Source organism: Phascolarctos cinereus, unplaced genomic scaffold, assembly GCF_003287225.1.
Source record: "Phascolarctos cinereus isolate Bilbo 61053 unplaced genomic scaffold, phaCin_HiC Scaffold_726;HRSCAF=1367, whole genome shotgun sequence".
Lineage (NCBI taxonomy): Eukaryota > Metazoa > Chordata > Mammalia > Diprotodontia > Phascolarctidae > Phascolarctos > Phascolarctos cinereus.
Genome location: NW_027556098.1, coordinates 389,455,628 through 389,520,054, shown reverse-complemented (window position 1 = coordinate 389,520,054; position 64,427 = coordinate 389,455,628). Strand labels below are relative to the sequence as shown.

Below are 64,427 nucleotides of genomic sequence, written 5' to 3'. Positions count from 1 at the left end.
GCATGCCCTCTGAGCCAGCAATATCACCACTAGGTCTACTCCCAAAAAGATCAAAGGAAAAAGAAAAAGCCCCATTTGTACAAAAATATTTATAGCAGCTCTTTTTGTAGCGGCAAAGAATTGAAAACCGAGGGGATACTCATCAAATGGGGAATGGCTCAGCAATTTATTGTATATGAATGTGATAGAGTGCTGTCACACTTTAAGAAATGATGAAGGAGACGGTTTCAGAAAAGCCTGGAAAGGTATAAACCTGTAAATCACACAAGGTGAAGTGAGCAGAACCAGGACATTATACATAATAATAGCAATACCATAAACGAAAATCAACCGAAAGACTTAGCAACTCTGATCAATGCAATGATCCACAATTCCAAAGGCTCGTGAGGAAAAATGCTATTCCCTCCAGACAGAATTGATGGACTCTCAGTGGTGACTGGAGATTTTTTTTCTCTATTTTTCTTGCTTCCTTCCGCCACCCGCCCTGCCACAGCATGGCTAATGTGGAAACACGTTTTGCATGACTTAGTATATACAATAAGCATTGTATTTCTCAACTTCTCAATGGGTAGTGGACAGGGGGGAGGGAGAGAGAATCTAGAACTCAAAAATAATTTTTTTAAAGAGAAATTAAATAAGAATTTACATTTTTAAATTTAATTTAACTTTAAAAAGAGAAATTAAAATAACTCTTTTTTTCCAAAACAAGAAGAAAGGCTGGGGAAGACCACCACCCTTTGCAAAAGATCACAGAGATGGAACTCTGAAACACTGGGAGCAGCTTTTGGGAGTTATGACTTTCTCATAGAGGAAGCCCCTCCTGCTGGAGCCAGAAGGAACAGAAACCTAACCCCAGGCTGGAGACATTTTCATATTTCAACTTCTTAATTTTGGTTTTCAATAATCAAAAAATCCAGAAACTTCTTTGTTTGAATAATCAACTTTTTATAAAACCAACCTAGAGTTGGTTTGGGGGAGGAGGAGGGAGTGAGGTTAGGGCATGGATGGTTCCTAGCCTTCCAGCCACATCTGTGCCTCCAGCTCTCTTGCTCCAGTCTATAGATGAGTTCCCTTCCTTGGTCATCGATATATAGAACACAGCCATTTCACTGAAGTAAAAACACAACCCCATTTGCTTGTAAAGCCACTCTGGTCCCAAAGAGCCCAAGGGCACCAGAGAAAAGGGGGTCCCAGGTTCCTCCAATAATCTTCCACCTGAAGATTCCTTCCCAGAAGCCAAGTTTCAACTGCCAGACCAAGGAAAGGGTGGGTGTGGGCTTGTCAGAATACTACAGGCTTCAGGGCCCAGGGTCTCATTCATCTTTAAAATGTCTAAGGTCACTGCACCCCATGACTCCCTCAAGACTACCACCACCACTCAACAATATCTCTTCTTTTTAGTTCATAGTGCCTAATTTTATCACCCAATCCAGGTTCTAATGGCGATTATCTACCAACCCCCAAGACTTTCCCTGTCCTTCCTCAATAAGTTTGCTATCTGACTCTTTCTCTTTCCCAACTCCTGCCCTGCAATTAGGGGATTTCAACTTACTTCTCATTTTCTCCATATACCCATGACCCACTTCCTCTTCTGTTTCACATCAGCTACATAGCACGAGGGGCATAGGTTTAATCTTGCCATGCCCCTCAAGTGTTCAACTTCCATTTTCAAGAGCTCTGAAATTGCTTTGTCTGACCATATCTTTTTTTTTTTTTATCATTTCATATCTCCCTAGCACTGTTCTTCATCTTTATAATTAGTGATCTCCATTCCCTCAAACTCTCCAGTTTTTTCCCAGGACATCATTCCTGCACTGGCTATGCTCTTCTCCCATCCCTATCTCCATGTCTTAGTTGAACCAATTCAATCCTAAACTATCTTCTGTCAAATCCTTTGTTCTATCTCCAGTCATACCTTATTGTATCCAAGCTGAGAGAAATTATTATATTAATAACCAATTATTCAATTGGGATCTTGCCTTTTCTCCTCAATTTCCTCATTCCTGTTAAAGTCAGTCTCTGAAGGAGGTGACTGATAAATGAGATTAGTCCTAATCCTCCAGGAACACTGCTCTTCAGTCTTGAGTGGGATCCCACCCAACTAGGTGATCTTACTTCTGTTTAGAGTATAAACAGAATCCAGCCTGTGTGAGTTGTTACCCAAGGGAAAGGGGCCCCTGTCCTTGTACCCCTCCATTAAAGTTTAGGGTGACCTAGCTCATGAAGGAAAAAACCAACCAGAGTGGTCTGGATGGAGATGGATTCACCTGTCCAGATTACTGGAGGTGACTGAGTCTCATGATCAAGCCATGTTCTCAGCAGGAGGAGCTAAAGACTTCTAAAGACTCCTCATTCAATGTCCACCACTCAGGGTTGATTTTCACTTGTCAAGGGAATTTCAGGGTCTCCACTGGGCATCTTTGGATATCAATAGAAACTACTGACCATCAATTTCCTATTAGCTAGTCTAATGAATAAATTGATTATTAGTTATCGGAAACTCTGTTTCTTGGGGTTTCCATTCATCACACCACTCTGGATTATTCCCACCACCTACCACCACTCTAATTCAGGGGCTGCTTAATGAAACTAAAGGGAATCACAAAACCGAGCTGACTGGTCCACTACATATTTTTCTTTCTTTTTTTTATCTTAACTGGGCCCTGACTACAGCCCTGACTACATAAAGAATTATAATAAGAATATGTTCAATAATAGCTAGCATTTACATAGCTTTTTTAAATTGTGAAGTGCTTTACAAATATCTCATTTGATCTTCATGACAACCCTGGGAGGTAGGTGCTATTATTATCCCGGTTTGACAGATGAGGAAACTGAGGCAGATGGGTTAAGTGATTTTCCCAGGGTCACAGAGCTAGTTAACTCCAGGTTCATTCAACACTCTATTGCATCACCTAGCGGCTTCTTTGCATTCCACTATCCCACCTTCCATAGCAGCTAGGTGGCGCCATAATGCATAGAACACTAAGCTTGAAATCGGCAAGATTCATCTTCCTGAGTTCAAATCCGGTCTCATACATTTATTAGCTGTGTGAGCCTGGGCAAGTCCCTTCACCCTGCTTGCCTCAGTTTCCTCATCTGTACAATGAGCTGGAGAAGGAAATGGCAAACCGCTCCAGTACCTCTGCCAAGAAAACCCCGAATGGGGTCAAAAAGAGTTGGACACTGAAATGTCTGAAAAACAACAATAATCCCATCTTCCACAGTAGATGTTTCAAATCTCATCTCTCCTCAAGCCTCTCACAGCACTCCTTCTCTCACACTCATAACTGAGGACTTCGCCTTACACTTCATCAAAAAGAAAAACAATCGAGACCAGTTGCTCCCCTCTTCAGCTCACGTCAGTCAGACACCTTCCCCTTCTAACTTCTCTGCCGCGGTCTCAGATGAAGAGGTGGCCCTTCCCATTGCAAGGCCAATCCCTCCTTAAGAAGCCCCCATTTGATTTCATCCTTGATAGTGATCACCCTTTATCTCTCCTCTTCAAGGACAAACTTGAGAAACCATCTGCAATTCTACTTCATCTCTCCCTCCTGTAAATTGTTAGCAGTCTGCCCTGACCCCATCATTCGACTGAAACTGCCTTCTTTAAAGTTACCAATGATCTCTTGAATTCCACAGCTAACGGCCTTTTCTCAGTCCTCATCTTTCTTGATGTCTCTGCATTAGTTGACAAGGGCTATCTCCAGTTGTCCTGATCTGTATCTTGTCAGATGGCTCCCTCTGGTGACTTTGCACGGTCCTCCCTCACTTCAATCTAATTCACTTCTGTGTCATGGCATCACCTTCCCGATGTAATGGTCCTCTTCAAGAATGAAGGACAAACAGCAACCTTTCTGAGTAGCAGTAGCTGCCCCACTGGGGACCTCCTGGAACTGGCCAGTTAGACAGCACAGCTCCTTTTGTTGAGATATAGAGGTTTAGGGGTGCTGGGACCCCAAAATCACAACACGAGGGTCCTGTCCGAAAGAATTCAACTCCACGGTTCAGTGAGTGCCAGTGGCTCCCTAGTGCCCCCAGGATTAAATACAAATTCCTTTGGCATTTAAAGCTTTTCTTTACTTCTTCCCTTTTTACCTCCCTAGGCTTCTTGCATTTTACTTCCTTTCCAATACCTTCTGATCAACAACACTGGCTTTCTGGCAGTTCCTCACCCCAGACACATCATCTCTCTCCAGGCCTTTGCAATGACTCTCTCCCAAGGCCCGTGTCTACCTACCCATTCCCCTGGCTTTCTTCAAGACAGCTCAAATTCAATGTTCTTGCCTTCTTCACCCACCTGACCCAAGCTTCTACTGCCTTCTCCTCCCTCTCTACCAGAGGTTCTTAACCTAGGGTTGTTAAACTTGGTTTGTTTATTTTTTCATATTGTGATCCTTGCATTTCAAGATAATTGGTTTTCTTTGTAATCCTAAGTATCTGATTATGCATTTTAAAACGTTTTTCTGAGAAAGGGTCCATAGGCTTTGTAAGACTGCCTAAGGGGTCACTGACATACAAAAAAAGTTAAGAAGCTTGGATCTGCTTTGTTCCTATCCTGCCTGTTATTTACACATAGTCTCTCCAGTTAGAGTGTATGCTTTTGGGGCGGGGGGGCAGGGAAGCAAGATGGTGGGGTAACAGAAAAAAGCTCAGCCAAGCAAAAATTCCTGGAAGACTCGAAGCAAGAGGTGGTTGTTTTTGTTTTGTTTTGTTTTTTTAAGAGTTACAAATGGCTTTATAAATAACAATAAAGAAATAAGCTGGCACTGGCTTCTGGGAGCCCAGATGACGGAGTAAAAAGGTAGTTGCTCTCACTCTCCCCTATCAACCTCTGAAAACCCAGAAAATATCACCCTGGAAAAAAAACCTGGAACAATTGAACTAGAAGAAAGACGGGGAGCGGCAGTGCAGCAGCCCAGCAAACAGATCTCCCAGTGCCTCAGCAAAAACAAGGGAAGCAGCACTACAAAGGGCCGCAGGTGGATAAGCACCCTTCGGCATTCATCCGGAAGGAGCTGAAGAAAGCAACCTAGAGTCTTCCTAAAGTCCAAGCCTTGCTGATTCCAACCCAACACCAGGTAAGCTGTCAGAACGCTACAGCCTCCAACTGTCAACCGGGAAGAGATCCTGAAGCCCAGGTGGTAGAGCAGACACACACCAACACCTGGACCTCTGAGGGCCTCAGTGAGGGTGGGCGAACTGGTGGAAACCAGCTCAGAAAACCACCAGGTGCCTCGGCACTCTGCCACAAAGGAATCTCCCAGTGCATTAGCAGAAATGAGGGAGGCAGCACTGCAAGGGGCCCCAGGCAGATAAACACCCTGCACCACCCATCTAAAAGGAGCTGAAGAAAGCTACCGGAAGGGAAAAGCAGGCAACCTAGAATTGCCTTAAAGTTCCAGCCTTGCTGACTCCAGCCCAACATGAGGCAAGCTGCCAAAATCCTGCAGCCTTCAATTGCCAACATAAGAGGCCCCAGCACACAAAGCCAGTGACCAAGACCTAGGCTCCCAACACAAGAAGCTTGCGTCAGTGTCCTCTGTTTCCCAGCAGGAGAGCTCAATCTCTCTAAAGGCCAGAGAATAAAGAAACATCATGAGTAAAGAGAAATGTACCATAGATTCATACTATGAGAAGAGTGGAGATCAAGACAGAAATTTGAAGACAACAGCACTGTCAACAAACCCACATCTGCAATGTCAAAAGAGAATATGAACTGGTCTGAAGCCCAAAAAGCCTTCTTAGAAGAGCTCAAGGAGGATTTTAAAGTCAAATAAGAGAGGGAGAAGAGTCCTTAAAAAATAAAATTGGCCAATTGGAAAAAAAAAACGTACACTGAAGAAAACAAGTCCCTAAAAAGCACAATTGGCAAACTGGAAAAAAAGTACACTGAAGAAAACAAATCCTTTAAAAATACAATTGGCCAATTGTAGAAGAAGTACAAAAACTAACAGAAGAAAACAATCTGTTAAAAACTAGAATTGGACAAATGGAAACTAATGACTATGAGACAGCAAGACTCAGTCAAACAGAAACAAAAAAAAATGAAAAAATAGATGAAAACATAAAATATCTCACTGGTGAAACAACCGACCTGGAAAATCGATTTTCAGGAGAGACAATTTAAAAATTATTGGACTACCTGAAAATCCTGATGAAAAAAAGAGCCTGGACAGTATCTTTCAAGAAATCATAAAGGAAAACTGCCCTGAAGTCTTACAACCAGAAGGTAAAATAAGCCTAGAAAGAATACACTGCTCACCACCTGAAAGAGATCCCAAATTGAAAACACCAAGGAATATAATAGCAAAATTCCAAAATTACCAGACAGCAGGGTGTGGAACATGATATTCCATAAGGTAAAGGAGCTTGGATTGCAGGCAAGGATCAACTAACCAGCAAAAATGAGCATAATTTTTCAAGGGAGGAGATGGATATTCAATGAAATAGGGGACTTCCAAACTTCCTGATAAAAAGACCAGAGCTCAACAAAAAATTTGATCTTCAAGTACAGGACTCAAGAAGGACTTAAAAAGGTAAATGGGACAGAAAGATACAATATGTTGTTAATAAGGAGGTGGGGCTGTTTAAACCCCTACAAGGGAATATGACACTTGCAACCCTTGAGAACTGTATTGTTATTACACCATGTTAAAGGAGTATACATAAAGAGGGTGGATATTAGTTGACTTCGATGTAATGATAAAAAAAAATCTAATCAAGTGGGTTAAATGGATCCAAATAAGTGGATTAATCTGATCTTAGAAAATGTACTGAGAAAGGAGGAGGCAGACAAGGGTAAATTACATTACAGGAAAAGACACAAAATCCTATTACAGCAGAGGGAAAGAAGGGAGGGGGGAGCATTGTTTGAACCTTACTCTCATCAGATTTGGCTCAAGAAGGGCATAACATAATCAGTTAGGTATAGAAATCTAACTTGCCCTATAGGCAGTAGGAGGGAAAAGGGGAAAGAAAAGGGAGGAAGGTTAGAAGGGAGGGAAGAAGCAGTAAGTAAAGGGGAAGAAAAGGGAAAGGGATAATAAAAGGGAAGGGACTGAAGGAGGCAGTGGTCAAAAGCAAAACACTAGTGAAGGGGGAAAGGAAAAGGAGAAAGAAAAGCATAAAGGGGGAGAAAAGGATGGAGAAAAAGACACAGATAGTAATCATAACTGTGAATGTGAATGGGATGAACTCTCCCATAAAACAGAAAAGGATTGCAGAATGGATTAAAAACCATAATCCTACAATATGTTGTTTACAAGAAACACATTTGAAAAAGAGTGACACATACAGGGTAAAGGTAAAGGTGTGGAGCAGAACATATTGTTTCAGCTGAAGTAAAAAAAGCAGGGGTAGCAATCCTGATCTCAGACAAAGCAAAAGCAAAAATAGATCTAATCAAAAGAGATAAGGAAGGAAACTACATCCTGCTAAAAGGCACCATAGACAATGAAGTAATATCATTACTAAACATATATGCACCAAATGGTATAGCATCCAAATTCTTAGAGGAGAAGTTCAGGGAGTTACAGGAAGAAATAGACAGCAAAACTATACTAGTGGGGACCTGAACCTCCCCCTCTCTGCACTAGATAATCTAACCACAAAATAAACAAGAAAGAAGTTAAGGAGGTGAATAGAACATTAGAAAAGTTAGGTATGATAGACCTCTGGAGAAAACTGAATGGGGATAGAAAGGAATATACTTTTTTCTCGCAGTACATGGCACATACACTGACCATGTACTAGGGCATAAAAACCTCACAATCCAATGCAGAAAGGCAGAAATATTAAATGCATCCTTTTCAGATCATGATGCAATAAAAATTATATGTAATAAAGGGCCATGGAAAGATAGACTAAAAAATAATTGGAAACTAAATAATCTAATCCTAAAAAATGATTGGGTCAAACAACAAATCATAGAAACAATCAATAATTTCATTCAAGAGAATGACAATAATGAGACAACATACCAAAACTATGGGATGCAGCGAAAGCAGTTCTTAGGGGAAGTTTTATATCTCTAAATGCTTACATAAATAAAATAGAAAAAGAGGAGATTAATGAATTGGGCATACAACTAAAAAAACTAGAAAAAGAACAAATTAAAAATCCTCAACTAAACACCAAATTAGAAATATTGAAAACCAAAGGAAAAATTAAAAAATTGAAATTAAGAAAACTATTGAACTAATAAATAAAACTAAGAGCTGGTTTTATGAAAAAACCAATAAAATAGATAAACCTTTGGTTAATTTAATTAAAAAAAAGAAAGAAGAAAACCAAATTACTAGTATCAAGAATGAAAAGGGTGAAGCTACCACCAAGGAAGAGGAAATTAAAACAATAATTAGGAATTATTTTGCCCAACTATATGCCAACAAATTTGACAATCTTAGTGAAATGGATACATATTTACAAAAATATAAATTGCCCAGATTAACGAAGAGGAAGTAAAATACTTAAATAACCCCATCTCAGAAAAAGAAATTGAACAAGCCATTGATGAACTCCCTAGGAAAAAATCTCCAGGGCCAGATGGATTTACATGCGAATTCTATCAAACATTTAAAGAACAATTAATTCCAATACTATATAGACTATTTGGGAAAATAGGTGAAGAAGGAGTCTTACCAAATTCTTTTTATGATACAAATATGGTGTTGATACCTAAACCAGGAAGAGTCAAAATAGAGAAAGAAAATTATAGACCAATTTCTCTAATGAATATAGATGCAAAAATTTTAAACAAAATACTAGCAATAGATTGCAGCAACTTATCACAAGAATAATACACTATGACCAGGTAGGATTTATACCAGGAATGCAGGGTTGGTTCAATATTAGGAAAACTATCAGCATCATTGAGCATATCAACACCAAAACCAACAGAAAACACAAGATCATCTCAATAGATACAGAAAAACCTTTTGACAAATACAACACCCATTCCCATTAAAAACACTAGAAAGCATAGGTATAAATAGAGTCTTCCTTAAAATAATAAATAGCATCTATCTAAAACCTTCAGCAAGCATTATATGTAATGGGGACAGGCTAGAAGCATTTCCAATAAGATCGGGGTGAAACAAGGATGTCCATTATCACCACTGTTATTCAATATTGTACTGGAAACTTAGCTTTAGCAATAAGAGAAGAAAAAGAAATTGAAGGCATTAGAATAGGCAAAGAAGAAACAAAGCTATCACTCTTTGCAGATGACATGATGAAACACTTAGAGAATACTAGAGAATCAAGTAAAAAACTACTTGAAATAATACACAACATTAGCAAAATTGCAGGCTATAAAATAAACCCACATAAATCATCAGCATTTCTATATATTACCAACAAAGCCCAACAGCAAGAGATAGAAAGAGAAATCCCATTTAAACTTACTGTAGACATTATAAAATATTTAGGAGTCTACCTCCGAAACAAACCCAGGAACTCTATGAACACAATTACAAAACACTTTTCACACAAATAAAATCAGATCTAAATAATTGGAAAAACATCAGTTGCTCATGGGTAGGCCGAGCTAATATAATAAAAATGACAATCCTACCTAAGCTAATTTACTTATTCAGTGCCATACCAATCAAACTACCAAAAATTATTTTATAGAGTTAGAAAAAATAATAACAAGATTCATTTGGAAAACAAAAGGTCCAGAATATCAAAGGAACTAATGAAAAGAAATGCAGGGGAAGGTGGCCTAGCAATTCCAGATCTTAAATTGTATTATAAAGCAGCAATCATCAAAACTGCTTGGTACTGGCTAAGAAATAGGGAGGTGGATCAGTGGAATAGGTTAAATATGCAAGACACAGTAGTCAATGACTATAGTAATCTATTATTTGATAAACCCAAAGACCCCAGCTTCTGGGATAAGAACCCACTCTTTGAAAAAAACTGCTGGGAAAACTGGAAAAGAGTATGGCAGAAACTAGGCATAGACCCAAATCTCACACCATATACCAAAATAAAGTCAAAATGGGTTCATGACTTAGATATAAAGGCTGATATAAGTAAACTGGGAGAACAAGGAATAGTTTACCTATCAGATCTATGGAGAACAGAAGAATTCATGACCAAACAGGAGATAGAGAACATTATGAAAAGCAAAATGGATAATTTTGATTACATTAAATTGAAAAGTTTTTGCACAAACAAAGCCAATGCAACTAAGATTAGAAGGAAGGTAGAAAATTGGGAAAGAATTTTTACAACCAGTCTCTCTGATAAAGGCCTCATTTCTAAAATATATAGAGAATTAAGACAAATTTATAAGAACACAAGCCATTCCCCAATTGATAAATGGTCAAAGGATATGAACAGACAGTTCTCAGATGAAGAAATTAAAGCCATCTATAGTCATATGAAAAAATGCTCTAAATCGTTATTGATTAGAGAAATGCAAATCAAAACAACTCTGAGGTACACATCACACCTATCAGATTGGCCAACATGACAAAACAGGAAAATGATAAATGTTGGAGAAGATGTGGGAAAATTGGAACACTAATACATTGTTGGTGGAGTTGTGAAATGATCCAACCATTTTGGAGAACAATTTGGAACTATGCCCAAAGGGCTAAAAAATGTGCATACCCTTTGATCCAGCAATAGCACTTCTAGGGCTATATCCCAAAGAGATCAAACAAATGGGAAAAGGACCCACATGTACAAAAATATTCATAGCAGCTCTTTTTGTGGTGGCAAAGAATTGGAAATTGAGAGGATGCCCATCAATTGGGGAATGGCTGAGCAAGTTGTGGTATATGAATGTAATGGAATACTATTGCTATAAGAAATGATGAACAGGCTGACTTCAGAAAAACCTGGAAAGACTTATATGGTCTGATGCTGAGTGAAGTGAGCAGAACCAAGAGACTTTGTACACAATAACAGCCACTGTTATGATGACTAATATTGTTAAACTGAACCCTTCTCAGCATTACAAGGATCTAAGACATCTCCAGAGGCCTCGGATGGAAAATGCTGTCCACATCCAAAGAAAGAACTATGGAAGTGAATCGCTATCATTTTTACCTTCTGTTGAGTTTTGTTTCATCTTTCTGATGGTTCCTCCTATTGGTTTTAATTTTTACTTCCAACTTCACTAATGTGAAAATATGTTTAATAGGAATGTAAACATATAGCCTATATCAGATTGTGTGCCATCTTGGGGAGGGGGAGGGAGGAAGAGGAGAAAAATTTTGAACTCAAAGGCATATGGAAGTGATTGTTGATAAATCAAAATAAATTAATAAAAAAATTTTTTAAAGTTCTCTTCCAGTAAAGGAAAAAAAAAAGAAACAAGCTAGCATTTATATAGGGGGTAGCTAGGGGGAATCGAGGTAGGGCAGTGGATTGAGAGCAGGGTCTGGAATCATGAAGACCCGAGTTCAAATCTGGCCTCAGGCACTAGCTGTGTGACCCTGGGCAAGTTACTTGACCCTGGTTACCTCAATTTCCTCACCTGCAAAATAAGCTGGAGAAGGAAATGGCAAACCCCTCCAGTATCTTTGCCAAGAAAACCCCAAATGATGTCATAAAGAGTTGGAGACACCTGAACAACAATGAAAAAAATTTAAGGTTTGCAAAGCACTTTACAAGCATTAACTTATTTGATCCTCACAACAACCCTAAGAGGTAGGTACTATTATTATCCCCATTTTACAGTTGAGGAAACAGGCCAGAGAGGTTAAGTGACTTACCTGGAGTCACACTAGTAAGTGTCTGAGGACTTCTATGCTGGACATCCTCCAGGACAGGGCCAAATACATCTGTCTCCCTAGTTCATTATGCCTCTCTTGATAATGTAACCTGTAACCCAGAAAAAAAGGTCTGAACTAGAAGGACTTGTCACTCTCATGACTTCATCTCAGACTTTCTAGGAAACATCAGAATTTGACTCATTTAGCATTCTCCCTTCTCCCAAATTTCCTCTAGTAACCTTGAAATTTGGCTTTTGGCCACACTAATAATAGAAAACCATCAGGGAATCCCGGTCTTCTCAGCACATTTCATTCAACTGGGAAATCTTAAAGATGTAGTTAGCTGTTGAGTATCATTTGCAAAAGTCTAATTATTCTCTTCTCAAACCTTCATCAAGGATGCCGTCAGTGAGTATATAGATTACTCTCAGAAATATTTGAAGAAATGAGAAAATGGGAATATGAGCCAACAATTTTTTTTAAATAATAATAGCATGATTTCCCATCAGCATTTGTTATCTTCTCCTTTTCAAATATCTTGGGACTAGATCCCTTAATGCCCTTGACTGTGTGTGTCCTCATGGGATCTTCTCTGTGTATTTGTTGTTCACTTGTGTCAGACTCTTTGTGACCCCATTTGAGGTTTTCTTGGCAAATGGAGTGGTTCTCCATTTCCTTCTCTAGTTCATTTTGCAGACAAGGAAACTGAGGCAAGTAGGGTTAAGTGACTTTCTTGGGTTCACATAGCTAGTGTCTGAAGTCACGTTTGAACTCAGATCTTCCTGACTCCAGGCCTGGAGCTCTCTATCTACTTTGCCCAATTATCCCACCCACTTAAATGTAATTAATTACCTTTGTTAGGTAATTGAATCTAATCAATCAGTGCAGAATTTTAACACCTCCGTTACTTAAGTTAAAGCTATTTTGTGAAACACTTAGAACTGGTATAAAAGGAAGGCTTTAGTAAAAAAGGAATACACATAAAAGAACGGAATTATCTCAGAACTAGAGAGATTCTGAGGTCCTGGAAAAGAGGTTGGAGCAAGTCTGAAATTCTAGCCAACATCTGAGGAGCAAAAAAAGGACTCGGCTGTGGCAAAGGAGGGAGATATTAAGGACAGTCATCTGCCTCTTCCGACATCTCTGCAGCAGAAGAATGAGTCTGAGGGAAGTCCCAAGAACAGGTCAGTGAGCTCTTTCCCCAATTTCCCCTCCCAGTGGCTGTCTATCCGCAGACATAATATAATCTGCCGTTTTATTACTTATACATTTTTTGTAAACTGAATTTTACTTCAGTCACAGAGACACTATAAGGATAAATAGAATTGTTTAGTTAGGCAGAGAGCCCAAATTCCTCCTAAATTCTAGGAATTTTCCTAACTGGGAGCTCAGAACAATTACGCCTGAACTCATACTCTCGTGTTCTAAAACTCCTTGAAGCAGAATACGAGAGAAACGTCTGGAACCCAGGGACCATTATATTTCCCCCAGGCTTAAAAACAGCTTACTACTGTACCAGAGTGTTATGTGTAAAATATAGGGGACCGGACTAAAAAACCGGACCTCTGAGGTCCCATCCACCTATATTTCTATGATCCTATGATTATTAGCATCAGAAAGGAAGCAACTTCTTCATAACCACTCAAGCTAGGATGGAGGCGGGGTTCCAACCCAGATCTCTTAGTCGAGAGAGGTTTGAAAACTTCATTTCCCAGATCCATAGCGACGGCCCAGTAACGGACAGTTGCTGAGGGGGAGGGCCAGGAAGCTCGGGCTGAGTGTTTACGGAAGCTGCCGAAGCCGGAGTCGCTGACGGATCCAAGAGAGCGGTCTGCCAGCCCTGTCCAGCCCAGCCTAGCCCCGAGCCCCCAGGTTTCTGCCTAGTCGTAGCATGGCAGGGGAAGAGGCTGGGATCAGGTCTGCCAGGGAAGAAGAGGCGGAGGAGGAGCCGGGAGGGGGGCCGGGACGCCTGGGTCCCCTCCCCAGCTGTAAGCCGGGAGTCGAGGGGGCCCCTTTGGAACGGATGCGCAGCGTCTGGACTCAGCTCGCGGTCTCCTTGGCACGCCTCTAGTCAGTTGCTTTGCAGCCATTCCTGGGGAAAGGGGAAATGTAGCACGGAGCCAGGACCCAAGCAGTAACCGCCAGTCTATCAGCCTGGCCGCGTTTAGCTTTGCCAGTCCTGGCCAGACCTAGTCTCTGCGCACTATAGCTGCTGGAGGCAGGGGTGAAGGGCCTTGTAACTCGGGCGTCACCCTTCATCCAGAGTGAGCCGAACCCAGGGATCCCCAGCATCCGGCCCAGGGGGAGTCTAAAGGGGGCTGGGAAGGAAGCGGGGTAGGAGAAGACTTAGTATCTCCCCTCCCCCACCGCGGCCGCTGCGTTCCTCAGCTCTTTGCTTCTGGCTCGGTCAGCCTCTACTCAGCCTGTGTCCATAGGGAGTGGTCAGAGAGCCGGAACTGACCAGTTAGAAAGGGAAAGGGAAATTGCCTCCCCTTAGTGACCACGGCCCAGTGGAACAGTAACCGGTCTGGCTCTCGTGGGTCTCTCTTTGCTCTAGCTCGTGTGCGGCTTGTGATGAGAGCCCTCCTATTTATTCGTGGGCACTGGAAAGGGAGACGATTTTAGTACGAGCCAGAACTCAAGAAGTAGAGAAACGAGAGGGGAACCCTTTTGAAAAGCCGCCTGCCCTCCATCACCCAGCAAGTGAGAAGTGACTTGCGTTACTTTTAATTGTTAGAAGTGCCAAATAACATGTTAGAACAGGAAAGGGCTTTAGAACAGAGAATGTCAAGGCCTGAAATAACCTTAGAACACAGAATATCAGAGCTGGGAGGCAGTTTAGAAGAGTGATGCTGGGAGCCAAGAGGGGCCTTAGAGAGCATCTATCTGTCCTCATTAACAGATGAGGAAAGTGAGGACCAGATCCGGGAAGGGCCTCGCTTGTAAGTTAATGATTTAGCCATTGATTCACCCAGTGGTGATGGTGGTGATGATGATGATGATGACATCTTCTATAACACTTAAAGGTTTGCAAAGTACTTTGTAATCAATCTTATTTAATCTCAGCAATAACCCTGTTGTGAAGCTAGTACTATTAATATTCCCACTTTCAGAAGCACTTGGTGGTGAAGTGGTTAGAGCATTGTGCCTGGAGTCAGGAAGCTGTCATTAAGTCATGTCCACAGTCAGATTCTTTGTGACTCTGTTTGGGGTTTTCTTGGCGAAGATCCTAGAATGGATTACCATTTCCTTCTCCAGCTTATTTTACAGATGAGGAAACTGAGGCAAACAGGGTTAAGTGAGTTGCCCAGGGTCACACAGCTAGTGTCTGAAGCCAGATTTGAACTTAGAAGATGAGTCTTCCTGACTCCAAGCCCAGCAATCACCTAGCTGCCCTTGGAGTCAGGAAGAGGAGTCAAATTCAGCCTCAGATACTTACCAGCTGGGTGATCCTGAGCAAGTCACTTAAGCTCAGTGTCCTCAACTGTAAAATGGAAATGAACAGGCATTTATTAAGGGTCTACTGTATGCCAGCCACTGTGCTAAGCACTTTTTACAAATATTATCTCGTTTTGATCCTCATAACTCTGGGAGGTAGATGCTGTGCTGTTATAGGGTTGTTGTGAGGATCAAACCAACATGATATTTGTAAAAAGTGCTTAGCACAGTGTGAGGCACACAATATATGCTTATTCTCTTTCATTTTACAGGTGAGCAAATTGAACCAGAAAGAGATTAAGTGACTTGCTTGGTGTTACACAGCTAGCACATATCTGAGGCTGGATTTGAACTCAGATCTTCCTGACTCCAAGTCCAGTGCTCTTTTATTCCCCCCACCCCTGTCCCCACCCCGTGCTAACTAGCTTCCTGTCACTAACTGCTTACTATGTGCTAGGCACTGTGCTAAGCACTAAGACAGACGTAGTTCCTACTATCAGGAGTTCCCCTGCTAATAGTGGAGACAACAGGCAAACAAGATATATCTATTGTAAATTGAAAGTAATATCAGTAGGGAAGGTATGGGGGAGGGGGGAGATTGGGGTGGAAGGAAGTGGTATTAGGACATTTTTTCAGAATTTCTACAAGAAACTTCTTCTAGAAGGTGGAATTCAAACAATCTTAAAAGAGGCCTGAGAAGTCATAAATGGAGACCAGGAGGAAGGGCCTTCCGGACAGCCAGTGCAAGGGCACTGAGTCTGGAAATGGAGCATTGTTGTTGAGTATTAACAAGTAAGGGATCCCAGAGGGGAGTGAAGTGTGAGAAGACTGGAAAGATAAGAAGGAGCCAGATTAGAAAGGCTTTGTTGGAGGTTTTCCTTTTAAATAGTGTTTTATTTCTTCCAGTTACATATAAGGACATGCGAAAGGCCTTGAATGCCAAACAGTCCCCTGTAAGCAATAGGGAGCCATTGGAGTGTATTGAGTTGGGGAGTGACGAGCTCAGACCTTGCAGAAATAGGTGACCTGTTCTGTAAGACTGACCCAGTCCAGAGATCTTCCTGTTTCGCCAATTGCTTCTCATAGTTTAGTTGAGTTGAAAAACTGTTCAGAAAAAATCAAATGATGCAGCATGTATAAAAGTGCTTTTTAAGTTCTTTGTAGAGCCCCAAACTGTCCTTGTCCCTCACCATGTTGTCAGACATCCTCCTAACTGCCCTCTTCCCTCCCCTGTTTTAGACACTGCCTCCTCCTAGGCTTGTGCCGACAGTGGATGATTGCCCATCCCTGGCCCTGGCACCAGGGCCATGGCCTCCATCAATGAGATGCCCGAGAACGTCCTCCTGGAGCTGTTCTCCCTCGTGCCAGCTCGGGAGCTGCTGAGGCACTGCCGGCCAGTCTGCAGCCTGTGGAGGGACCTCATCGACCTGGTGTCCCTGTGGAAACGCAAGTGCCAGAGAGAGGGCTTCATCTCCCAGGACTGGGACCAACCAGTAACTGACTGGAAGGTTTTCTACTTCCTCTGCAGCCTCCAGAGGAACCTGATCCGAAACCCCTGTGCCCAAGGTGCGTCCCCTGTGCCCGAGGTGGGTCCCCACCTTCCCCTCATCAAAGCTGTCTCATAGCATAGGCATGTAGACTATACATGGGCTGGGTAGCCCAGTGCCTCTGGAGTCAGAAGTCCCATTTTAAATCCCAGCTCTGACAGTTTCCACCCATGTCATCTTGAGCAAGTCACTTCCCTTGGAGCTAGGGTGGCACAGTGGTAATAACACTGCATTTGGAATCAGAACGCCTGAGTCTGAATTTCTGTTCTTTCTTTTACTACATTGAGGGACTTTGAGCAGGTCATACAGGTAATAGTAAGTAGCACTTCAGTTACCATTTGAGGTCCTCTCTGGACTTCAGTGTCCTCATCTATAACATGAAGTGGGTTGGATCAGATGACCTCACATTTCCCTTTCAACCTTAAATCCAGGATCCTATGATCTTAAGTCACTTGAATTTTCTGGGCCTCAGTTTCCTCATCTCTCAATTTCCTCATCTGTAAAATGAAGGTATCAGACTAAGTGATTAATGGTAGACCAAGGACCCAAAACCTCATGTACTAAGTCCCAATTCAATTCAAAAAACATTTATTAAGCACCTATCAATCAACAAGGATTTATTAAGCACCTGCTGTGGGCCAGACAGTGAGAATACAAAAACAAGAGTGTAACGTTCCTTGCTCTCATCCTAGGGGTTGAGGATGGTGGTGTTGAGGTTTCACGGTGTGTCATGGCAGCACCGTCTCAAAGAAGTCAGAGTCAGAACACCTCTAATCCAAGCACAGGCATGTATTGAGGATTGACTCCCCTCAGAAGTGGGCTAGGTTCCAAGAAGAACCAGCAGCTTCAGAGGAAGCTAGACAGACTTCTGTAGGGTAAAGATGCAATTACATAACAGAAATTATAAATGTTAAAAAGGCAGGAGGGATTTGTCAAGGGATTAGGTAATAAGAAAGGGTCCCTTCTATGGTTTGGTGCCCAAACATCCTGGTCATGCTGCTTTCTGATTGGCTAGCTATTGCGATCCTGTCTGGTCAAGATGGATAGCTGGGTATTGTGGTCCTGTCTTTGGCTAAATGTGATTGTGGTTGAGTACAAGGACATACCTGTTCCCATATGTGACTTGGATCTGGGGGCAATGGCTAGCTAGAGGCAGTGGTTGTACTGAGTGTGGGGGCCAGCGGTGTGGTCAAAGCCAGATTGTGTGATTAAATCAGGACTTACCTGGTGTTCAGTGGGCCCCATAAGGAAATTAGAATGTTGGGGCTGGGGGCAGCTTTGTTAGGATTCCATCAGGGGGGTGTACAACAGGGTCCCTGTGCTGAGTGCTGTCCTACCCCAACTCGGTAAGAAAGTGTCCTTGCTCACCTTTTAATCCAGAGTGACTCCTTTCTACTAAAGACCCAGATATTCAGTCTTCTCTCCTGACTCACATTCCTTTGGAGGCAGCATGGTATAACAAGGGGAATGGGCCAGAATTGGGTTCAAGTCCTATCTCTGATGCATACTGGCTGTGTGACCCTGGACAAATTACAACCTCTCAGTGCTCCTGGCAACGAAAGCCACAAATCACAGAGAAAGTCCCTGCTTTCCTAAGGAGAGGGAGTTACTCATTTGAGAGTTACCTATACTGAAGAAATCACAGAAATCACACATTCAGCATGCATAGGATGACAAGTATGAGGCTTGGGGGAAAAAAAAAACTTGCCTCTTCCACAAACACAGGAACCCCAAAGCATGTCAGATCTTGACCTCAGCAGAACAGCTGCTCTTATGGACATTCAGTTAATTGCTGTACCGCTGGCAGAGTGCTATGTTGTTGTTCAGCCCTGTCCAGCTCTTCCATGACCCTGTGGACTACACTGTCTGTGGGGTTTTCTTGACAAAGATACTGGAGTGGTTTGCCATTTCCTTCTCTGGTGGATTAAGGAAAACAGAGGCTAAGTGACTAGCCCAGCATCACACAGCTAGTGAGTATCTGAGACCAGATTTGACCTTCCTGACTCCAGGCCCAGCCCTCTATCTACTGAGCCACCTAGTTGCCTCCTAGATAGAGGTTAAGTGACTTGCCCAAGGTCACACGGGTTTTAAGTGTCTGAGTGCTATACCACCTTGAACACAGCTATCATAACCCCACCTAAGTGTTCTCTTCTCTAAACACCCCACTTCCTCCAACTGCCTCACATCCTACCCCACATCCTGCCCTGCACCCACCCACCTACCTCATGGAACTCAAGACTATGCTTATTCTTTTTCTAGAGGGCTTGGAATTTTGGACAATTGACCAGAACGGAGGAGATAACTGGAAAGTGGAAGACACGCCTGGAGCCCATGGCAAAGAGTTTCCAGACCCCAAAGTCAAGAAATACTTTGTCACCTCCTATTAGTAAGAGGAATCCTGACTTGAGTGGGCTCTGGGGGGAGGGGAGGGATCAGGGAGAGCAGAGCCAGGAGGTCCCTGGGCAGCTGAGAAATAATAATTATAGCTAACATTTCTAGAACACCTAGTGTGTGCTAGGCACTGAGCTAAGCACAAGTATTAGATCTATTATCCCCATTTTACAGTGGAGAAAACTGAGACAGACAGTGGTTAAGTAACTTCCTAGGAAATATCCAAGGCTGGATTTGAACCCAGGTTTTCCTGACTCCAGGCCCAGCACTCTATCCACTGGGGCAGCTAGCTATCATCTCCCAACTCATTGGCTGTCCCTGGAACGATCTCCATCTTTACTTCAGCCTATCAGCATTTCTCGTCTCCTTCACACTCGACTTAGGCTGCCACCTTCTGTAGGAGGCCTTTCCCAGTCCCCTCAGCTGCTAGGGCTTCCCTTCTGAAATTGCCCTCCCTCTAGTCTGGGTCTGGGTCTTGGCCGTACCTGGTTATTCTCATGCCCTCTCCGTTAGGATGTGAGGGCATCCCCAGGTCTCAGCACTGTGCCTAGCACCAAATAAATGCCAATCAATCTACAAGCATTTATTAAGTACCTACTATGTGCCAGGTGGGCAGCTAGGTGGCACAGGGGATAGCGCTGTAGGCCTAGAGTCAGGAAGACCTGAGTTCAGATATGGCCTCAGACACTTACTAGCTGTGTCACCCTGGACAAGTTGCTTCACTCTGTTTGCCTCAGTTTCTTCATCTGTAAAATGGGCTGAAGAAGGAAATGGTAAACCACCCCAGTGTCTTTGCATGAGATCACAGAGTCAGACATGACTGAAACCACTGAACCACCACGCTCTGTGCTAATGGGAATGCAAAGAAAGGTAAAAGCCAATCCCTGCCCTCACAGAGCTCGTGGGACCCAGGATCAGGAGCCAGAGGGAACCAGTGAGACCATCCAGTCCCATGTCCTCATCTTGCAGACGAACAGGCTGAGAGGCAGTGACTTGTCCAAGGCCACTGGGTCATAAGCAGGGGGGCAGAGACTCAAACCCAAGCCCTCTGCTTGTCTTTCCTCCTTCTGAAGAAAGGTGATTGTTGAGGGCTCAAAAATGAGTCACCCTGTACCAAATTACTGATTGTTGTTCAGTCGTTTTCAGTCACGTCTGACCCTTCCTGACCCCATTTGGGTTTGTTTGGGGTTTTGGTGTCTTTGGCAAAGATACTGGAGCGGTTTGCCATTCCCTTCTCCAGCTCATTTTACAGATGAGGAAACTGAGGCAAACAGGTGAAGTGACTTGCCCAAGGTCACACAGCGAGTAAGTGTCTGAGGCTGGACTTGAGCTCAGGAAGATGAGTCTTCTGACTCCAGGTCCAGCACTCTGTGCACTATGGCGCCTCGTAGCGGCCCTAAATTATTGATATTCAAGGTAAGTCCTTAATGTCCAGACTTAATGGAGGTGAACCTGAAGTCCCCTACATCACTCATGCATCCTGCTGTTAAAGACAGAACCCCAGGGGCTGAGGGAGGGGTCACAAGATGGCGTGACAGCTGCTGTGGGCCTGGTGTCCCTGGCTGGCGTGGTGGGAGGGTGTAGGAGAAGCTCCCATCTCCACATCTTGTATCTGAGCACGCCGGGGTGATGAGGAAGAAGTCCAGCTCTCTACTAAGCTGACCTGGGCCCAACCATGTCTTCTCACGCCTCCCTAGCACCTGCCTCAAGTCTCAGATGGTGGACCTGAAAGCTGCGGGGTACTGGAAAGAGCTGATGGACACCGTGAGGCCGGACATCGTGATCAAGGACTGGTGAGAGGGCCTGGGGACCAGCAGGATGGAGTGGGACACTCTCCCATCCAGGTGCTGCTTCATCTGCACCATGACCTTATGAACAAAGCAAGGGAGGGCAGTATGACCTGAGGCCTGGGCCGGCCACTTAGCCGTGCCACACGTCACTCATCATCGTTCTCAATTCTCCCTGTCTTCCTATGGAGGGCACCACCATCCTCATCCTTGTGGCCTCACTGTCATCCCCACCCCCACATATCCAAATGGTTGCCGAGTCTGGTAGACTCTTCCTCCCCAAAGTCTTTTGGACCCGTCCTCTCCCTTGACTCACATCACAGCCAGCCACATCCCCCCAAGGTTGGCCATAGCCTCCTACTCGGTCTTGCTGCCAATCTCTTCTTCCTCTCCAATTTGCCATCCCTGTAGCTGCCAAATTGATCTTGGTCCCAGGTACTTCTGTTACCTCTAGGATCGTTGGTGAAGCCTCTTACAACTTGGCTCCAAACCACCTTTCCAGATTTATCATGCATTACTCCCCATCCACGAGCTCTGTGGTCCAGACTGAGCCATCTTGCTGCTCTACACACAACACACCATCTCCCACTCTCTGTCCTTGTACGAAGGGGTGGGGGACCTGCAGCCTCGAGGCCACCTGTGGCCTTCTAGGTCCTTGGGTGCGGCCTTCTGACTGAGTCCAAGTCTTACAGAACAAATCCTTTTATTAAGGGGATTTGTTCTGTGAAGTTTGGATTCAGTCAAAGGGCCGCACTTGAGGACCTCCAGGGCCACACATGGCCTCAAGGCCAAAGGTTCCCCATCCCTGGTAGTGGATAGGACCCTGCAGACGTGGGACCTTCCCTTCCCTCACTTTTTGCCTCTAGCTTCTTCCTTTGAAGCTCACCTCAGGCACCACCTTCTCCACGAGGCCATTCTTGACCTTCCCAGCTGCCATTGCCTCCCCGATGAAATTATATGTATTTGTATATACGTATGCAAACACATCATTTCCTTTGTTAGAATATAAGTTTCTGAGGACAAGGATTGTCTTTGTACCTTTATCACCTCATACATACCTGTCACGTAGCAGATGCTTAATAATGCTTGCTGATTAATTTGTAATCCCAGGGGAAAGTCCATGACACGCACTCAATCCAATCCAACTTTACCTAGAGTCAGGAAGACCTTTGTGCAAATCCACCTCAGACACTAGCTGTGTGACCTTGGACAAGTCACTCTCTAAGACCCTCAGTTTCCACATTTATTAAATGAGGATGTTAGACTATACGAGCTACATGGTCACTTCCCCCTCTAAATCAATTATCCTAAAAAGCACTTGAGTGGAAAACCAAGCAGGACTTCTCGCTAGGCTGTGCTAGCAAGGTTTAACATAAAGAAACACTTCCTAATAGCTAGGTAATAACACAGGGGTACATCAGTTCAGAGAAGCATAGATTTACAGCTGGAAAGAACTTCTGAGGTCCAGGGCTCCTTAAACTTTTTCTACATGACCCCTTTAGCACTTTTTTTTTAAGGTAGTTGGGGTTAAGTGACTTGCCCAGGGTCACACAGCTAGTGTTTGGTCTGAGGCTGGATTTGAACTCAGGTCCTCCTGACTCCAGGGCTGGGGCTCCATCCACTGCCCCACCTAGCTGCCTCCCCCTTTAGCACTTTTTAAACTGGGTCTCGACCCCACATGGGGTCTAGATTCTCGTCCAACCATTATCTTACAGATGAGGAAACAGAGGCCTGTAGAGAAGTGAAATGACTGATCCTCATAGTCACACAGGCTATAAATGTCAAGAGCCAGAATTAGAACCCAGGTCCACTAGTCCAAGGCCAGTGCTCTTTGCTCTGTATCTCTTTAGTCACTGCCATCTCATTAAATGTCCTAGATAGAAAGCCACACGACCAGTTGTTGGGGATATTATAAAGAGGCCTTTCAGTCCAGGTGCGGGATGGGCTTGACGGACTAGTGACGTCCCTTCCGCCTCCCCTCAGGTTTGCTGCCAGATATGATTGCGGCTGCCGCTACCAGATCTGTGTGCAGTTACTGTCAGCAGACTACCTTGTCCTGGATTCATTTGAGCCCCCACCGGTGGAGATCAAACAATGGAGTGATTGCGAGTGGAGAGAGGTCAGTGCGGTCCTGGGGGACAGGACCACAGGGGAGCGCGAGGCAGCTATCCCATGTCAATTCTCTGTCCCCACTCCACCTCTTCTCTGAGGGAGCTTGGTCAGAGAATACTGCACAGATGGGGCTCTTAGTCTGGAGCACACAAACTTTAAATATATATATTTATAAATAGAAATACCTACTTATACTTATAAAACAAATATTTCTATATTTTATAAATATAATATATACATTTTATAAATTATATATATGTTTCGATAACTATATTTCAAAGTAATTTTATTTTGTAATCCTGTGTGTTTTATTTTATGCATTTAAAAACATGACTGAGAAGGGGGTCCATAGGCTTCACAAGAGGGGTCTAGGGCACAAAAAAGGTTAAGAACCCCTGCCTTACAGCCCAGACCTTTCTACCCCACACTATCTCCATCCCCTACTTTCCCTCTCCCTCCAATCCTGCCAACCCAAGGTTAAGAACTATAGAGCTACCCCCACCAAGTGACTAACTCTGTCCTCCCCCAGGTCTCCCACACATTCTCCAACTACCCCCCAGGAGTTCGTCACATCCGCTTCCAGCATGGTGGCAATGACACTCAGTTCTGGGCTGGGTGGTATGGCTCCCGAGTCACCAACAGCAGCATCACTATTGGCCCTGAGGTTACCAAGAAACCCAGTCCTACAGAAGACACAGCCAGATGCGGCAACTAGATCTGGACCCAGATGGAAGGAATGGTGACAGCGTCTTCCTACTTTTCACAGCTTTGAGTTTTCAATAAACACTTTCCATATAGACAGCCTGGAGTTGGTTTGAGGAAGGAGGAGAGCATGAGGTCAAGGGGTGAATGGTCCAGACTCTTCCAGAAGCATCCTCAATCCCAGATCACTCGGGGCTTCCCTATCTTTGAGCAACAATCCACAGGACGCTGCGCTCAGGTCTTTTATTGAAACAAAAACCACAGTCCAATTTACAGTGGCCACTTGTGTTCAGAGGGACCCAAGGACAACAGAGAACAGGGTCCTAGGTTCTCTCCCCCCTCTTCCTGGGATTCCTTCCTAGTGATCAAAGGCTGGTCGGCCTGTGACCAGAGCTGGCCGAGGGAGCCGGTCTCGAGGGTGATGCTGGACTCGCCTGGTCTGTCAGACGATGGGAAGAGCACTTGAAGCCAGCGAGGCAGTTCCAGGCCAAGAGGGGCCCATGATGGCTACCAAAGTCCGGTCCTGCTTCAGCTGCTCTTGTGAGCCCTCTCCTCCACGTACAGTTGCATCTGTTAGAAGGAAACCATGCCGGTGGCGACGATGGTTAAAGGTCACGTTTCTGTAGCACTTTTAAGCTTACAGAGATTATTATTACCACCACCGCCCCCATTTCACAGATGGGAACACTGAGGCTCAAAGGAGGGATCAGACTTGTTCTATTTGGTACCAGAGAGCAGTGGTTAGAAGTAACAGAGAAGCACATTTGGCCTTGGTGGCAGGAAAAACACCCTAACCCCTATTCCCCAATGGGGGCCATCCAAAAGTGGCACAGGTTGCCTTAGGAGGTCATGAGCTTCAAGCAAGTCACTTGCCAAAGATGTCATAGAAGGGATGTTTGGGGGGGGGGGGTAGAGATTAGACAGCTGGCCTCTAGGATCCTGCAAAAAGATCCACGTGGGGACTCTTTCTGACCCCGAGATAAACCTTCTCACTCAAAAGGAGTGGATGACCGGTCAGAGGTCATGAGGAAATAGCCAAGGGCTGCCTGCAGCCTGCCCACTCTCTGCCCAGGCCCTCTAGGGGAGAGGGAGCTTGCCCACCGTGTCCTTGGCCAATCAAGATGAGACGGGTCAGGCTGCCCTGCTAGGAGTCAGGGCTCTGCCCTGGGTATGGCTAGCAGGGTTATAGCCGTAAGGCACGGGAGAGACCAATTCCTTCCTGGAGAGTTTAAAATAACAGGATGGTTCTTCCTAAGCCTTCAACCAAAGGCAGCTTAGGAGGTCTCCTGGGGCTATGCTGGTCACAGCCCCTAGGCCCCTCATAAGCCTTTTCTAAGCATTGTGAAATCTATCTCCCAGCAGTCACTGGGATGCCTAGGTCCCATGAAGTCCTTCTCACCCAGCTTCACCTTTAAAATGTCTGAGGTCATGGTCTTCAGTGGGATTAGCCGGGGATCATGCATGTGCACATCTTGCTCATCTGCCAAGATCCAGGGGAAGTCCTAAGAGCAAAGAGGGGAGAATTCCATGAGTTGAAGAGGGAAAACCCCCAGTTAAGAATCCCTAGATGATGTTCTTAAAATGATAAATAGTATCTATCTAAAACCAATAACAAAGCATTATCTATAAAGGGGATAAACTTGAAGCCTTCCCAGTAAGATCAGGGGTGAAGCAAGCATGTTCATTATCACCACTGTTATTCACTATTGTACTAGAAATGCTAGCTATGGCAATAAAACAAGAAAAAGAAATTGAAGGAATTAGAATAGACAATGAAGAAACAAAACTATCAGTCTATGCAGATGATGATATAGAGAACCCTAGAGAATCAACTAAAAAAACTAGTTGAAACAATTAACAACTTCAGCAAAGTTACAGGATATAAAATAAACCCACATAAATCAATAGCATTTCTATATACTATCAACAAAACCCAGCAGCAAGAGATAGAAAAAGAAATTCCATTTAAAATAACTGCAGATAATATAAAATACTTGGTAGTCTCCCTGCCAAGGCAAACCTAGGGATTATTTGAACACAATTACAAAACACTTTTTGCACATCTAAACAACTGGAGAAATGTTAATTGCTTATGGGTAGGCCAAGACATTATATAGGCAGTTCTCACTTTATGTAAATTCACATCACACAAATTTGACCTTATGTAAAGAATTGTAAAAGAAATCCATATTCCAGAAAAAATCTGTTAATTTTATTGTACGTGACTATTCTCTCTCTCTCTCCCTCCTCCCCCTCCTCCTCCTCCTCCTCCTCCTCCTCCTCCTCTTCTTCTTCTTCTTCTTCTTCTTCTTTTCTTCTTCTTCTTCTTCTCTTCTTCTTCTTCTTCTCCTCTTCCTCCTCCCTCCTCCTCCTCCCCCTTTCCAGCTTCCAGCTTCCCACCCCACACCCTCCCAACTGGAAAAAAAAAATGAAGCAAAAGAACAGATGGGTGCTATCAATAGTCACATGAAGGAAAAAACCGACCAAAAGAATAAAAAACACACAAAAAAATAAAAGCAAAAATAGTATGCTTTGATCTGCATTCAGACTCCATCAGTTCTTTCTCTGGATGTGGATAGCATTTTTCTTCATGAGTCCTTTGGAATTGTTTTGGATCATTGTATTGCTGAGAAGAGCTAAGTCATTCACAGTTGATTATCCTTACAATGTTGCTGTTACTGTGTACAATGTTCTCCTGGTTCTGCTCACTTCACTCTGCATCAGTTCATGTCAGTCTTTCCAGGCTTTTCTGAAATTGTCCTGCTCGTCCATTTCTTACAGCACAATAGTATTTATTCTATCATCATATATCAGAACTTGTTCAGCCATTCCCAATTGATGGGCAACCCCTCAATTTCTAATTCTTTGCCACCACAAAAAGAGCTTAGTACAAGTAGGTCCTTCCTCCCTCCCCCCCCTTTTTTAATTAATTTATTTTGAATTATCAACAATCACTTCCATAAAATTTGAGTTTTAAATTCCCCCCCCCCTTAGACAGCACACAATCTGATACAGGCTATATATACACATTCCTATTAAACATATTTTCACATTAGTGATGTTGTAAGTAAGAATTAGAATCAATAGGAGGAGCCACCAGAAAGAGGAAACAAAACACAACGGAAGAAAAAAAATAGTAAATAGTATGCTTTGATCTGCATGCAAACTCCATAGTTCTTTCTTCTTTGTGGATAGCATTTTCCATCACAAGGCCTTTGGAGATGACTTAGATCCTTGTATTACTGAGAAGGGTTAAGTCTATCAATATTAGTCTTCGCACAAAGTAGCTGTTATTGCATACAGCATTCTCCTGATTCTGCTCACTTCACTCAGCATCAGACCATACCAGTCTTTCCAGGTTTTTCTGAAGTCAGCCTGTTCATCATTTCTTATAGCACAATAGTATTCCACTACATTCATATACCACAACTTGTTCAGGCATTCCCCAATTGATGGGCATCCTCTCAATTTCCAATTCTTTGCCACCACAAAAAGAGCTGCTATGAATATTTTTGCACATGTGGCTCCTTTTCCCATTATATGATCTCTCTGTGATATAGCCCTAGAAGTGCTATTGCTGGGGCAAAGGGTATGCACATTTTTATAGTCCTTTGGGCATAGTTCCAAATTGCTCTACAAAATGGTTGGATCATTTCACAGTTCCACCAGCAATGCATTAGTGTTCCAACTTTCCTACATCTTCTCCAAAATTTATCATTTTCCTGTTTTGTCATGTTGGCCAATCTGATAGGTGTGATGTGGTACCTCAGAGTTGTTTTGATTTGCATTTCTCTAATTAATAGTGATTTAGAGCATTTTTTTCATATGACTATAGATGGCTTTAATTTCTTCATCTGAGTACTGCCTGTTCATATCCTTTGACCATTTATCAATTGGGGAATGACTTGTATTCTTATAAATCTGTCTTAATTCTCTATATACTTTAGAAATAAGGCCCTTATCAGAGTCTGGTTATAAAAATTTTTCCCAATTTTCTACTTTCCTTCTAAACTTGGTTGCATTGGCTTTGTTTGTGCAAAAATTTTTCAATTTAATGTAATCAAAGTTATCCATTTTGCTTTTCATAATGTTCTCTATCTCCTGTTTGGTCATGAATTCTTCTGTTCTCCACAAATCTGATAGCTAAACTATTCCTTGCTCTCCCAGTTTGCTTACAGTATCAGCCTTGATATCTAAACCATGAACCCATTTTGACTTTATTTTGGTATATGGTGTGAGATTTGGGTCTATGCCTAGTTTCTGCCATACTCTTTTCCAGTTTTCCCAGCAGTTTTTGTCAAAGAGTAAGTTCTCCCAGAAGCTGAGGTCTTTGGGTTTATCAAATAATAGATTATTATAGTCATTGACTACTGCATCCTGCATACTTAACCTATTCCACTGATCCACCACTCTATTTCTTAGCCAGTTCCAAGCAATTTTGGTGATTGCTGCTTTATAATACAATTTAAGATCTAGAATGGCTAGGCCACCTTCCCCTGCATTTCTTTTCCTTCCCCTTTTTTTAATCTCTGTGGGATACAGAGCTAGTAGTGGTATTGGTGGATCAGAGGTTACACAGAGTTTGACTGCCCTTTGGGTATGAATGGTTGGATCCAGAATGGTTGGATCAATTCACAACTCCACCAACAGTCACTAATGCACCATTAATCGAGTCATAAACCAGTGTAACCATTTTTTTTTTAGGCAATTGGGGTTAAGTGACTTGCCCAGGGTCATACAGCTAGTAAGTGTCAAGTGTTTAGTCTGAGGCCAGATTTGAACTCAGGTCCTCCTGACTTCAGGGCCGGTGCTCTATCCACTGCACCACCTAGCTACCCCCCAGTGTAACCATTTTGGAGAGCAATTTGGAACTACACCCAAAATTAGCACAATCAGGAGAATGTTGCACATAGTAACAGCAATATTGTAAGGATGATCGACTGTGAAAGACTGGACTGCCCCAAGACAGTTCCAAAGAAACCATAATGAAAAATGCTGTCCTTCTCCAGAGAGAGAGAAAACCGATAAACTCTGAATGCAGTTTGAAGCATATTTTTTTAACTTTATTTTTCTTGTTTTATTTTTTGTCTGAGTTTCTTTGGCAATATGGCTAATATGGAAATGTGTTTTTAATGACTTCACATGTATAACTGATATCAAATCAAATTGCTTGTCTTCTTAAAGAGGAGAAGGGGAAGAAAGGAGGGAGAGAATTTGGAACTTAAAATTTTTAAAATTAATTTTTAAAAAAAACTGTACATGTAACTGGGGAGTATTTAATGAAATAAAAATTTTTTAAAGAAAGAAGAAAAAAAAAGAATCTTTGGCCATAGGGAATCCCTTCCTGTTTTGAGGCATAGCACCTAGAGGGAGATCCCTTACAGGACAGCCTTACAATCTGGCCTTTTTACCAGTTGTCATCTTAGTCCCTGCCTTTCTTGATGATCCAATCAAACCAGATTCCACTGGGAGTCTCCTCCCTACCTCCCAGCCTTGGCTAATCCTGTTGTATGTGTTTAGAATGTTTCCAGGCCCCACCTTCACTTGCTAAATTCTCACCCATCCTTTGTCCTATCTTTCCCCTTCCTTTTGTATCCCCAGCTTTTAGCATAGGCCTGGCATACAGTAGGTGCTTAATAAATGCTTATTAGACGCTTAACAAATACTTATTAACTGACTGCCACACATACCTTTTGTTTTCACTTTTAGATTTGTTTTCACACATAAACCTTTTGTTTTCACTTTCAGATTACAGATTTAGAGCTGGAAGGGACTTCACAGGCCATCTAGTTCAAACCCCCCCCCCCCCCCCCCCGATTTTACACAGGGAGAAACCAAGGTCTGAACATCACAGAGTACTTTGTGTGGCATCTCTCTAGTGCAGAAATTCCCAAACTTATTTGGCCTACCACCGCCTTTTCAAAAAAAAAAATTACTCAGAATTCCCTGGAAATCTTTTTTTTTCCTTTTTCTTTTTCTATTTTTTTTTTTTGGAGAGGCAATTGGAGTTAAGTGACTTGCCCAGGATCACTCTGCTAATAAGTGTCAAGTATCTGGTCTGAGACCGGATTTGAACTTAGGTCCTCCTGACTCCAGGGCCGGTGCTCTCTCCACTGCACCACCTCGCTGCCCCAAAAATCTTTCTTTAACCTTTTAACGGTTTTTTGAAATTTGTGTCATTTCAAAAAATACATAATTTTTTTTAAATGATGCATCTTAAATTTAATAATTTATTATAAATGTATGGGCTTTTTTTCCTGCATTGAAATTTTGATGACGCAATATTGCATCACGTAACCATATGGTATCATATTGTAAACAAGTCATTAGTCATATATATTTCTGCCCATGCAGGCTGGACTTCCCAACAATGTGCAACATGCTCGCCTGCCAACACTTGCTTGTTAAGACCTGCCAGCGGACTTGACCCCTGATCTGTTATAATTTGCATTTTGTGTGTTTATTTGGAAAACAATATGGTCACTATGACTTCAACTGTTACATAACAGATGAAACACGTATGAACAGTGTTTCAAAATTTCCTTATGCTTCCACCAGCTCCTTATTTTTATTCAAGGCCCCCCCAGTTGCACCTGAGGCTGCTACTGCCCCCTTGGATCGTTCTAGCATCCCCCACTTTAGGAATCTCTGCTCTAGTGCACTTACTACAGATTTTCTATATCATGGTTATTTCCCAATATGCTTTGACTGGTTTCCCTTGTGTCTAACAGAGTCCCTATACAGAGTAGGTGCTTAATAAAAGCTTGTTGTCTAATTTTATGTCTGTTTCTTCTCTCCCTATTAAGTCATAGGCCTGACCCTCATGGAGCTCGCAGTCTCTCTAAGCAGGGTCTCAGTTTCCCCCAGCCATATGTTAACAGGGTCTATAAGCTTTTTATCCTTCCAAGTGGCCCCCCCAGTCATACCACTACCTACCTTTTGCACACTGTGGGTGATGAATAATTTTTAAAAATTTAATAAACAGTTATTAAGCATCTACTGTGTGCTAGGCACTGTGCTGGGAGGTTTGGACCTTTAACAAGGGTTAGGCTTAGATACATCCACCAGATCCCACAGATTTCCTTTTGAAGCGCACCCACACCCCTCTCCTCCCATCAGCCCTGTGATACCAGAAGGATGTTTTTCTCCTCCCCATTTTATGGGTATCTCCTCCTGGCATAAGAAATGGCTGGTTCTGACAGGACCACCTTTTCTGTAAAGGCCCAGAGACAGAGGCTCCTCACTCAGCTGGCCAGAGAGCAGATGGACTGTTTTGGGCAGACAATCACCTGCTAAGCTGAGAAGGGGAGAGAGGACCACTCCCATATGCCATGGTGCAGATGACAAGCCATCCCTGCCTATCTACCTAGTTCAAACCTCATCTGCCACCCTCCCTGAGCTCACCAAGGATGGTCCCTCCAACCCACTAGGATCCTTGCACATCTCCTTAGCATCATGACTGCCAAAGTCAAGCAGCGAACTGTGGAGTCATCACCCCTTTCTTTCCCCACAAAATCCCAGACCCTGGAAGTACTGAGTGGTCCTGATTGGTGAGTAAAGGTCAACTCACCCAACTCACCATTATCAACCTAGCAGGTCCCTGACCTTGCTTCAGACCCTGGGCAGACCCTGCCATTTGCCCTACATTATCTACTCCCTGCACCCAAAGACCATGCCCCTCCTACCTGGGAGTTCATCCACCCAGCTTTGGACCTCCTGGTCTGAGACTGGACTGTCCAGAGTACATGAGGCAGTCCATACTCAGCCAATCCACAACATGTCCAGGCAGCTCTAAACCATGTTTGTCATACTGTCCAGCCACCCCAAGTGTCTCACCATCTTCCCTGCCTTTCCTCCCCAACACCTCTCACTGGCTTGGGATACATTAATCTCATCAACACCACCTTCTGGAATGGGCATGATAATCTTAACTTAACGGCTCCATTCTGAATCCCTGCGATCCTCAGACCACAATCCTCCTCCTTTCTTGGCCTCCATCCCCAGACATACTGTCTCCCCCAGAGGCTAAAGGTTATCTCACTTAGGTATTTGTCTCTTCAGTGCATACATAGCAGGCATTTTGCAAATGCTTTTTCGTTTACTCATTCATACTGACTTCAGCCATTCACAGGTGAGGAATCAGGTGGCAAGCGGGAAAAAGACCGCTGCAAGTTCACATAGCAAGTCCCTGTCAGAAGCAAAACTGGAGACCAAACATCCTCAAGACATTACCGTCAGGGATCAGAACTCACCTTGATCACCTGAATCTTCTCCATGTTTCGTGTGGCCGCTTCCCGCGTGTGGACCAAGACAGTGAAGGTGCAGCCTGCGTAGGGCAGGAGGGGACATCAGAGCAGGAGGAGAAGGGTGGTACCCACTGAGAGGAAGCCTGATCACTCCCCCGTCTCCTTTCCATCTGCCCTTCCCAGCTGGCCAGCTGTACCACAGTGCTCTGGCCTTTGAATACTCAGGGTAAAATGACCCGGGGCCTGCACCACTGGACCCATCATCCAAGACTAGTTTCCTTCAAGGCCATCCCCACTTCTGCCCACTCAAAGCCTCTGTCCTTTCAGCACTCCCTGGTCTAATGAAGATTAAATATAGGTGTGGAAAGACTTAAGGACAGTCTCTTTTTTAAAAATGGACATACATAAGTAGAAATGGTCACAGTGGAAATAGACTACAGCCTCACTAAAGTAGAGTGGACAGTGTGATTGGACCCAGGAGAATTAAGTCCATCGTGGAAGACTTCCATGAGGTGGCAAGGGGGAAGCTGGGCTCTGAAGAATGGGAGGGGTACAAATGGCTTCATGAAAGAGGCAGAGTAATGGGCTGGGTTGGAGCACACCCCATGGAGCATATGGGGCACTGGACCAAGGTGTGTGCATCCCCAGGAGTGCTGGAGGAATTCAGCTCTGCTCGAGGAACGGCCTCTACGAAGCTCCCCTCCAGGCCCATCCACAAGGACAGATGCCCAACGGGATGGACACCAATCCAGGAGAGAACAGACAGGAAAAAACCAGCAAACACCCAAAGCCCAGCGTCAGAACACTCAACAGGGCCTACCTGGGGGGTTGTGGTCCAGGACGGCATCACAGACGCTGATCTTCAGGATGAAGGCACGAAGTAGCTGCTCCACATGAGACAGCAGAGAGTCTGAGCTGGGAATGAGAGGAGCTCGTGACCCACCCTGTGTGCACTGGAGGGAGCTTTCACCAACAGGCCTCACCCACCCAGTGAGAGTCAGCTGGAGCCTTGGAAGATCATCTCAATTAATTCTCCTCATTTTATAGATGGAGAAACTAGGGCCCAGAGAGAAGAAGCCACGTGACAAGATGAAACTGGAACTCAAAGACCCTGAAGGTCGGGTGGTCTTTTCACTAAAGCCATGTAAGTAGAGTCTAGCAAAGGGTTCTGGGTCCCCTCCATCAGTCTGCCCCATTCTTTGGGTCTCCTAAGCACATCAGTATGGGGCTTTAGCATGATATTGCTACATGGGGACAAAAAACAAGAGGAGAATTGAAGACATGGGTTCAAATCCTCACTCTGCTCCCTGGTGACCTTGGATAAATCACTTTACCTTCCAGCCTTTTTTTCCTCTAAAATTGGGTGGTGGAAGTACTAGATCCCTCTGAGCCCTCTTCTAGCTACAGACCTATGATCCTATGAGAAATGCCAAGCTACACATAGGTATGCCCTTTTTTGACCTTCCTCAGCCTCAGTTCTTCATCCCTAAAATCTAGAGGTTAGACCAGGCCCTCTGGCAGTCTGAGGAAGCCTGTGAACAGACCCCTTTTCAGAATCATGTTTTTAAATGCCTAAAAATAAAATATATAGGACTATAAAAGAAGCCACTTCTACTGAAATGTGGTTATCAAATTGTTAGAAAATAAGCTCATGGGGTCAGGTCAAGAACCCCAATGTTCTCTGTGATGAGGTCCTTTCTGGTTCTATCAGACATCCCATGCTGTGACATTCTCCAGTCTAAGGTTCCTCCCCTCTGACATTTTCTGAGCTAGAATCCCTCTAAGTTCTATCATTATGGGTACTAAGGGTCCCACCTAGCTCTAACATTTTAACAATGTTCTAAGCTCTTAAGTTCTCCCTTCTAAGGCCATGTTCTTCTTTATCTGAGCAATCCTCCCGTTCTGTGACTCTTTTCAAAGAAGGGAGGCCAGAGTTCTGGGCTTACCTGATAGAAAGCAGTGGAGGCTGAGTGATTTCGAAGACAAATCTCTCCACTGGGTGGTGCTCTTTGTCCAAAATCACCACCACGACCTTCTCCACATCATTCTGCAAATATAGGTCATCCCATCCCACAGCAACATCAACCACAGCGACCATAACAATTTAGAAACCAGCATCTTAGTGCCCACATCTTTCTCAGGCATCCCACAGCGGGCAGAGAGACCCAGAACACAAACCCCCAAGTCCTCCATAGGTCAGAGTTATGAAAATCGCCTAAAGTCAGTCGGTGCCCAAAGACCCCTGCTTTTGCTCCCTTCTATTCCTGAAGTCAGTCAACAATCAAGTCCATAAGCATTTATGAAGCGCCTACTGTGTGCCAGGCACTATGCTAAGGGTTAAAGATAAAAAGAAAAGTAAAACCACCCCCTGCCCTCCAGGACTTTGCTTCCTAATGGGAGAGACAACATGCAAACTATGTCCAGACATGGTGAATGGAAGATAATGGTGGTGGGGGGAAGGCACACAGTAGAGTAATCTAGGCATTGAATTTTGACTCTGTGCATGTGTGTGTGTGTGTGTGTGTGTGTGTGATTTCATTCAATACCACCTGGTAAGGAAGCTCCTTCACCTATGCAGATATCAACTGTTCTTTACCTTGCCAAAGAGAGTGGCCTGGGCACCGAGAGGTACCAATCCTGGCTTGCCCAAAGGCCATCCTGCCAGTATGTGTCAGGCCAGCTCTCTACCACTGTGCTATCCTGCATCTCTGTCTATCATGTAACCAATACAAGAGAGAAACATTGCGCAGGAGACAAAGAGGATGGGCTGCATCTGGATTCAGAGGATCACAGCTTTAGAGGCAGAGGGGGCGTTAGAGACTATTAACTCTCTCATTTTAGAGAAGAGGAAACAGAGGACCCAGGTTCCAATATCCACTCAGCTACTTACTACCCCTGTGAATTTGGGTAAGCCATTTCAACCCATCTGGGCCTCAGTTTATCAGTCTGTAAAATGAAGAGGCTAGACTAGATGATCTCCAAGGACCCTTCAGCCCTAGATTTAATCAGATGACCTGTCTCAATGCTCAGCCAGAATCCATGAGGAGCACAGTGAGGCAGCTAGAAAGGACCAGAGGGACTGGGGGATCTGCAGGGCAGGGGCAGCACCATTACTACTCACCTTCTCCAGTAGTGGCTTAACGCAGTGAAGGGTATCTTGAATGTACTGATTCAGCTCCGGATGGCAGGACATCTGTTCATAGAAGAACCAAGAAAGAGGTCCTTGGGATAATCACTCAGCATTTATTAAGCTCCTACTATGTACACAGAGCAGATGCTGAGGATACAGAGACTAAAAAAGAGTAAAACTATCTCTGCCCTAAAGCCACAAGTAATCCGACTGCAATAGAGCCAAGGAAGAAACAAGGAAAAAGAGAAAGGGAATAAGGGTGGAATGGAGGAGCCCAAGAACTGCTATCCCCACCCTCATCTCCCCTGGTTCAGTGGTTATCAATGGGCATGCCATGGGTGTGCCACAAAATGTTGCATGTAATTATAGAAAAAAGGTCATTTGTAAATAATTTTTATATAAATTTGACTTCACCAGCATATGCACCAAAGTGAGTCAAGTATTCACAAAATTTAAAAGGAAAAAAAAAACACAACTTGCCCATCAGCCATAGGCTCAAGACACCTCAGAACAGAGAGAACCTTGAACTCACAAGAAACAAAAACGGCGGCTCTCACTGAGGGGAAAACTTTGTGTATGTATCACATGCCTCCCAGCTGCCAATTTAAATCTTCAGTACGGAGAGCAATTTGGAACTATGTCCAAAGGACTCTTTGACCCAGCAATACCACCACCAGGTCCGTAATCCAAAGAGATCAAAGGAAAAGGAAAAGGACCTATACATACAAAAATATTTATAGAAGTTCTTTTTGTAGACTCATGATGGAAAATGCTATCCACATCCAAAGAAGTATGGAGTCTGAATGCAGATCAAAGCATTCTCTTTTTTTGTTTGTTTTTTCTTTCTTGTAGTTTTTCCCTTTTGTTCTGATTCTTCTTTCACAACATGACCAATGTGGAAATGTGTTTAACGTGATTGCTTACCATATTTGGGAGGTGGATGGGAGGGAGAAAAAAAATTTGGACCTCAAAATCTTACAAAAGTGAAAGCTGAAAACTATCTTTACTCATAATTGGAAAAAATAAAATACTGTTAAGTGGAAAAAAATAAAAAACAGATTGTTACTGTTTAAAACAAAGTTCTTTTTCTGGTGGCAATTGGGGAGATGCCCATCAACTGGGGAATAGCTGAGTAAGTTCTGGTATGTGAATGTGATGGAATACTATTATGCCATAAGAAATGATGAGCAGCTATCAGCCCCTGGCATCCGCCTCCTTTGCACCCTACAATGGTGCAGCCCCCTACACGTCAAGGGTTTGACACGGTACACAAAAGAAGTGGGGAATGAAGTATTGGACTCCTTGTGCTGAACTCCATTTTGTTTCCTGACCTTCACCTTGTATGCCCTTCTTCACAGAAGTAGGAGTTCCCGCCTTAGAAAACCTGCCAAGAAAGATACCTGCCCCAATCTTATTCCATGATCCTTACATGGTCCCAAAGGCAGGATTAACCAATCGCTTGTTTGGCTTCTGTAACTTCCCGCTTATGCAACCCCTGAATGTTTTCTCTATGGCCTCTGCCCTTATAAACTCAAGCTCTGCCCCTGATCAGGGCTGCTCGATTTGGGTATGTACCCCTTGCAGCCGTGCGCTAATAAATCCATATTTCAAATTTAAAAAAAAAAGAAAAGAAATGATGAGCAGGATGGCTTCAGAAAAACTTGGGAAGACTCACATGAACTGATGCAGAGTGAAGTGAGCAGAACCAGGAGAACATTGTGCAAAGTAACAGGAATACCGTAAGGATGATTAACTGTGAATGACTTAGCAATTTTGATCAAGATAATGATCCAAGACAATTCCAAAGGACCCATGATAAAAATCACTACCTACTTCCAGAGAGTGAACTGATGAGCTCTGAATGCAGACTGAAGCACATTTTTTTTTGTCTGTGTTTTCTTTAACAACACAGTTAGTATGGAAATATAGTTTGAAAGACTACACGACAGTAACTGACATAAAATCAGCCTTCTCAAGGAGGGGAGAGGGGCAGCAGGAGGGAGGGACAGAATTTGGAATGCAAATTTCTGAAAAATGATTGCTTAAAATATTTTTACAAGCAATTGGGAAATATTTAATGAAATAAATAAAAGCGTATTTTTAAAAATAGAAAAAAATCTTCAGCATGCCCTGAAGGCAAAGAATGCTGTGGCATGAGCCAAAAACAAACAAACAAACAGAATGATTTAAAGACCACCACCCTAGAACAGTTCAAGGTTCTGTCTTTAATGAGGGGACAAAGGAGATATTTGGAAAAAGGCCTAGCCATCCTTCACTATTGGGGACACCACCACTCTCACAAGGATACCCTCCCAATAAGCCCAATTTGCCCTTAATGTTAACCCTTCCAAGGGCAGCTAGGTGACATAGTGCACAGAGAGCCAGGCCTGGAGTCACAAAGACCTGAGTATCAATTTAGCCTAAGACACTTACTAGCTCTGTGACCCTGGGCAAGTCACTTCACCCTGTTTGCCTCAGTTTCCTCATCTCTAAAATGAGCTGGAGAAGGAAATGGCAGACCAGTCCAGTATCTTTGCCAAGAAAATCCCAAATAGAGTCACAAAGAGTCAGATATAGCTGAAAAGACTGAACAACAAAACCCTTCCATACATTGTTATCTCCCCATTAGAATCTAAGCTTCTTTGCTTTTGTATTTATACTTAACACAGTCAGTGTTTACTAAAGGCTTTTCATCCGAGCTCTAACTTAATTCAATTTAACAACAAAAAAATTACAACTACAAAAACCATCAGTCCCCACCCTAGAACAGCATTTCATTATTAACAGTAAGCCTTTACATGGTGCTTTACAAATGTGATCTCCTTTTATCTGTACAACAACCTTGGCAGGGAGGTGCTGTTATTATTTCCACTTTACTGCTGAGGAAACTGAGGCAAACAGAGGGTGAGTGGCTTGCCCACAGCCACAGACAGTAAGTACCTGAGGCCACATTTGAATTCAGGGCTTGATGTCTTTATCCATTATATGTCAGGAAATAGGCTAGGAGCTGGGACTAGAGAGACAAAATGAAGCCACACTGCCATCAAGGAGGGGAGATCCCATGTTTTCTCCCTGCTGTGCAAAGTGGGGAGATCTTTTGTTCTTATTAAGACTTGACTTCCATCCTTCAAAGGGGAAAAAGCACTAGACCTGTAGTTTTATTTGGTATAGGGAACTCCCTCCACCAAAGCAGATCAGCCTCTTTGTCTTCTCTGACACTAAAGTCTTGACTTATCCAAGGTCACACAGCCAGTAGGTGTCAAAGGTTGGAACCACTCTCAGGGCCAGCTCTCTACTCACTATGCCAACTGCTTCTCTGCAGGCTTCAAGCTTCACTTGATTCTCAAAATTCAGAATAGGGCCAAAAAGCCATATGTGGGAATCCAGAGGCCTTTCCTGAATCCTTCAGTCTCCAGTGCATTCCCCTGTAATACTGTTCAGTTGTTTTTCAGTCAGGTCTGACTCTTTGTGACTCTATTTGGGGTTTTCTTGGCAAAGACACTGGAGTGGTTTGCCATTTCCTTCTCCAGTTCATTTTACAGATGAGGAAACTGAGGCAAACAGGCTGAAATGACTTGCCCAGGGTCACACAGCTAGTAAATGTCTGGGGCTGGTTTTAACTCAGGTCTTCCTGACTCCAGGCCAGACCAGTGAGCTATCTCCACCCCCCCCCTCCACCTCCCACCTATGCCAGCTGCCCATATCACCCTGCAATATCATCCTATATTTATTTTGTATACACACCCACATATGTTTATTTCCCCAAAAAGAATATAAACTCTTTGAGGGCAAGATTCTTTTACTTGTCTATGTATCCCCAGCACCTGGCGCAAAGTAGGTCCATGATAATAATATGCTAATAATAACAATAAATGTTGATCGATCTTACTCTATCCATCTATTACCTTTTTTCTAAGTTGAGTGGGGGGAGGAAGGATGAAAATTACAACTGTTGTGTTTGCTCTATCAAATAAGGGGAAGAGAACATATAAAAAGGGAGTAGTGACCAGGGAGGGCCATTTTGGTTAGGAAAGTTATGGTGGAGCCAACAAAGAGCAGTAGATTGACACATTCTTTCCATGGACCACAACAGCAGTTGACTTGATTATGGACCCAGCATTGGAAGGGGTGGAGGCTTCCCATCTCTTTCCCATCCCAAATCTGGTTAGGAGACATTAAGGGAGGTTTAGGATTGGATAAAGCCCAACCAGGCATTCAGAGATAAGAAGAGTTAATGAATGAAAGAACAATTTTCTGGGTAGCTTCTCTGGCTTTGCTGTCTTCTCTCCCTGAGATCACCTAGAAAAATTTTTCTTTCCCAGTCAACAATTTCGAAGGAGATTAGGGGGAGGATGATTTCATTCACAAGTGGGCCAGGAAAAATGAAGGGCTCTGGGGATCTCAGAGGCCAAGGAAGGACCAGGGGTCAACTTGCCAGGGCTCCAGGGCTCAGGCTCAGAAGAAAAGCCAGCAAGCCCTCCGAGACAAGAGGGTGTAGCTCAGCTTTCACTGTTCTTCCTTTCACACCTGGGACATTCCTTTTCTCAGAATAGGACTCTAAAAACTTCCACAGATTAGAAGAATCTCAGAGGTGGGAAAGACTCCCGAGGACAGCTAGTCAAACCCGTGCCAAGAAGGAATCCCAAAGAGACCCAAGACACAGGTCTGCCCCTGCCCCCAACCCCCACCACACTCCTCCAAAGACCTACTGAGGATTCCTGGAGCCTTCCTCATTTCCGGCACTCTGTAACCCACCCTGGAAGTCTAGGATCAAGGCAGCTAGGTATCCTACTGGGCCTACAGTCAGGAAGACCTGAGTTCAAATCCTCAGATACTTACTAGCCATATGACCCTGGGCAAGTCTTACCCTCTATTTGCCTCAGTTTTATCAATTGTAAAATGAAGATAATAACAGCCCCCACCTCCCAGGGTTGTTTTGAGGATCAGATCTGATAATATTTGGAAAGCACTGAGCACAGCGTCTGGAACACAGTGGGCTCTACATAAATGCCAGCTGTTATTTTTAAAGACTGCTTCTACTTCCCAGCATGGTGCTCCGGTTTAGCGATTTCTTTTGAAGCTTCCTTTCAGAACCATGGACTTGGAAGGACTTCAGAGGTGATCTAATCCCACCAGCACCTTCAAGGTTCAGTTCCAAGCATGGGAGTTTGACGTGAGGCCTTTCCTGAATCCCTCAGCTGCTAAATACTTTCCCCTGAAATACCAGCCTGCATTTATTCTGTATTTCCTACACCCACGTCGCTTTCCCCAAGAGACATCAAATCAGGGAGCAGCAGAAATTACATTGGAAATGCAGTCAGTGACTGCTCTTCATTCCCCATCAGCTGCTTTTCTGGAACACCAGGCCTCCCCCAGGGTAAGCTCATCACCTGAAATCGAATCATCCTGGAAATTGATCCAGCCTCCACACTCTTCACCTCAGATGCCCCTCCCCCCCCCCCCCGACTGGAGGGAGGGGCAGCAAACTCCTCACAAAGCCTCCCTTTAGCACACTCAGAACTTCCCTGGCTAAACCGGTTTCCTTCCCTTCCATTTGACTGTAAGCTTGTTGAGGGCAGGGATTGTCATTCTTGTTCTTATTTATATCCCTAGCACTTAGTACAATGCCTGGCGCAGAGTAGGTGCTTAATAAATGTTTACTGACTACCTTCCCACCTTGTACAATTCAATAAACAAGTGCTGGGGATACAAGAGAGGAGCCATGCCACCTCTGTTGGGCTCAGTTTTTTCACCTTTAAAACGAAAGGGTTGAATCACATAATCCCCTGAGGCTCCTTCCTGCTCTAGAGCTATGATACACCCAAAAGTGAGCATCTAGCTTCCACTAGACGATTTCCTACTCACAGGGCACCCACTATCCCCTAAGAAAGCCTGCCCCGCTTCTCAACAGCTGTTTGGAAATTTTCCTTATAACCAACCAAAATCTGCCTCTCTGCCACTTTCACCTGGTTCTGTCTTTTCGGCTAAAAGGAGCAGTCAAAAACCCCTTTCCACGTGAGCACCCTTTGAGCTATGAAAATAGCTATCAAGTATGTTTTCTAGGGCAAATAGCCCAGGTTTTCCAAATGATACCAATGTGGCATACTCTCCTGTCCCCTTGTCCCCCTGGACCCAAGTGACTTTATCAACAATGTCCTTCATAAAATGAGTTGAGCAAGAACCAAATATCCTCACAGCTCCATCCCCTACCTGGACAGGCACATTGTACTTCTTTCTCTTCTGGAAGATTCCAATAGGGTAAACCTCTCGGACATAGAGGATGAGATGCACAGCCACTTCCAAGAATTCACAGAGAACATCAGCCACAACTGGAAACAGGGAAACACGCTGTGAGGTGCCGCTGGGTGAGCAGATTCACACCCAGTGACACCACCACCACAGCCAGCCTGATGTCAGCTCTCCAGCAGGAGTGTCTGAAAAACTGAGAGCTCTTACCTTGTCCAAAGTTAAGGTCCTGACGAGTGAGGGTGGTCATTCTTCTGGCCACCTGGGAGAGGAGAAAGAAGGCCTAGTCTCTTTCCAAAGCAACTGCTCAGCCTAATTGTATCCACTGTCCCACCGAACCCAAAGGGACAAAGAGGCACTCAGATCCACATGGGTAAAGAAATAGAACCTTAAATTATTATTATACAGATTTAAATTTATATAAATAAAATCATTATTAAATTATCCAACATATACAATTAATTAAAGTGAAATTAAGAACTTAAGAAGCCCTTACACTTCCAGGGGAGACTTCATCTGCCACCCAGACTGGTGGGTTCAGGCTGCTGTTGATCCCTTCTTCCTAATGGGAAAGGAAAGTCTCCAAAACCCTACTGCTGAGCACCATCCCTATTGCTCCCCTGAATCCTAACAGCTGGAGTCACGTTAGGGCAGCCTAGACTGCAAAGATATTCCTACATAATATCAATGATAATAATAGCTAACATCTACATAGCCACATTTGCAAAGTGCTTCACATATATAATTTCATTTGATTCATAACAACCCTATGAAAATATGACCTCCTTGAGGGAAGGAACTGTTTCAGGTTTGTTTGTTTTTTTCCCTTCATTTTGCCATTGTCCTGGTATCCCCAGTACCTAGTACACATAATTAGCATTTTAAAATGTTTACTGAATAAATGAGTGAACAGACTAGCCTTCACCCTCCAGGTTCCCACACTCTAAGGCCTCAGAAGCCAATGCTGTGTAACGGATGGGGATGAGAAGACAAAAAAATGAAATGAAACCATCTCTAGCCTCCTGGAAGTTTAAGAGAAATTAACCAGAACTGCTGGACCAAACAAACCCGAGGGTAGTAGGGACGGGTGATCAGGTTTTTGGGGAGGGAAAGGGGTCCCACAGTAAAATAAGCATGGTCCCCTTCTTCCAGGCGTCTGGAGGGTAGCACGGGGCTCTGGTTTGCCAAGCCTAAGCCGGTCATCTGAACCCAAGGCCCTCCCACGGCCAAGACTGCAGGCAGCCGAGGGCCCAGGAAAGTTCAGTCTCCACGTCCCCCTTCCTGGGATTTCCAGGATGGTGGGGGGTCGGAGGAGGTGGGAGGAAGGAAGGGGCGCCCCTAGAATGCTCGCCTGAAAATGAGGACCCCCGAAACATGCAGCTGCCGTGGAGGCGGCGGGGGAGAAGGAGCCTGGAAAGGGGGGCGATCTGAGAAGGGGAAAGGCTGCTAGCCTCTCTCCCACGCTCGGACAGTGCACAACTGGCTCCGGCGGCGGGTCCGGGGCACAGTTGGCACAGCTGGCAGCAGCAGCTGGGCAGCGCCCTGCACCCCTCTCCGCTACACAATACCCACCCGCCCGGCACCCCTCCTCCCTTCGACCCCAGGGGACCAGTACCGGCTGCTGGCGCTCAGCGCGAGGCTAACGAACCCAGACACTCGGCTCCGGCTCCCGCTCCTTCTCTACCCGCGGCCCCAGCGCGGAACCCCGGTCTCCCAGGAGCGCGGTGGGGTGACGTCCCACCGCCTCCCACCGGGTCCTAGCGCCCGTCAGATTCCGGGCTCCGCCCCTATCCCGGGCCCGCACCTACGCCACGCTTCGCCCCTCCCCTGCGCGCTCCGCGGAGCCCCCAGCGGCGGAGATGTTGGCAACATCTGGACAGGTGGGAAGGAGCCGCAAAGCCAGGATGCTTTACAAGCCCTGTCCCCAAGAAGTTTAAAACTATAACTTTTCAAAGCCCAAAGAAATATTAGAGATCATCAAGTGAGATTTTATTTGTAAAGCGCTCAAATAGTAAGCGCTAACATGTTCGTTATTATTATCTTTTAACTTCTTCCTTCCCAAACGACCTTACTAGTTAACTACCTTGTATATACTTAGCAATGCGCTAAATATGGGCACTTGGCAAGTCACTTAACCTCGGCCTCAGTTTCCTTATCTGTAAAATGGGCATATCCATAGCACCTAGCTCACAGAGTTGTTGAGAGGATCAAATGAAATACCACACGTAAATAACTTTGCAAACCTTAAATGTTAGCTATCATTATGATATGTTTGTATTTATTAACTTTATGGTGGATATATTTTTGTACGTATTTATTGTCTCCCTTATAAAAATGTAACCTCAATTCTTTGTTATAAAGGATAGCTCTCTGGGAGGGAGAGCCAGATACATACAAAAGGAAATCTGGTTGATGTAAAAAATGAAAGATATAAATAAAATTTTATTTTTTAAAAACATAACAACTGGCTCAGATTCTTATAATCTAGCCAATAGCTTACTAATGTTCAGACTCCTTAAGAGTCTGCCCAATATGACCAATGTTCTGATAATGTTCTTGTCTTTGGCTAAAAAAAATAATAATAATAACAACTAGCATTCATGTATCGCTTTTTAGGGTTTATAAAATGCTTTACATGTATTAACTCAATGTAAACTCACTGTGACTAGGGATTGTTTTATTCTTTGTACTTGTATTCCCAGCTCCTAACACAGGCCTGGCACACAGTAGATGCTTAATAAACTCTTGTTGATTAATTGACCTTTGACCAACCAGTTCATTTTACAGAGATTAAATTATTTTCCCCAGGTCACACAGATAGAAAGGTTAGCGATCAAACTGCTAACTCAGGAATCGAACCTGGAATATTTGCTGATCCTTATCGGAAGTCTATCTCTAGCCTTCAGCCAAAGGGTATTCACATTTATGGAAGGCAGCAGTTTAAAGTTCATTAACACTTTAACTTGTTAGGATGAATATAAGCTCCATGGGAGTAGGGACTTTTCCATTCCTTGTTTTACATCTCCAGTGCCTGGTACTTAGTAGGTGCCCAATAGTAGGTGCTGATGATTGAATGATTGTGACCCCTCCCAGAAGTATTTGCTTTCACCCTGACCCACTGGAAGGAAAGGATTCTGGGGTTAATGGGAGAAGGCAACTTATCCCTCAGGGAGTCAGAGTAGTATAGTGAAATGAATGGCGGTTCTGAAGTCAAAAAGAGCTGGGTTCAAATACTGACTACTACCTCTGTGACCCCCAAGCCAGTTGCTTAAGCCTTGGTTTCCTTCTCTATAAAATTGAGGGGGCTGGACTATATGGGGTCAAGAACCAGAAGGGACCTTCGAGATCACCTAGTCAGCCACTTTATTTTACAGAGAAGGAAACTGAGGCCCAGAGAGGAAGAGGAACTCAAACCTAAGTCTTCTGACTCCAAATCCGGGGCTCTTTCCATTTCCTTTTGTAGTTTAGAATTAGGTGGACTTTTCCTTGGATCCCCTAAAATTATGCCATGTCTCATTACGTGTACTCGAAAGATCAATCTTTTGACTAAACCAACTAAATATGGAGGAACGAGCCCATTTGCTCCTCTTGAAGGTTAGTATGGCTTTTGTGACCATAGTCTTCAAGGGGAAAACCTTTCTTTGCCTCCCTTCAACCTATTCAGTCTCTATATTACTGGGGGGCTATGTGGGCTCAGGATTTTTAGCTTTAGGGCCCTTATGAGACAACTACCATAATTCTCAGGAAGCCAATTCCAGAGGGCTCCTGATTCCTCTTTCACTTCCCTCTGCCACCATCTTTTCCTCTCCTCATTCTGTAATCTACATACACCTAGAACTGCCTCCCTCCCACCTCCAATCCCAACCATCTGGCATATGAACCTTTGCCTTCCAGGTATTTATGTGGATCAATCTCCCACCGTATTGAAAAAGACAGAAGTCAGACATCCAATCTCCACATTTTACAAAGGAAGAAACCAAATCCAAGTAGGGATTTGGGGATTTGACCGTGTTGACCTTGTTTGTCTTTATTCTGCCACATTAGTTTGGACTTCAGCACAAGGGGCAGTGGAAAGACCAGTAGACTTGGATTTAGAAGACCTGTGTTTAAACCCCAGCTTGTGTGACCTGCAGCAAGTCAATTTATTGCCCTAAACCTCTACTTCTTCATCTGTAAAATGGAGGGTGGGGTGCTAAATTACCTCTGAGACCCCTTCTATTTCTAGAACTATGATTCAGTACAGACAGATATATCCTTTTTGATCATCCTGAGACTCAGTTCCCCATCTCTAAAATTTGGGTGTTGGACAAGATCAAAGATTCTTAACTTTTGGAGCCCTTTGGCAGTGTCTGGTGAAGTCCATGGACTGCTTCTCAGAAGCATGTTTTTAAAACAAATTCATAATTGAAGGAAATGCTAAATTTCAGCTACAAGTTAGTCAAAATAAAGATGTCATTTTTTCCTAGCCAAATTCACAGCCCTGGAATAGAGTGTGCCTTCCAGATCTAAATCTATCACCTCATGAGACCCTGAGAAGAGAAGGGACTTATCCAGGGTCACACAGATAGTTAAGGGGACACCGGGGGGGGGGCTCTCCTGTCTTCCAAGCATTGACCCTGGGGTTTGAAGGCTATAGAAGACAGAAGCAATGATGCTAAGTGGCAGAATTAGGAAAGATGAGGGATTTGGAGAAAGGAGGATAGGGGAAAGGACAGATTGTAAACCAACAATGGAGAAGGAGATTGTCCAGAGGGCAGATGCTTTGAGGAAAGGACATTAGTTATTCCCATTTGGGTCACTGTAATCTGATTCCTCATGAGCTTGATTATATCATGCTGATGGATGGTCATGGTGTCTAGATTGAATTTGGAGTTAATTTATGAAAGTCTGAAACATCCTTTGCATGGTGGAATGTTATTTGAGATAATTTGCACATTTCCCATGATGACTAGGTAGGAGGGAGTCTAGGATAAAAAGCTAAATGTTTGGGAGGAGAGAGAGTATTTGCCAACTGCAATCAGCTTCCTGGGGAAATGCGGCAGGGCCCTGAGGGGAAAACACTCGAGAAGGTTTTAAAATGGAAACTGGGAATGAAAAAGCAGAGGGAGTGGGAGCAATGGAGCCACAAACCTCACGTGAAGCTTGTGGCTTGTCCGCTTACTGAAGGGATAGATGGGTGGATGGATGGAGAGATAGAAGAGTAAATATATGGATGGGCGGATAGGTGGATAGATGGAGAGATAGAAGAGCAAATATATGGATGGGTGGATGGCAGGATAGATGGGTAAATAGATAGATGAGTAGATGGATGGATGGGTGCACAGATGGATGGATGGATAGATAGAAGAGTAAATATAAGGATGGGTGGATGGCTGGAGAGATGGGTAAATAGATGGATGAGTAGATGGATGGATGGGTGGACAGATGGATGGATGGATAGATAGATGGATGAATGAATAGATGGATGGGGAGATGGATGGGCAAATGGATGGATAGATGGATGACCTGAAAGGGGGCTTTAGTTTCAGCTGTAAAAATTGGTTGGATTAGATTACCCTTGTATCTATATCAGTGATCCTATGATCATCATTAGGTTGGCCACTAGGTGATGTATTTTTGGCCATCACAACTTTCAATCATTCAATTTGATTGAAAAAGCATTTATTAAGCACTTGCTATATACAAAAAAAACAGTCTGTTATCAGATAGAGTACTGGAATCAGGAAGACCTGAGTTCAAATACAGCCTCAGATACTAACTAGCTATATGACCCTGGGCAAGTCACCCAACATCTCTCAGGCTCAGTTTCCTCACCTGCAAAATGGGGACAACATATAGACCCTATTCAACAGGGTTGTTGTGAAGATCCAGTGAGACAATATATGCAAAGCACTTTGCAAACCTTAAAGCACTACAGAAATATAGCTGTTACAAGTCACTTAACCCCAATTGCCTCACCAAAAAAAAATTGGGGGCATCTAGTTGGTGAAATGAATAGAGCTCCTGCCTTGGAGGACCCGAGTTCAAATCTGGCCTCAGACACATGACACTTACTGTGTGACCCTGGGCAAGTCACTTAACCCCGATTGCTTCACCTAAAAAGCAAAAAAAATTAATAATAATAACTGTTATTATTATAATAAAGCACAGTGCTAGGCACTAGAGACAAAAAGGTTTTGGGTTTTGTTTCATTTTTTTATAGTCCCTGCTTTCAAGGAGCTAACGTTCTGCTGACCAACTAAGGGTGGTGATCTAAGCCAAAGAAAGGAGTGTTCTCACAAATTGGAAGGGACCTCATCGGCCATCTAGCTGATCCCAACCCTTCTCAGGGGGCAGGGGTGGGAGTGGAACCTGGGATGTCATTGATATAGGGAACTCCCAGAATGGAAACTCTCTACCAGTGCAAACCCACAGCTCTTGTACAATTTTTTGTTCATAGAGATTTGCCCAGAAGGAAAGAGGCAATCTGTATCAGAAGAGGAACTTAAACCCAGATCTCCCTGACTGAGAGGCTAGCTCTCTATCTACTAGGTAATCCTGCCTCAACAAAAACTTCCCTCTACAACACTATTGGTCAGTGGTCCTCCAACCTCTGCTTAAAGACCTCCAGGGGGACACTGTCTCCTACTTTGCAGGGGGCCTATACCACTTCAAAACCCTTCTTGTTGTTGGGAAATTTTTTCTTACACTAAGTTTAAACTGTCTCCTCTATGACTTCAGGCCATGGCTCCTTGTACTGCCAGCTGGGGGCCCTTCAAAGATTAGAAATCAGTCACCATGCCTTGCCTGTCTTCCTTTTCCTGGCTAAATTCCAGGGTTTTGAAAGTCATCCTGAGGCTACACTGGAAAGAGCCCTGAAAAGGGTTCTGAGAGAGTGATGGGAACTGGGTTTGATTCCAGCTTCTGCCTGTGTGACCCTGGGTAAGTCATTAACCACCCTGGGCCTGTTTCCTCATCTGGAAAAGACGGGGTTGAATTGAATGCCCACTGAGGCATCATCTTCCAGTACAACAGCTATGATTCTAACCCAGCATGGCCTCCAGTCCATCTCACCATCCTGACCATCCTATTCTGGAGGCAGCTTCGTAGCACAGTGGATAGAGAGCTGTGCCTGGAGTCAGGAAGACCTGAGCTCAAATCTGGCTGCGTGACCCTGGGCAAGTCACTTAACCTCTATCTGTCTCAGTTTCCTCAACTGTAAAATGAGGATCATAACAGCACCCACCTCCCAGGATAATTGTGAGGATCAAATAAGATAATATTCGGAAAGTGCTTAGGACAGTCTGCCACATAGTAGGCACTTTAAAAACATTTATTCCTTTCCCTCCCCGCCCCCCCCACCTTCCTCTTTGGGATGTTTTCCAGCTCATCTTCCTAAAATCTGATGCATAGAATGCAAAACAACAACAATCTTAGATCTGATACAGAAAAAGAGGGTAGCCTCTAAATGATTAAAGGTTATCCTACAGGACAGAACCCAGGTCTGACTCTACTACACAGCACCGTCAGTCATACCTGCTGTTTCTCTTATAGGTCCTTTCTTTTTTTACACACACACACACACCCCAGATTGGCCTCTGAGCTCAGGAAGTATTTCCAAGGCATGCAATCCTGCTGAGCTAACCTGGGTTAGGGAGTTCGAAACGGGGAGCCCTAAAGTATCCCTCATTCATGGATCATTCACATTATGTCTAAATTCAAGAGGCCCTGGGGTCCAATGGAACACCATAATTATTTTCCCTTGGCAGCTGAAGCAAAGCAGCCCCTGAGTATTCAGGAGTCTATTCATAACCGGCTTCTTCTGCTCTTGCTTCCTCTCACCTGAGTCACCAACATCATTTAAGCTGGTAACATCAGGCTGCCCCAAGAAACACAGGCCAGTGCAAAGACCACCCTCACCTACAGCCTCAGCAAGGGACTTACTGACATAGGACTTATTTCACAGAAACAAAGATCCATAGCCCAAAGGAGATCATATCTGTAAAGCACTTAGCACAGTGCCTATAGTAGGCACTTCAATGTTTATTTCCTTCCTTCCTTTCATAGAGAGACCCTGAAATTAAGGTCCAAATCCCCATTTAACAGATTAGTCTTAAAGGGATCAAGAGACTTATCTAGGGTCACAAAGAGGCAGAGATAGGCTTTCTCCTGCCTTCTCCTTGAATGCTTTCCCCACTACAACACCCTGCCATTTGTAGAAAGAAGAAACAAGGCACAGATCACATCACAGCCACTGTTCCACAAGCGCCAGAGCCAGGCTTCTGTCCATGTGAATCTTTTGGTCTGCACTTGGCTGGGCTGCAAACCTTCCAGTAAAGCGTCTTCTTTCTCCCCTCCTTCCTGATTTACCATCATTACATGATTATTCCCCAGTCTCACATTGCCCCTCAGAAGGTATTAAGCAATGAAGTTCAGTTCAGTAGATTTAATGTGTCTGAGCTGGGTCCTCTTTCCCAGTTCCAAAGAGAAACAATTCTCATTCCTCTTGTTCTTACTCCATTGATTGGGAATCCAATGATTCCCTGACTCCCATGCCTCCTATAAGGAGAAAGAGCCTGGGGACCTAGCCCACCCCAACTCTTCCCCCCCATCCTCTCCAGTTGCTAGTATCCTTTGATCATACTACCAAACATGGCACAAGTGACCCAGGCAATGAGTTATGGGGACTAGAAGACCTATAAATCCAGCCTTCTCCACCTTCCCTCAGTCAGGGACTGCTACATTCTTTTGGCTGGGAAGTGGGAGCCAAGGTTGTGGGGGGGGGCGGTGGAGAGAGACTCGTGGGCTTCAGCTTCCAGGAGCCTGAGACGGATTTTCCAGGCCGTGGCAGCCCCTTCTTACCTCCCCTGCAGTTTGATGGATGAGCTGGGGCAGAGTCTTTGTGCTGAGCTCAGGGCCTGAGTGATTTCAATAGTTGGGCCGGGAAGTGTGAGGCATTAACTTGGCCCCCATGGGCTTGGTGGCAGACTGAAAGGAGAGGGGAGGGGGGGAGGGGAATAGAGGAAAGGGAGGCAGGGAGGAGGGGCATAAAGAGAGGAGAAACCAGAGGTACTCTTCCCTCTTCCCTCTTCATCCCTCCTTTTCTCTTCCAACCTGGAGGAGGAGTGAGACGAGAAGCTAGGAATACAGCTATCAGCTCAGGTGCTCAGGGTGGGGGCACACACTGTGCCTCCTTACCCACTTCAGATTACAATTCCAGCAATACCCCGCACTCACACCCCAAAGCAAGCCGTAAAGCCCTAGGGAGGCGGTCCCCCACCCCCTTCTTCCACCACTCTGACTTTCTGATGTTCCGCCAGGGCCCCACTGGTCTTCCTCCATCAGTCCGCCCCCGCCTCCCCCCACTGATTTGTTCCATTCCATTTGACAGGAAAAAGGGGATAATCTCTTTGGGGACCGCCAGTCCCCGGCCCGGCCAGACGCTCCCGCCAGCTGAGCGGGCTGCCTTGATCTCATTGTTGGGGTCCCGCTTCACGTCCCCCCGCGGCTCTGGGCATCCCATTCACTTTGGGGAGAGGAGGGAAAGGGAGGGGAAGGAAAGGGGCCCGGGGGCCTACTCTGGGCCTGCCCGGGGACCCTAGCACAGGAGATGGGGGCGGGGGTGGGGATGGGGATGGGGGGACAAGTTGGAGCTGTACGTACTGGGAGGTTCGGGCCCCCGCCGGTCCCCGCACGCCTCTGGCCGCGCCGCCCTTTGTCTGCTCCCTTTGTCTCCAAGTCTCTCTCGCGCGCAGTGCCTCTGCCTCTGGGGAGCCGCCAGGCGGAGAGCAGCTGGCGGGGGCGCGCGGGGGCTCGGGAGCGCGCGGGGGGAGCCGGCCGGGCCCCCTGTGGCCGCCCGCATTGTAGGGCAGGTGGGCGAACCAGCAGATCTCCCCTGGCCCCGCGGCTGGTGGCTGCCTAGCCCGCCCCCGCCCCCGCCCCCCGGGTAACTCGGCTCCGGGTCCTCTCTCCCTGAGCGCCCCTCCCCCGCCCCGTGTCCCCTCCCCTTGCCCACCTCTCGGGTCCCCTCCTCCCTCCCCTCCCTCTCACATCTGCACATTCTCCCACTGCTAGTCCGCCAGCGGTCTCCTCTGCGCTCTTGGAGGCTCATCAGCCCCCTCAGCCTTCCGCGCCCCGGCAGGCACACCGCTCGCCACTACCTCGGGCTGCCCGGGCGCTGGACAGGTAAGCTACTGGGCCAGCCTCCTAGCTAGGAGCCCGGGAGAATTTGTCCTCCTTCCGCGCTATCTGTTCCTGGAAAAAAGGTGGGTCACCTGCGAAAGCGCTCGCTCGCTGGGCGGAGGGCTGGGGAACAGGGCGAAGAGGGGACAGAGGGGCGGGCAAGGAGTTCTCAGCGTAAGCGAGAAAGAGCAGCCGCGTCCTTCCCTATCTCTCCTCTTCTTTTTTCTTGTGACTCACTCCCGGGGTCTCTCCCTTCCTCATCTTCCCTCTTTTTTCTGTTTTCTCAGTTTCATCTGTCTCTATCAGTTTCTCTGGCTCTCTCGCACTCCCTTGCTTACTTTTCCTTCTCCTACACTCATCCCCATCGCACTTCGACACTCTCATTCTCTCCTTTCTTTCCCTCTTCTTTCTCTTCTCCCGTTCAGTCTTTCCATACCTTTGCATTCTCACTTTCTATTTTCTTTCCTATTCTCTTTCTTTCTGTCTTCCCACTTCTATATCATTGACTTCTCTTGTGTCTCCGGTCTCCACGTAGATTCCCCTCACCTCATCTGCAAGGCGGGAACCCTGGTTCTTGTTCCTCAGACACAGGATGAAACCAGATCCGAGACACCTGTGCTAGGGACATTCTAGGATTGGGGTCCATTATTTCACACCTCCGTTAACCCTGAGATGGGAAGGCCAGACCATTCTTTCTCTGCCTTGAGAGATAGACCCATTTCCACCCTTTCCCGGGGACTAGGTCAGCTGACTTGACACTTTCCCAAATCTTGGACTCATGGCCGGCGCTATTGGAGTTCCTTGGTTCCTCCCATCTGGACTCGGCACAAAGCCCCGTGGATCGCGGCGGTTGAGTGTGTCCTCTTAATGTAGACAAACTGACTCCAGCCCCTAAGTTTCTATCGGGCTCCGATCTCTCAGCTCCTCTTCATTCTTTTTGACTCATAGATCAGATTTAGAGTTGGGAAGGACTTTGGAGGCCATTAAACCCAGCCTGGTCATTTTACAGATGAGGAAACTGAGACAGAGAGATAGGATTTGAACCCCAGTCTTCCTTACTCCTGTAATCCTTCCCATCCTGTCCTTCTCAAGCTCTCTATCACCTGCTGTCCACTTCCCGTCCTCTCAAAGCCTCTCTCTATATCTCTGCCTATGTCTCTTCATCTGTCTAGCTTTCTATCCTAATCAGAGCTCTCTTGGCCTAGATCTCCAGAGCTTCAGTGACTCAGATCCTCTGGTTTGGGGATTTCAGTCAATAAAGAAGATTCCCTTCCTCCCTCTACGATCAATCTGCCCGTCTCCTCCCTCACAGAGCCTGGTGGAGGCTGCTTAGCCACTTGGCATGGTTGGAAAATTGACTCCTCCTGCCACACCCCATTTGAAAATGGCACTCCCTCTGGCTGCTGTCCATCCAAGTCTTTGCTTTGACTTATCAAAAATTCAGTACCTCCCTTGCCTGTGAAAATCATGTTTCTGGCATTAAAAATATATGTGCATTTACAAAAAGTGTCCCTCCTTGCATTGCCTGTCCTTCCTCTCATTCCCCCTTCCCCACCCACCTCCCAAGAGTTGTATCCTAAGCAAAACTGCCAGCTAAAGTGCTTGGGGGAGGGGGGGGCACTGGCATTGGGGCAGCGAAAATGTGAGAATGATTGTCATCACCAAAAACCAGATTTAGAACTGAGGAACCTTGGAATATAAAATGTCAGAGCTGGGGTGGGGAGTGGGGGCTTAGAATACAGAATGTCAAACTGCATAAGGATCTTAGAACCCAGAATGTCAAGAGCTGGAAAGGCCTTAGAGCCCAAGTCCCCTTTCAGCTCTGACATTCTCTAAGCAAAGTCCACCCCCGTCCGCTTCAGACTTTCTAGGCCAGGGGTGGGGAACCTGTCTCCCGGAGGCCACATGTGGCCCTCTAGGTCCTCAAGTGCAGCCCTTTGACTGATTTTGACAAATCCTAAGGATTTGTTCTGTGAAGTTTGGGTTCAACACAGTGACCAGAGAACCTTAGGAGTCATTGCCTTCTTCCTCATCTTGCCTACTCAAGATCCCCCCCCCCTTGAAAATGGGTATGTTGGGTTTAAATAGTCTGTCAGTTCCCTTCCAGCTCTCTAATCCACCTAGACACTCACACAGACTCACTCAACCCCCACCTGCCCACTCCGGGCCAGATTGTAATAGATCTATGTACAGGTACCACCCACTGATTAGCATGGCCACACTTACCTCCACAGGACCAGCTTTACGAGACCAGCAGAGCAGAAAGCAACCTTTCTGGGCAGATAGGGCTTGGAATGCCCCCTCCCCTCCACCCTTCAGAACCTCCCCTCTTCCAATAATGGCTAATACCTGGGATTCTTTTTATAATGGAGGACTGAGGGTTTCATTTCTCAGTGAAAATCGTTCAACTACAGCCTTACAGACACTTACTAGCTGTGCAACCCTGGGCAAGCCATTTAATCTGTCAGCCTCAGTTTCCTCCACTGTAAAATGGGGACAATAATAGCATCTACCTCACTAGACTGTTGGGAGGACCAAATAAGATAACTTTTGTTTTGTTTTTTTGGCTAGGTAATGGGGTTAAGTGACTTGCCCAGGGTCACACAGCTAGTAAGTGTAAAGTGTCTGAGGTCACATTTGAACTCAGGTCCTCCTGAATTCAGGGCCGGTGCTCTATCTACTGCACCACCTAGCTGCCCCAAATGAGATAACTTTTGTAAAGCACTTGGCACAGTGCCTGACACATAGTGGGAACATAAACATCTGTCCCCACTCCACCCCCATGAGGTTTAAGGAAGACACCCATTGCAAAGGTACTATAGTGACTGTAATTCACACCGTGGTGAAAATGACTGATAGCAGATTTTTTTTTTTAGAGAATAGATTTAGAAAGGAAAGAGAGAAGGACAAGTAGGGGTTGAGTGACACATCTTTGAGTGGCTTCTGTCTTTCAGGTGTCTTCTTATACACACCCTTCTGATGTCACAGATGTCCCCTTTCACCCTTCTGCACGCCCTCATCCCAAAGCGCTCACATACACTTGCATTCACACATATACACATTATACCCCTCGCTCTCATTCGTTCTCACTCATATGCCTTCATCCCTCTATCCATCCTCTCTCTCTCACACACACACACACACACACACATCCTCTTGCCTACTCAAGCATACACTCACGCATACCTTCTCACCATCACACACACGTACACTCACGTACACGCCTTATACTCTCCATCCTCACACATACACCCTCACATCTCATCCTTAAACACTCTTACCTCTCTGCACATCCCTTCTACTCTTGCACACTTATAGACCCTCATTCCTACCCTCAATCTCACAAATCCTCACAATCACACCGACATTTACATAGTAGATACTCTTACTCCTTCACATTCCTTACAGTAGATAGCTTCCTCTTTCACACTCTTCCCTTCATGCACACACTTTTGCACACCCTTTGCCATTATACCTTCAAACTCACTCCCATTCACTTCTCACTTTTTCATACTCACCCTTATACTTTTGTATCTTTACACTCACACCCATACACTCTTATCTTTGTACACTTATCCTCATACTGTTCTATCTTCACACTCACACTCATACATTTTCACCTTTGCACACTGACCATTTCACCTTTACACTTTTGTATTTTCACACTCACACCCATACACACTTTTGCACACACACATATTCATCCCCCCTTAGACTCTTATACCTTCACATTCACACACATACACTCTCACTTTTCCACATATACTTAAAATTCTACCTTTACATTGACACTCACACCCATACACTCATCTTTGCACACTTATCCTTATACTGTTCTATCTTCACGTTCATACCCATACACTCTTATCTTTGCACACTTATCCTTCTACTGTTCTACTTTCACACTCACAGCCATATACTCTCATCTTTACATGCCGACCATTTCACCCTTATACTTTTGTATCTTCATACTCACAGCCATACACACCTTTTCACATACACGCTTATACCTTCACACTCACACATGTACACTCTCACCTTTACACATATTCTTACATTTCTACTTTCACATTGACACTCACACCAATATGATCTCATCTTTGCACACACCCCCTCACACTCTCACATCCTTTGACTTTCACACTGTCTGCACAGACTCACCCCCTCACTCACACACACACATCTACATATACAGTGCTCCAGCTTGTGCTATGGAAGATAAGAAAAGGCTCCACTTTCGAAATGAAATCAATTTGGCTTCAGTTAATGGTTTCTAACAGCTGGTAATTCATCACAAGGAGGCCATGTGACACTTACCCAATTCAGCACCTCTGTCTCACACCAGCTTTTTCTTTCATTCATTGAGAAGGGCTCCTTCATCAGCTGTGTTTCGATTGAGCTGGGAGATTTCTCTGTTTTGGAGCTCCACAATGCTAACTTCCCCCACACCACCAGGAATCATCACTGTCCGTATAACTGGAGAGGCTTCTTAGCACAATGGAAAGAGTGCTGAATTGGATTGGGAGTTCAAATTGGAGATACTTGAACCTGGGTTCAAATACTGACTCTGCTACTTGCTCCTAGTGTGACCTTGGGCAAAGTACTTAACCCTTCCTGGTCTGTTTCCTCTTCTGTTAAATAAGGGGCTTGAATTCGGTGGCCCTATGCTACCTTCCATCTCTAAATTTATGACTCTAATGGCAAGTGACAGCAGACTGTGTGTGACTGGGGCTAAGGGATTTAAGGAAAACCTGTGAGCAGCTGATGTGGGATTGTAAATCCCTTTCCCTGGAATTATTCATGAGGTTGCCCACTCAGGATAAGACATCCCACTCATCACCTCTGGGCCTCATTCTTTGAATGTGATCTCATAAATCTTATTGTTCAAGCTGGAGAACACCGTAGGGATCTGGGCCAGAGGTTCTCAAACTTTCTGGTCTCAGGACCCCTTTACAATCTTAAAAATTGTTGAGGACTTCCTACCCACCCTCCAAAAAAGGCTTTTCTGATGGGTTATTTATATCTATTTATGTTTACTATATTAGAAAGGAAGCTGTGTCAGACACTCCATAGGTGTGTGACCTTGGGCAAGGCACTTGACCTTGTTGTCTCAGTTTCCTCCTCTGTAAAATGGGAATAACAATAGCACCTACCTCTCAGTGTTGTCATGAGGTTCAAATGAGATAATATTTGTAAAGTGCTTGGCACATAGTAGGTACCACATAAATGTTAGCTACTTATCATTAGCTAATATTAGTTACTAATAATTATTAGCTATTATACTTGTTATATAGCTAATATAGTCATTGTATAGCTAATATATTTAATAATTATTAATTTTATTATATTATAATGCACACTTATATAATAATATTATATAATTATAATAAACACATATGATAATGTTACATGATGCTATATAATCACAAAATTATATAATATTGTCATAGATAATATAATAGATAACATTACATAATATGGCAATATATTATATATGTAATATATTCTATGTTATTTAAAAATCATTTTAATAGTATATGTATTTATTCATTAAAATAATAATAAAATATAAAAATAAATAAATCACATAAATAGCTATATTTTTCCAAAGTGAAAAAAAATTTAGTGACATTGTTTTTACACATTTTTTGCAAATCTCTTTTATGTCTGGCTTAAGAGAAAACAGCTGGGTTTTCAGAGCTGCTCGTGCCTTCAATCTGCTGCCATACGTTGTTTAGTTTGAAGAGTATGAAGAAAATTTAACCTCACACAGATATGTAAAAACAACAAAACTGAGACTCAAAGAGGAGGAGACAGCAGGAGGGAGGGACGAGAGCCCTGAATTTGGAGTTAAATCATCAGTCGAGCAACAAGCATTCATTTAGCACTGTCCTAGGCACTGGGAATTCAAAGACAAAAAGATGGCCTGTCCTCAAAGAGCTTCCATTCTACTGCAGTGGGTTGGATTGGCAGCTCTGCCCGTGACTGACTTCCTGTGTGATTCTGGGTATTCGGTCAATGATCTCGTATTAGACGCCTACTATGTGCCAGGCAGTGTGCTAAGCCCTGGGGATACAAAGAAAGGCAAAAGACAGTTCTGCCCTCAGGGAGCTCACAGTCGGTCTAATGGGGGAGATCACCGGGCCTCCATTTCCTCCACTGTAAAATAAGGGGGTTGGACCGGATGACCTCAGAGGACCCTTCCAGCTCGAGGCTGGGCTCTCATGACTCGCTTGAGGTTAGACAGCTAGGAGGAAGCAAAGTCAAGACATGAGATTAAGTTCTCTGACGTTAGAATCAAGGCTTTTCTTCATATAGTGTTCTTCAGATACATAGGATCCCTCTGCCCTCGGTGGCAGGGCCAGGGGGATGAGGCAGAAGGAAGCTGGTTAATCCTCAAATGACAGGAGCAGCCTCTGGGTAAGTGGGAGGGGCACAGGGGAGTGACACCATCTGGGGGCACCGGAGGACAGCGTTGGAGTGTTTCTGGGCTGCAGGAGCCACGGATGTGATGATGGCTCAGGAGACTGAACCGAGGAAGGGAGGGCAGAGGAGAGGCCCCTCAGTAAAGTACTGAATGGGGAATGGGGATGGGCAAGTTAGAAGAGCTTTCCAGAAAGCTTGAGGGCCTCTTGGGGCCCAGAAGAGGAAGCTTCCCCTATTGTTGTGCGGAACAACAGAAAAAGCAGATGGGAAAATAGCTAGCAGGGAAGGTGGAACTTTATTGATTTAGCCGATGCCACCCTCCTGATTCCAGCCCTCGCAGTCAGGAGCTGTGAGCCTGAGCTCTGCCACCGCGTTCTGCTCCGGGCCCTCTAAGGCCCATCCATCGATCATTCCCACTGAGTCTGGCTGGTAATAACAGCTCACACCTGCGTCTGGTCTCTGTCCTGGGGCATCCATGCACGTACAAAAGCGTACAAGGACACTTACTTGGGGTCACTCACTTGCACACATACACATGCATGGACCCGCCCACACAGGCACACAAGCACAGTGCTCTCCCTCAGAGACACCCACAAACCTCCTCCCTGCTTCCCCTGCCCCTTTCCAAATTGGGCTGAAGTTCACTGCTTTGCAGAAATCTTCTTCAGTTACCCTGATCTCTTTAGCAACTCTGCCCTAGCTCCCTAATCCTTTAGCCTTTGATGAATCTGAATTGGCTAGAATTTATCTTTATTTTTCATCATTTTTATTTATCAAAATTTATTCCCGGGTATCCTGTGTCTCTCATGTTGGACTTTACATCCCCCATCATATGGGGGGGGGGAGGCTCTTTAATGGTAGGAACGCTCCCCCCCATCAGACTAGGAGCCTGGGCAGGGACTATTCCCTTATTTAAAATGAGAGATCCTTGAGTGCCCTTTTTCTTTGATCAAATGAGAAAATGTACTTTGCAAACTTTAAAGCGCTGTATACATGCTAATTCATTACAGTTGCTGTTGTTGTTACAGAGGCAGCTAGGTGACACGGTGGGTAGAGTACTGTGCCTAGAAGTCAAATCCAGCTTCAGATATTTATTAAGTGTGTGACCCTGGGCAGGTCACTTAACCTGTTTGCCTCAGTTTCCCCATCTGTAAAATGGAGATAATAACAGCGCCTAACTCAAGGGATTGTGAGGATTAATTGCGATAACATTTGTAAAGCACTTAGGGCAGTGTTTGGTATATAGTAGGTGCTTAATAAATGCTTATTTCTTTGTTTTTGCTCTGAGAGGTACCATGGCTTAGTGGCTGGAGAACTGGCCTCAGAACCAGGAAGATCTGAGTCCAGGTCCCACTCTGACATATACTGGCTGTATGACCTTGGATAAATCACCTAACTCTCAGTGCTCTCTAAGAGTATAAGCTGCAGAGAAAGTGTCAGCCTCTGTTCTTGGAGAATATTTTCTCACCTGGGAGTTCTCTCTACCAATACAATTACAAGACCAGTCCATACCTTTGTTGCACTGCTTTTCATCTCATTTGTATCATCTTTTCCTATGGGGTTCAGACAGAAAGGATCCTGGGACAAGTTGTTCTCCTGGTATCATTCTTTTACATTTAATGTTCTTTGAAATATTTGCACAGGTGCATAGAATGACTGTTTTGTGTAGTCGAATAAAAGAATTGCAATGGATCTGAACTCATCTTCTGTAAGCTGACTGGAAGGAGGGAGGGGGAGAAACACACATTTATTAAGTGCCCACTATGTTCCAGGGAATTTGCAGATATTTCACTCGATCCTTACAAAAACTCTGGGTGGTAGGTGCTATTATGATTTTCATTATACAGGTGAAGAAACTGAGGCCGTTTGCTCAGGGTCACACAGCTAATAAGTATCTGAGGCCAAATTTGAACTCTCTTCTTTTTGACTACAGGCTCGGCATAGTACCCACTGCACCACCTAGCTGCTACCGAGAGCATTTACAGGACAACTCTAGTAGAAGATAAGATGACAGACATGATATTGGCCTCAGTACTTTTTTCATATAATTTTGGTTTCTTCTGCTCAGTCCCTACATTTGGAAAGCCTTTTGTTCTACGTAACCTGGAGATTATAGGTATCTGATACGGCTAAATCTATTTTTTAAAGTGCATTGTTCTTAATAAACTTTAATGAATCACCAGTATGTTGGGTGGTTGTAACAGTTTGGTTTGTAATAACGGCCCAGTTGCAGTGTGGCTTATCATCTTAAGTATATTTTGAGGTCTATATTTATAGTATTTGGATCTGTCATCCATCAGGCTGTGACAAATAATGAATTTTTGATATGTAAGTCTAACCATTAGGCCACATTCTGTTATATATTCGGTAAACACCAAATTTTTGCAGCTTTCGGTGATGTCAGTCAACAAGAATTTATTATGCACCTACTATGGGCCAGGCACTGTGATAAGTGTTGAGAATATAAAGAAAGGCAAAAATGATGTATTGCAAAGTTTCTACTGTTTCCTTGTGTCATCTGCACTGATCAATAACATCTGGGTTCCTTGAGGACAAACTGTCTATAGTTTCTGGTGGTAACGAACAAGTTCTGAATTATCATTATTGTCATTATCATCATTATCATCATTGTTGTTGTTACTATTAATTAAGCATTTCCCAAAGGGCTTAGTTCAGGGCTGTGAATACAGTGAGTGCAAAGTAAATGTGGTTGACTGGGTTACTTTTCACGTTTTTATTTTCAAAGATGGTTATTACCTGAAAAAGCAATTAGTGATCAAATCCCAAGAGGAGAAAATGAAAGGGTTAAAGGAAAATATGTCTGCTCGCTGGGTCACCAAGAAGAATAAAGCATTCTGTGAAATAAAGGCAGAAACAAACAAACAAAAAAGAATATAAAGGGCCTAAACAGAGCTCTCACCTATGTTGGGAGATGCAAAACTGGGAAAATGTGACATGGAGCAAGAAGGAGCAAGGTGGAAGGGAAAGAGCCTGAAATCTGAGGTCTTGAGGACCTGGGTTGGAATCACAGAACCTTGTGAGCCACCTAACATCTCTAGGCCTCAGTTTTCTCATTTGTAAGATAGGGTAGTTGTATTGAATGAGCTTTAAGATCCCTTTTTATTGAAAAAAAAAATCTATGTACCATAAAAGAGCAAGCAGGAAATTTGGGCAAGAGAAATGTTTTTAAGTGTCAAAAAGTGCAATGGATGAGCTCTACAGTCAAGTTCTAACTAGGATGGGGCAACTTGGGTTTTGTCCCAGGGTGCTGAATTTACAGGGAGCTCAAAGCATTTGAAGTCAATCCTTCCACCAAAGAATCAACTGGATTAAAGTAGGAAGCAACCAAATGACCCACTTCTTTCCACCCCAAGGCCACACCTCACAGGCGAGCTCTTCCCTGGCCTATCCCCACCCTTCTCTATCATCCTTCTTCAGCAGTAGCAGTCTCCCCCAAAGTGGCAGCACAGTAGCCCAATATCTCCATCCACAGGTATCCCTCTGGTATCCCTCCATTTTGGTCTTCTGCTATTCACCCTGGGAGTGTTTTGTGTTGGCCCACGCATCAAAATAATAGTCATGGCTCTGGTCTGCAGAAACTCATCTTTCTGGGATGGGAAGATGTGGTCTGCTAAGGCAGGTTTAAAAAATAATGGTCTTGGGGCAGCTAGATGGTGCAGTGGATAGAGCACCGGCCCTGGATTCAGGAGGACCTGAGTTCAAATCCGGCCTCAGACATATAACACATACTACCTGTTTGACCCTGGGCAAGTCACTTAACCCCATTGCCTAGCCAAAAAGAAAAAAATAATAATGGTCTAGGGGCAACTAGGTGGTACAGTAGATAGGGTTCCAGCCTTAGAGTCAGGAGGACCTGAGTTCAAATCCTGCCTCAGACACTTGACACTTACTAGCTGTGTGACCCTGGGCAAGTCACTTAACCCCAATTTCTTCACCCCCCCAAAAAAAATAATTGCCTACCCAATAGTATAATGTAATGAATATTGTTGCAAAATTTCAGATACCCTATCCTGTCTGGTGAGTTCTCATTCCCACTATGTGCTAAGTGCTTTCCAAATATTATTTCATTTGATCTTCACAAGAATCTTAAAGGTATTATTATCCCCATTTTACAGTTGAGGAAACTGAGGCAAACAGGGGTTAAGTGACTCGCTCTCATTCCAGTGGTAAATACTTTAGGCATGCAACTCCATCTCACACAATGGGCTTGACAGCTGGAAGAGAACAAGTTTTACAGATGAGGAAACTGAGGCCCAAAGAGCCTCAGTTTGGGCTATGGAGACAATCGTCTCATGGGTAGTAAGCATCACAGTCAGGATTTGAACCCCATAACCTTTAACTCCAGAGCCAATGTTCTTTTCCCTACACCATTCTTCCAGGGTCTCTGAGCCTCAATCTAGCTTTAAAATTCCACAGATGACCAATGAGTAATGAGCAGCATAGCTTGACTCTGATTTTTAAAAATCTGCTATTCCTAAAGGTCAAAGGTACTTAACTCAAGGTCCAAGAACTTCCCCCATTGGGTCTGTGGATGTGGATGAGAAAAAAAAAGTTCAGGGTCATCAGTTTCCTTTATATTTCATTTTAAGCATTCTAAAAGCATTATTCTGAGAAGGGGTTTGTAGACTGCCAGGCTGGCATAAAATTTTAAGAGCCTTTCTCAAAAGCTGACTTGGAAAATGGGTAGATTAAGGATGAATATTCACTTTGTAAAAAGGATTCTTTCCTTTACATGAGGATTTGTCCATTTAATTTCCTTTAATTTTCTTTTAATTCCTTTAATTTTAAAATTTTAATTTAAAATTTTAAATTCCTTTAATTTTAAGCATAGTGTTTAGAATGCTAACCTCAGAGTATGGGTTTGAGTCACTCAGTCCCTCAGTTCTCTAAGCAATGCTATCATCATCATCATCATTAATAATAATGACAATGATAATAAATAGTCACATAGCACCTACTATATGCCAGGCTCTGTGTTAAGTGCTTTACAAATTGATCCTCACAAGAACCCTTAGAGTTATTATTATCCGCATTTTACAGATGAGGAAACTGAGGCAGACAGTAGTGAAGTGACTTGCCCAGGGTCACAAAGCCAGTATCTGAGGATGGATTTAAATTCAGGTCTTCCTGCATTCTACCCATGATGCCACTGAGCTACCTCAGCAGTCATATCTGATAGTATATGCAACATTTTCCACACATAGTCCCTCACCTCTTTACAAAGTAATTAATGATGATGATAATGATGATGATAATTCTCTGAGACAATGAGTAGCAGAAAAGGTGCCAATGTGCACTGGTGAAGGAATTTCCTTATATCAGTGAAATCACAAGTCCAGTTCATATCCTTATATCAATACGTCATAAACCACTGGATATGAGAAAATGAGAGTGGAATACAGAATCGCAGACAGAGAACTTCCAGATTGAAAAGGACCTCAGGGGAGCAGCTAGGTGGTGCAGTGGATAGAGCACTGGCCCTGAAATCAGAAGGACCTGAATTCAAATCCGGTCTCAGACCAAACATTTGACACTTACTAGCTGTGTGACCTTGGGCAAGTCACTTAGCCCCAATTGCCTAAAAAAAAATTTTTTTTTAAAAAAAAGAAGAAAAGAAAAGGACCTCAGGGCAGGTAGGTGTTGCAGTGGATACAGTGCCGGGACTGGAGCAGAGAGGACCTGCTTTCAAATCCAGCCCCAAAATACTTACCAGCTGTGTGACCCTGGTCAAGTCACTTCACCCTGTTTGTCTAGAAAGAAAGAAAGAAGGAAGGAAGGAAGGAAGGAAGGAAAGAAGGAAGGAAGGAAGAAGAAAGAAAGAAAGAAAGAAAGAAAGAAAGAAAGAAAGAAAGAAAGAAAGAAAGAAAGAAAGAAAGAAAGAAAGAAAGAAAGAAAGAAAGAAAGAAAAAGAAAAGGACCTCAAAAGCCATTCATTCTAAGCCTTACCTGACCAAGGACCCTATCTACAATCACCCTTCAGCCTCTGCTTGGAGACAGGCAGTAATGGGAAATTGATTATCTCCAGGGATAGCCCATTTCACTTTTTGGACTGCTCCATTGGGTTTTTTCTTATGTTAAGTTGCCATCTATTTATTTTAAACTTCTGCCCAGTGCTCCTAGTTCTTCCCTGTGTGACCTAACAGTGGCTCTGTTTCCTCTTCCACCTGGCATCCCTTCAAGTATTTGGTGCCAGCTAAAACATCGTCTCTAAATCTTCTCATCTCCATCCCCATATCTCTCAACCTAGAGCTATCCCTCATTAACCTATGGTATCCAATTGTCTTAAAGCAAACACATTAGGAAGTGTTGTCCTCTAAAGATAAATGAGGACCCAAACTCTGGGCTGTGGAGTTCTGATTTGGAGACAAAGACCTGGTTGAAATCCTGACTCTGCCATTTGCTAACTATGTGACCTTGGACAAGTCATTTAAGTTATCTAGTCCTCCATAAAATGAGGCGGCTAGACTAAGTAACCTCCAAGGCCCCTT

The 64,427-nt window shown here is 44.3% G+C and overlaps 2 protein-coding genes across 14 annotated transcripts; one reads left to right on the top strand and one right to left on the bottom strand.

The window, feature by feature from the left end:
- The first annotated feature begins 13,488 nt into the window (after positions 1–13,488).
- On the top strand, positions 13,489–23,808 carry LOC110199112 (F-box only protein 6-like). Of its 8 annotated transcripts, none has more exons than XM_020973827.2 (7): positions 13,489–13,604; positions 14,290–14,435; positions 16,410–16,736; positions 18,977–19,103; positions 20,806–20,901; positions 22,879–23,014; positions 23,537–23,808. In XM_020973827.2, the coding sequence occupies exons 3-7, from the start codon at positions 16,478–16,480 to the stop codon at positions 23,720–23,722; spliced, it is 804 nt and encodes a 267-aa protein (XP_020829486.1). In that variant the 5' UTR covers positions 13,489–13,604; positions 14,290–14,435; positions 16,410–16,477; the 3' UTR covers positions 23,723–23,808. The 8 variants fall into 8 exon arrangements, with proteins under 8 accessions (XP_020829486.1, XP_020829476.1, XP_020829504.1 ...); XM_078145675.1 differs by lacking the exon at positions 13,489–13,604 and adding an exon at positions 13,788–13,802; XM_020973817.2 differs by lacking the exon at positions 14,290–14,435.
- On the bottom strand, positions 23,277–51,159 carry MAD2L2 (mitotic arrest deficient 2 like 2). Of its 6 annotated transcripts, none has more exons than XM_078145678.1 (9): positions 50,974–51,148; positions 41,542–41,593; positions 41,296–41,414; positions 35,077–35,148; positions 33,902–34,002; positions 32,776–32,870; positions 31,962–32,035; positions 25,119–25,211; positions 23,277–24,279 (listed from the first exon to the last, which is right to left on the bottom strand). In XM_078145678.1, exons 2-9 carry the CDS (start codon positions 41,579–41,581, stop codon positions 24,238–24,240), a joined length of 636 nt encoding a protein of 211 aa, XP_078001804.1. In that variant the 5' UTR covers positions 41,582–41,593; positions 50,974–51,148; the 3' UTR covers positions 23,277–24,237. The 6 variants fall into 6 exon arrangements, with proteins under 6 accessions (XP_078001804.1, XP_020829532.1, XP_020829540.1 ...); XM_020973873.2 differs by lacking the exon at positions 50,974–51,148 and adding exons at positions 47,386–47,426; positions 50,173–50,328 and having other exon boundaries at positions 23,277–25,211; XM_020973881.2 differs by lacking the exon at positions 50,974–51,148 and adding exons at positions 41,828–41,893; positions 42,947–43,082 and having other exon boundaries at positions 23,277–25,211.
- Positions 51,160–64,427: the final 13,268 nt, after the last annotated feature.

Coding starts and splice junctions, on each gene's coding strand:
- LOC110199112 (XM_020973817.2), top strand. CDS start 16,478: ATGGCCTCCATCAATGAGATGCCCGAGAACGTCCTCCTGGAGCTGTTC. Junction 16,737..18,976: donor CCGAAACCCCTGTGCCCAAG/GTGCGTCCCCTG, acceptor TTCTTTTTCTAG/AGGGCTTGGAATTTTGGACA. Junction 20,902..22,878: donor GACATCGTGATCAAGGACTG/GTGAGAGGGCCT, acceptor GCCTCCCCTCAG/GTTTGCTGCCAGATATGATT.
- MAD2L2 (XM_078145677.1), bottom strand. CDS start 41,581: ATGACCACCCTCACTCGTCAGGACCTTAACTTTGGACAAG. Junction 34,003..35,076: donor TTAAGCCACTACTGGAGAAG/GTGAGTAGTAAT, acceptor CTATATTTGCAG/AATGATGTGGAGAAGGTCGT. Junction 32,036..32,775: donor CCTGGACCACAACCCCCCAG/GTAGGCCCTGTT, acceptor TGCCCTACGCAG/GCTGCACCTTCACTGTCTTG.